We start from the raw sequence: 72089 nt of genomic DNA on the forward strand, positions 1-72089 counted from the left end.
TTGGTAGAAAAATCTAAACAAGTCATCGAATTAGTACACAATAATGCATATAATAACAAACTTAAATCCTATTAAATTTAGAGAGCCAAACTATACCAGTTCATGAAAAAGATAGTTCTTCACTGTATTTGTAATAAAGTTGTCTATATGTTCATCTATTATGTAGACCGCATCTCGTTGTAACATGGCAATGAGAAAGGGGTTTTCATAATACACTTTCTTATCGGTCTTTGATTGCGCCTCCTTTATACAGTGTATGTATGCACTGATGACCTATAGATTCAATTAAAAAATACTTAGGAACTTGACAATTAAATAAATATTAACGTTGCATACTCATGTGCAGTTGTACTTACGTCGTCGTTCACCCATTTATCTTTAGTGAGAAGGCACGATAGGTGATGTTTTTTGACAGAAAAACCTCCCATGTTCACCAGTGTCTCATTTTCAGATGATACCAGAATAATGTCTTGAGCAGTAACATCCTGGTTGGTTAATACATAATCTGTAAAATAAAAAGGGAGAAAGGGATGACTGATGACAAAAAGTTATAGATAGATGATACTAAACACATGTCATACAATATTATTGTATACCTTGAGGGAGGTAGTCGTAAGTCTGGCCAATTATAGATCGTATCAACTTCGATGGTACGCCATTATTGGGCATGCTAACTTTGGATCCTACATGCTCCCCTGACTCCTTATCCTATAATAACGGTGTATTATACTAAACATTATTATGCTAAACAAATGAAATGAAATATTGATTAAGAGGGTCAATCAATTCGTGCAACACGCTCATAGAGTTTTAAATGAAGTGGAATAACCTGCAATGGTTCTTCTGGTTCTGTTCCTTCTACACAATTAAACAATGAAAGTATTTATGAGTGGCCATTGAGAGGAGCGTATGATAATAATGACAAGAGTAGTGAAAGAGGGAATACTTTCAGGAATGATGATATCCATTCCTGAGTTGGTTGGAGAGAACTCTGCAGTTGACTTTAGTGGTGCTATATCGGACATAAAAAACATAAAATGGACAGTCAAGATAATATGAATAAAAAATCGTAATATAAAACATTTATGAAACATGATAAAAAAATAAAAGAGACGCGTGACATTATAATAAAAAAGTGTGACTGGCTAGAATAATTCAGAGGAACGCACAGGGAAAATGCATGTGATCGCAGCACAGAGCCCTTGTTTTTTCCACTATATAACAGAAGTGCATATAGACCATATAAAATATACTCGTACTACCCATCTCACAAATGAAAGTTTTAAAAATTTATTATATGCTCGTCTTGCGAATCATAAAATAATTGTACTCCAAAATCCACATTATAAAATATAAAAAAAAAATCTGCCACATAAACTCCCAGTTTTAATTAATTTTCTGATCTGCAAATTAATTTTTTAGGGTTCGTCCATATGGTTTAAAAAAGAAACAATCATTCAAATTTTAATTCATTCATGGTATAATAGAGTTTATAATTGTACCCCAAAATTCCACACTAAATTAAATTGGCATTTAGTTTGTAAGCTACTGGCAGATTTAAATAGATTAAAACACAATAAAGGCATACGTACTACCCTTACATTCAAAACTTCTTGCTTTTTTCGATGGTCGGACTGCACTCATATCATGAGGAAGAGCGTCTTGATTTACCTGGGTATATCACGGTATTAAGTACAAAATAAAACATTTCACATGTGTACTATCCATGCACGAAACTAAAAAAAAAAAGCACAGGTACCAATGAGAGCACCTAAGTTAATCACTTCAACGTTGCATTAATCTAATCGTGCCAATTTGTGGTTAACTGATGCATCACATCCATGCGGATTTTGTAAAGTGAGCACAACCGCTTTATAAAGAGATTCTAAAATTGAGCACATAATCAGAATCGGTCATGTATTTCAGATGCCTATAGCAAATACATATATAAGGAGCCTAAGACATGTAGCAATATAGATTTCAGTGAATACATGCTATGCCCTATCTAAAATGACCGACACAGGTAGGCTGGACCAATGTGTTTGGGTTTTTTTATTTTATACGCTATATATTGGTTTGTGAAATTAAGATTTATACAACATATGACGACGGAATTCGTTATATAATAGGACATCCAAGCCAAAATATAACAACTCATGGCCTTTATACACATATTTATATAGGTACTTCACAGATTTGATGCTGGCGCAAGCTTCAACATTGATGTGGCAATTATACCTCATGAGCAAGCCTGGATTGTATGGGACCACCCACCTATTGTCCAACACCGCACCTCTAATTTTTACACGCCACCCGTCATCTCTCCTCCTGTATGAAGGATACGAGTCCTTCCCTTGTTGTGTTGCTTGACAGAACGGTCGAGGAAAGTTGAAGCGACTCTCCATCCACCATGCAGGCACACTTTTTGTTTAGCTCACCGCACGGCCCGTGCAACATATGTTTTATGACCAGTCGATGTAGCACGGGGTATTTTTCCTTATCTGGTATCTCTGCACATATAACTTTATCATAACCATCTGGATTTGTTAACTTACTGGCTGGCTTCATGATTAATAGGATATGTTCATGTGGGAGGCCCCGCTTCTGAAACTCAGTAACATGAGCATATGCCTGAACCTCACCGAAATACTTTTTTTTGGTGAACAAGTCTAACATGTCTCTTAGCTTGGCCCTAAATACCCTTGCAACAAGGTCCGGTCGATCTTGCGGTTGTTGGCCAGGATAGAGATTTTCTGTTATCTCCTCCCAGTTTGGATTGCAGGTCATCGTGATGAAGTAGTCTGGTCTCCCAAAACGTTGGACAAGAGCCATTGCATTAAGAAACCGCCGCTGCATGTCGCGATCGCCACCAGGAAAAGACCGAGGTAGCACAATCCTCTTTCCTACCTCTTTACCCCTTGTCTCTCCAGAATTGATCACGTCGACGACACCCTACCAAATTAATATCGATAACGTGAGCATATATTGGAAGCATCGATTTTTGAATGGGATATGGTTTAATATTATTGAATATGTATTTTATTTCATATACTCACCTGGTACAGCTCAGCTCGTATCTTCTTTTGGTTCTCAGGGTTAGAATACCAATCCAGTCGCATAGACTATCTTAATGTACATGTCAACGGCCCATTGCTGAAAGAGACGACCTCCAAATAAAATAATGTTGAAAAGTCCCCTCCGAACCTGTAGCCTAAAGCAATAGTACTCTCTTGCAGTGACAAATCTATCTTTCTTCCGCTTGCATGACCTGTTATCCACCTCATTAGTGTCTTCATCGTATAAAGTATCGCCAACGTCATCATTCTCTGCAACAAAAATCAAGAAATATACTTAATTACAATGGCCTAAAAGTATGTATGTATCGATAAGGTCTCATACAAGCTAAGTGTGTACACACCACGAAGCTCGCCAAAAGTGTTTTCTTCACTGACGTGCACATTACCATCCATTGGTGCAGCACTTGGTGCATCAATGTCCATACCGTCTGGAATATTGTTGGGTGTTTCGTACGGCATTTTGACATTCCATCCGGTTTCGCCGTTAGGGTTAAATAAAGGATACGCCAACAGGTCATAGCAGCCATGGTATGCTTTGATATAGCTAGGTTTCTCCCCTTTGGCATGCACCATCACATGCCTATCAAAAGTTCTAACCGGATCATCCCCTTCTAGCCAGATAGCAGGAACTTGGGATGTTGTAGGAGCATTATATCTTCGTTGGTCAGGGGTGACATTCGTGTTGATCTCAAGATTTGGCATGGTACCGACTCGGTTAAAAGTCTCAACATATGGGTTATCCGCCAAGATTTTTAGGATGATTCGCACAAGGTTGATATCAAGATCAGGGGACCTCTTCGCTCTGTGTGCAAGATCAGTGTCTTCTTCCGTATCATAGAAGTACAACTGCATATGACATGGACCATGAGAACCTGGCACCAAATTATCTAAACGATGGTACAATGCACCATGCACTCGAAATGTATATACACCGGTGCCTGCAGCAGTGCTCACGCTGCGGTCAAGGGTCACTCCAAGACTTGTGAATGAGAAATGAGAGTTGAAGTAACGGATATGTTTTCTAAAGTATTTCGCATCATTATCAACCTGGCTTGTAAACAGGCGTACCAACTTAGGGGGAACCAATGGAGTGGCTACGGTTATCTTCCCTTGCCTGCAGCAGAATCCAGGGGGCTCGTACTGAAACCTAATCGCCCCACAGTACTTGCAATCAGCCTTTTTTTTAACACATGATGTTTCTCTGGCAGGTTATGATAAACATAATCGTATGGATCTTCAACATCAACAGAATTAACACCCTTGATATCCACGCGATATGACTCGTAACCATTGTCTGAGAGAGGGAAAATAAGCACAGAATTAAAATATGATCATATATACCTACTTGTCTTGAAAAGAGAAAAGTATTATTATACTTTATGATACCTTTATTTTGAAATTCCTCATCATCACTATCCACGACGTCACATGTCTGCGTCAGTTTGACATTACCTGATGGAAGGTGGATTAGTACTGATAATATCGTATAGTTGTTGGGTTAATATATTGTGTAGTGAAATTGTTCATAAAACACCTCCAGCATTAATTAAAACAAATTAAGAATGCTCACTTTCGTCGTCTAAATTGTTTAGTGCAGGCTCGAATATTCTACTATCGAATTCAATGTAATCGAAACTCGGAATGTCCTGATGAACATCTTGGACAGGTATACTTTCGTATGCTGTAACTCCATCTGCTCAATCAATATTTCATGAAATAATAAATCAAGAAGAATATGAAATATTGATTTATGCATTGAATTTTATGGAGGGAGTTTACCTAGCATGGGTGAGTGTTGGTCACGTTCAATGCTCACTGCTTTCCTCTTCCTACATTGTCTTTGGTAGGTATCATTTCTGTGAAGCCAATCCTTCGGATCATCTGGATCAACATCTTCCTTGTATAATACGCTTGTAGCTTGCAAAATGGTAGAAGATGTCGTTCCATATGGCGACACTAAATGAAAAAATAGTGAGAACAATAGATTAAAACAAAAAGTTGATTCTGACAGTAAGTTATACCATCTTGATTGGTTAATTCAGAATTTGATCCGCTAACAATGCTTGACTCCGCCTTCTTCCTCGCACGGTATTCACGCTGCTTTCTGTTCCTTTCCACATTTGCTGGTTGTACTGCTGTTAAAGAGATCACGCTCCCAGGATCCCCATCTTCGTTGTATAGTACGCTTGTTGCTTGCAAAACGATATAAGATGTCGTTGAATATGGTGATACAAAATGAATAAAAATGTGATCGGTTGATTAGTCACGGGCATAAATTTTACCAATATGATCGGTTGATTGGGAATTTGATCCCCTAACAATGTCTGACTTGGCCTTCTTCCTCGCACGGTATTCGCGTTGCTTTCTGTTCCTTTCCTCATTTGCTGGTTGTACTGGTGTTAAAGAGGTCACACTACCATCAAGATTAGTTGACCCAACCTTCTTCTTTTGGCGATATTCACGTTGCTTACGGTTCCTTTCCTCTCTGGCATCATTGGTAGCTTCAGCCAGCTGGGCATTGACAATTTCAAATTCCTTAGAAAGAGAAGCAGTAGTTGGTTGCCGCAGTGTTGCAGAACACGGGGTATTTGCTGCAGCCTTTTTCCTTGCACGGTATTCACGTTGGCTTCGGTTATGTGCTTCCCGCTTACGTAATACCTCATCAGAAGGTGTTATAGGTGTCGTTTGCAATACATCCAATCTGTTGGTGATATCCCGGAATGCAATACGCTCTTCAGTTTGTGGGTTCGTTGCGTCAACACCTAATATACGTATTTTTACATTAGTGGTTAATCATGGCTTTTATAATAGTGCCATAACCATACATTGCAATGTTTTAAGCATGTATTATGGCGAAAATGCCCAGTACAATAAAGCGATTATGAAATCGTGTGCAGGGTCAAACAAAGATATGACATACACAAGTTGTCTCCCATGCAAATATAAACATCTCAAGTTACTTGTCAGCGTGATGCGCATAAGGTACAATCATCACCAATCAGTCATCAATGCATAATTAATGTGTTGAACAACCAATGACATATACATCTGAATGAGCCCTTATCCAGTTCTTTGGAGATATTCACACGGGATGATTATGTTATCCAGTATTCCATCTTAGTCAGTTAGCAAATTTGAGAAAAAACAAATTAATGTCTCACCCATATTCTCCATTATGCCTTGTCTACTTAAAGAAGCACTCCAACGGCTAGTTTCACTTGTTCTGCACATGTGGAAAACAGTTAGCACTCTATCTGAGTCGTAATCCCAAGCATTATTACAGAAAAATAAAAGTGCATTACAAAGAAGTCAGACATCTGAGGAAGCATGCAAAGTTCAGAACGGTTCATAAATAACTTCAGACAAGTTCATATATAACCATCAGTCAGTACCATTAACGTAAACACAGCTGCTTCTAGTTGAAGTTGTGCATTTGCATATAGGAATAACCAGATCCAGTGACGTATATTATACAAATCAGTTTATAATGTTAGAATTTATTTTAATAGTCAATAACCAATAGGAACCCATCAGTACAAGAAAGTCGACCTACGTTAGCAAGGCAAGAGCATACTAAAAACCATCTATGAAGATAATAATAAGCTTGACATACTGGTTTAATTATTACATATATTTGAAGCATGATTCACAGTATCTGAAGTCAGAAATTGTAAATTGTGACAGTGATTTGATATTGAGTGAATGGGCTTGTTGTTCAGTGAAACATGGCCTCTGTTTCGTGTTGAATTGAATCATATTTAACCCTAGCAAAAGATAAAATGCCTGAACTCCTGCAGTTCAGTTTCATCTACTTTTGAGTATTTGACGTGTGGAACAATGGCCATGAAACCGGTAACTGACATATCAAGGCCAAATTAACATGCTCATCATATCAGTTCGAACATTGAGAGACGGCATGCCAAAGAAATAATGAGCAGCAAGGAATATTGTACTATTGTGTTCATTTTATGCTACAAGGACCTGATGTGTAATTGAGTGAATGGGCTTGTTGTTCAGTGAAATATGGCATATGTTTCGTGTTGAATTGAATCATATTTAACCCTAGCAAACAAACAAAATAAGATAATATATCCATCCAGATCTAGAAGAGAAGCTAAGGGTTTATGCAAGCAAATATGAGAGAAAAGTGGGATAGAGACAGAGAGAGATGAATGAGAACTGAGATGTGGATGCTCACAGGGTTGTAGCAGGACCACGACACCCTCACATCCACTGCTATGCTCGCAGGTGTGCAGTAGAATCGACGATGCAGGGATCCGGTGGTGGCGGCGGCGGCGGTTGAGGCGGAGACCGAGGATACCGGTCGCTGAAGCAGCTTGTCGAGGGGATTTTACCTGCTCATGTTACAAAATCACTTGAATATATAGTGAATATAAACTGAAACCATTAAATCACCGATCCAGGAACCGACACACACCAAAAAATCAAGAAAGCATTAAAAAGGATAGTAGAAATTGTATGGCAGGAGTTAAAACCGTTTTCTAATATAATTAGAGCATTTGCCTTAAAACTGTTTTTAAGTGGAGCATATCATCATGAAATTTATTAGCCTGAACTTCAAAAATATCAACACCATGCAGTTTATTTTACCAAAATTAGCAGGTGAGCTGTATGTCATTATGAGCATGACTTCACCGACACACAAATGATTTCCCACACCGAGAACTACAAGTCAGTTCACCAAAACCCCCTAAATTCTCATATCTAAGTACGTATCTTTCAAGGCTCAGCATCACCGCAGCACATTATATTATGCAATATGTGGTTAGAACCACTAAAAATACAGATTATGGCTTGAAGGTATATGGATGTTTTTATGCCTTGTTTAGTAAATGGACCAGCTATATACTCAATTGGAAGTAAAAATCAGCGCCGCCGAGCTAATCCTCAATGAGAAGTGAAATAAAAGAGAGAAGACATACATGCTTGATGCTTCATAGGACATCACATTTATGGTCATATTAGGGATGGGGATCAGGTAGAAGCTGGAGGGGTGGTGGAGCAGGGTTTTTGTACCTCTTGGCGGCGTTGACGCTCGAGGTGGATGCGGTGGCAGTGCGTCGATGCAGATCGGCGAGGCTTGTCGATGCAGTTATGGCGTCGCAGATCGGCGAGGCTTGTCGATGCAGTTATGGCGTCGCAGATCGGCGAGGCTTGTCGATGCAGTTATGGCGGCGCGGACGAGTGACGCAAATGCAGTCCCTGGCGAGCTACACCATTTGTCTTTAAAATACTCTGCAAAAGGCTGAAATGCCCACACAAACAGTGTTTCCATGTTCATCTATTTTTGTATTTCCTTGAACTCCTCCTAACAAACAAAAAATAAATATAGAACTATAGCTAACAAAAAAAATCTGATGATAGAGAAAATAAAAGGCTTAGAAGTACATGAACAAACATCAGTAATCCATGTAGATTTATGTTTCAAGTGACATGGGTATTTTGATTTGAATGAGCAGTCAAAATCATATGTGCAGTTTATACTAAATCAACCTAACTCTCAGATCAGAGCAGTTATTAAGAACCAAGCTAAGCACCTATTCTTTCTATGCAATGCCCAAATAAAAAGCTGTGGTAAAAAAGATAAATCCCCCCGCGTGAACTATTAGTTGTGCACTGTGTGAAATAAAATACCCGACCTGTGACACCGCAACCTTTTTACCGAATACTTGCAAATGCACAGAATCTAATCAGCTAAATGTAAGATATAAAAGGCACATTATTTCCCACTGGACTAATATAACACCAGAAATTGCTTAGAACAAATATAGCTGTATTTTCGTCAATAGATGAAGAACCCGGCCAGCCATGAATGCAAGAATGGAATTTAGCAGGAGGGAATTAAAATCTGAATTCACAATAGAAGCCCTATGTAGCGACGATTGCAAGGATTTCCTACTGCATATACCGAGGAGAGGCGCCCGGCGAAGCGTTCCTCCTCGCAGGCGGAGGCGAGGGACCAGGGTGGAGGATGCGCGTAGGGGAGGGATGCGGAGGAGGCACGGCGATGCGGCGGGGAGGCGCCTGACGCGCACTCGCGGCGATGCAGAGGAGGCGCGTCGATCGCGCGCGGCTCCGACCGGCAGATGACGGCGATGCGGAGGAGGCGGAGGGCGGAGACCGGATCGGCGCGGAGGGGAGGCGCGGCGATGCGGAGGAGGCGGAGGGCGGAGAAGGCGCGGAGGGGAGACGCGGCGATGCGGAGGAGGCGGAGGGCGGAGACGGCGCGGAGGGGAGGCGCGGCGCCGTGACGGGGAGGCGCGGCGATTTCTGCGGAGGAGGCGCGGCGATTGCGGCGATCGAGAGAGAGAGAGGGCGGGGGGTGTGGGAGGGGATGAGGAGGAGGCGCGGCGTGGGTGCGGGAGGGGATGAGGAGCGCGCGATGATTGCGGCGAGCTGCGAGCGCGAGAGAGAGAGGGGGGTGTGGGCGCATCTGGTACGTTGGATCGTCATTCTTCAAAAGGTTTTGGACCGTTAGATGTGTGATATGATAAATGATGAATGAGTAAAACATTTATTCAACTATAGGGTAGATTCTATCCAACCATTCCTTCCAGCATCAATCACTCCATTCTTTTCGGATCTATAGCACGGCAATCTCAATCGTGATTCCAGCAGAGGAAAGGACGACGCCCCCTTCACCGCGTGCTTGCCAGCGAGGGCTTGATGGCGGTGGCCACCGACGACGATGAAGATGTTGAAGAGATGCAGGGCTACCGGATCGGAAGGATTGGTAGCGCCTCATGCAAGGAAGACAGACTAGACCAGATGGGATCTGCAGCTGGAACACGGTCTTCTCTGGTGCATTTGTGTTCTTTGGTCTTTAGAGTAAATCTTTATTTTTTTTGGCTGTATTTGATCTATTTTTAGTTCTTGAATTTTTAGCTCTCAATTCGTCATGTAAGGCAGCACTCCTGATGATATTTGGTTTGATAGGTTAGTAGGTTGTGCACTTCTGCAAACAATGCTGCAGTGTCCCTTCCTCCGGGGTGGGGAAGGTCACGATCGATCGCGTTCGGCGGGCGGCAGCGACGGACTGCAGGCCCGGCGACCGGCACGGGCCGCGCCTCTCAGGTCTTCGTTGATGGGGATGGAGGCCTTCGACACAGCTGCAGCATCCCCTTCGTCCATGTATGATGGCGCTAGATGTAGCTCCAATTGGTTCCTAGGCGTTGAGTTTCAAATTTGTACTGATGCAGTGATGCTTATTCCTGGAATTGCTGGATTTCTTCCGTGTGATTCATTACGTACGTGTGCCAGGTTCGGCCGGCCGGCACTGTTCCCGTCCTCGGGGAAGCTCATGGAGTCATATGGTGTCGCAAGTCGCAACTGTGTGCAGCGGCTCATCGCCGTCGACCTTGAGACTAACATTTGGCCTTCACTGAACTTCGCGCCGTTGTCGATACCTCCTGCCTGGCTGCCTCATAGCAGTGACAAGCAAGACATCGGCAGGAGTCAAAATGCTAGCAATAGCTGCCGTTTAGTTTTTTTATGCACTATATGGATGGACCAACAGCTGCCCTGTAAATTTTTTACTACTAGTAGCACATTTATGTTGTGATAAAAAATTACTGTACCTTTTTTTTACTATATACCAGCAGCGATCTCGCTTGATGCACACATTTTCGTCTACGTCGTTGCCATGATTGCACGTGGTGAGCTCCGGCTAGGCCATGTCGAACAGCACGAAGAACTCACTGGCAAGCGAGGATTGGTACTCACCACTACAACGCTAAAACTATGCAACCATCTTCCCTTTTTCTTTAAACCACGACGAAAAAAACGTTCACCCCCATTTTTTCCGGATCTGCCATCAGTTCATGTCAAGAGATATTACCGGATGGAATAATTCCTTTCTTTCCGGCACTTTAACTGCGATTCAATTCTCCCTGCGATCACGTTTTTATCTGCTTCAAAACAAAAGTCATTTTTTAACTACACATGCCGAGTATTTTTATAACTACAAAGTCATCTGGGGTTGGAACCGCTAGATCCGCACTTAGTTTTTCAAATAACAGTCAAAATTTAACTATTTATTTCACACAGCACGAAAGATGTTTCCAACCCGTAAGTTATTTTTTACCTATTAAATCCGACGATCAAAACAATTCTCACGCACCGTACAAGTTAATTTTTAACTGTACACGTTCAGAAACTCTATTTTATTATTAAATGAAAGTAAAATTATCAACCTCATGTCAAGTAAGGCCCAGAGTAATATTTTAACTTATAACATGAGGCAGTAATTATTTTACTCAGCCTTCACTAGGAGTGGTGTACAGGCAAATTAGAGGAGAGATGATCCAGTGATTTTTTTACTTGCCGTACAATTTTTTTACTCATTAAGCGTTCACATGACCAGACGAGTAATTTTTTAACTCGGGACAAATGGGATGGAAAAAGCCTTTGCACGTGGTGGTAGCAGTAAAAGCGGTCCAGGAGGATGCGCTACATGAGAAAAGCGAGAAATCCGGAGATGGACCCAGAAAAAACTAAAAACCAGGAAGGCGAGCGCTGAGAGGCGCGCTACTTCCTTCGTAGCGCTACACAAGCGCTGTGTAGCGCCACCGTGTATATATATATATATATATATATATATATATATATATATATATATATATATATATATATATTGAGAGAGAGAGAGAGAGACTAATTTCGAAGTATTTACATGTAGGGAAAAAATCAAGTCTCTGGCTAGCAGCTTCGAGGAGATTTGAGAGAGGAGATAGCCGGCTTCATCGTCCGTGAAATAATTCACCCCAAAGGAATGTTTAGACTACGGGCTTAGGGTTAAATGATGAACATCGTTGAACATTTTAAAATTAATGTCCAAGACATGTGATTACGTAACACTGATGTATATATTTATGTATATATTTGTTATGTTTATGTATATACTTGCGATGCTAAATATAAATTTATTCCAGTTTACAACTCGGTTTTGTAGGTTTTGATGCTTAGCACTTGAAGATGTTATTGTGAAATATGTGAATAATGGATGTATGAAATATATGAATATTAGATGTATGAAATATGTGAATGGCATATGTATATGTGAATTATTGTATATGAATGGGGTGCTGGGGATGCTAGGATATTGTGAAATATACATGTTTCTGTCATTTTGCAGCAGGCATGGCTAGCCAAAAAACATAATTTATTTTTTTTCAGGGAAATACTCATTGGTGACGGGCTTTAACTTAAGCCCGATGAGGATGACATCATCCGTGGCGGGCTTAAGTTAAAGCCGAGTTGAGTCATCTGTTACGGGCTTTAGTTTAGGCCCGATTGAAATTGTAGTCATATGTGACAGGTGTTAATTGGGCCCGACTGAGATTAGGTCATCCGTGACAGGTTCTTGTTTCTCTGATCGTCTGGGTCAAACTTATAGGTGAAGGGCTTTAGGTTAGACCCGACAAAAATAACTTCATCTGTGACGGCCGTATGATGACTTCTCACGTCAGTGACCTTTATGTTGTGACGGGTGTCATACCCGACACAGACGAGGGTTGCCACCTGATTGAGTTGTGGGTGACCATTGTAGTGTAACACATTTTATTGTTACAGTAGTTTCCCGTTCTCTTTTGTCTCCTCTGGTTTCAGGTCCATGGCTACTAGCTTAGTTGACTTTTGTTCTTCATTTGTCTCTTAAGTGGTCGAAGGATATGGAAAATAATTTCATGTACATCCACTGGTTGATTTGTCAACCAATTATATCTAAGAAGATTGTACTCAATTGGGCATGTTAAGCCGATGGAATTTCTTTTATCGATCTTTAACTGAGTTATATCTCAGTACATATATGGTGATATGCTTTTCACAAAGTCCCCATCAAGAGTAATGTCATATTCCCGGTTGAAAAAAGAAGAATTAGGTGAGATACACATGTTAGATCTTAAACTGATTGGGTTCTCTCCTGGGTGTGTTCGGTACTCTGTTTTCCCAACTCTTCGCTCTCGTTTTCCGTGTGTATATTTTTCAAAGGAAAAAGTACGAATTACGCCCCCGAACTATCGCGGTCGTTCGAATTACCCCCATAAACCTGAAATCTAGTCATCGTTCACCCTGAACTTTCAATACCAGATAAATTACCCCCCTCGACCCAATCCAGAGCGGTTTTGTCCAACGTGACGCACACGTGACAATCCAGTCAGCATTTTATTTAATAAAAAACGTGGGACCCACCTGTCATACTTTCTTCCTCTCTCTCTATTCTCTCTCTCGCTCTTTTCTCTCTCGTGCAGTGTGCACGGCGAGGACGGGAGGTGGGCGCGGGCAGTCGGCGAGGACAGAGCAGGGACCGGTGGTCGGCGTGGGCGGCGCAGACGGCGGCGCGGACGTCAGTGCTCAGGACATCGGCGTGGAGGCGGAGGCGGCGGAGGAGCATGGCGGCGGTGAGGTGAGGACGGCGACGCGCGGGGGCGGAGCCAGTTGTGGGTGGCGGAGGGGGCCCGAGGACGACGGTGGCCGGCGACGGAGGCGGAGGCCGACCGGGCGAGCGGGGACACGCGGTGGGCGGTGTGCTCCTCCTCGGCGGTGGCGCGCGGGGACGCGCGGTGGGACACCGCCGCCACCGCGGGCTCCTCCTCCTCGTCGTAGGCGCGCGGTCTCCTCCCCTCCCCGACCGCCGAATCTGGCGGCTGACTAGTGGCTACCGGAGACGGGCCTTGGCGGCGACGCGGTGGAGGGCGCTGGCGGCTACCGCAGGCGACGCGGCGGCGGGCGCCGGCGGTGGAGGACCCCCAGGCGGGCCTAGGGGCGGACGCGGTAACAAGCGCCGGCGGCGGAGGACCCTGAGACAACAAGGCGACGACGACGAGGATTCTGAACGTGATGGCCACCGGCACCAACACCGCCGTGATGGCCACTGACAAGCATATCAGGATGCTGAACGTGTTCTTGCCGATGAGCTGCAAGGAAATCAACCTCACACTCGTCAACAGGCAGGACTCCATTAATCGATTCGAATATCTTGCCACGATTGGGATCATTAAATTCACCTTGTTGGTCAAGAAGAAGTTGAAGGTGATGACCTCGACGATGCCCTTAGAGTTCATGAAGAGGCTGAGCGAGACGGCGTCGCGGAGGGGGATCTCAAGGTAGTAAGGTCGGCGACACCATGACGCCGACGAGCTTCCCGACCCAGGCGAGGAACATGACGAGCTGCAGCCCCAGTGCATGTGCCACACGTCGGTGCTGATCCCGGTCATGGCGTAGTAGAGCGGCAGGATCAGGCCGGACACCATCGCCTCGATCTTCTCACCGAGCGCCGTGCCGAGCGGCGGCCTATTGGGGATGGCCAGCCCCAGCATCAGCGCGCCATGGAACCAGCGAGAGGAATGCCCAGATCGACGTGGCGGGCGACATGAGGAACGCCGCCGCCGCCTCCGCGTCCCACGACGCCGAACGCCTGCCGTGCACGCCGAACGCCTACCGCTGCCGGACCGGCGAGGGAAAGAGGAAGAGTGAGAGAGAGAAGAGAGAGAGGAAGAGGGGAAGAGGAGTATGACAGGTGGGTCCCATATTTTTTTAATAAATAAAATGTTGACTGGATTGCCACGTGTACGCCACGTAGGACAAAACCGCTCTGGATTGAATCGAGGGGGGTAATTTGTCTGGTATTGAAAGTTCAGGGTGAACGATTACTGGTTTTCAAGTTTAGGGGGTAATTCAGACGACCGCGATAGTTCGGGGGCGTAATTCGTACTTTTCCTTTTTCAGACTACTAAACAATGTATTTTTTATAAAAAGCTTCTATACGAAAGTTGCTTAAAAAAATCATATTGATCTTTTTTTTAAAAAAAACTAATACTTAATTAATCACGTGCTAATAGACCGCTCCTTTTTTTCGTGAGTAATGTTTCGGTTGGAAAAGGGCTAATATCATTTTCTCATTTTCACGGTGCTGGTGCAACTGATATGGATCTAGACTCCGTATATGTATTTACGTATCTTTCGTGACTCTGAATCAGCTCAGCAATATTGGTATTTTGAAAGTTTTCTGAAAGTTGCGAACACTCAAGGAGTTAATCAAGGATAACAAACCAATGGACTAGCCAAATGAGTTTTACGGTATAGAGTAAAGTGTATTGATGGTCCCTAAACTTTTGGAAATGTATCATCTGGGTTCCTAAACTCTTAAAATACATACATATCCAGGTCCTAAAACTTGTTAAATTGTGTTAATCCATCCGAGACTACCATGACACCTCCGGGATCCTACATGGCATGCCACACGGATGATCAGTGGCGAATCCAGCATAAAAATATAGGGTGGGCTCAAAGTCGAAGCCTTGGTAAAACTAAAATGAGGTATATACCATTGTGCAAGTCAAATTCAATACATGCATGATCAAAATATAAAAATAAAATCGAGTACCATGTCTTGCTAGTAAAAAGTGCATTCTCTTATGTCTTAGCTCGCACAGATGACAGACCACAAGTTCCACAACCCTCGGTCTCCAATTCAACCCTAGCTCTTAAGCCCTCCAAATGATTTAATCTGTTTATGCACTAAAGTGACTAGTGGGCTGCCACCTGAAGTGCCAAAGTAAGCCAATTGATCAAATGGGCCATTATTATGCGTACCGCTTTGGGTTCTCCCAAAGCAATCCCTCCCCTAGCGCTTCTGTTCTTCTTCCTCCAACTGTCTATGGCTGTTCATCTTCTCAAATGTATGTTCTTCTCAGAAATCATATGCAGTTGATATTTTTTTGCAAAAACGGAGGGTAGGCTAGAGCCTAACAAAGCTATCTGGTGGATCCGCCCTTGTGGCAGCATGACAAATCCTACACCAACTGACAAGTGAGGCCCACACAAAAAAATTCTTTTTTATCTCCTTTTCTCTCCTGTTATTTTTTTCCATCTTCTCCTTTTCTTCGTTTCTCCTTTTTTTTTTCCTCTGTTCCTCCCACTGCAGCAACCACAGCCATACCCTCTGGTCGAGCACTTGAGCTCTCTCTTGGACGACACGAACAACGGCGTGGCAGCTGCGCCGATGGAGGCGCTGCAGCATGTGGGCAGCGGCGCCAATGCGGTGATGGCACGGGATGGACGGAACCCTAACGGCGATGGTATTTTTGGGCAAAGTTGCTTGTACAATGGTATTTCATGCAACTTACACTTGTTGATGGTATTTCTTTGAATCCGATGGTTGTCAATAGCCTTTACTGGATTTTCTCTTAATACAATATATTCCTCTCTAATGCAAAATCAATGGATCAAAACTTTCTTCACAACAAAATCCATTAGTAGCAAATTTAAAGGAGTTCCTGTAATAAAGGACTCACACATGCATGGATAACAGGTAAACATTCATTCCACTTATGCATATTTGTATGCTCAAACCACATCTTATAAACTGAAAACACTCAAAGCAACAATTCTTTATGCAAGTCAACCTGAAGTTGTTGATTATCACGTTGTACTAAATGCAAAGCCCATAATTAACCTTCCCCGGTGTACATTGCACATATGCAACCACCAGCACGCCCTTCACAAATTTTACCTTGAACTGGCACCGCAATATGTGGAATATTAGCCATGCTGTTACGGTATACGTAGAAGGGATTCTTGCTATATCGGTTGCCCAATTCCTTACCGGTGTCATATGTCTTGCCAGTGACCATGTTATAGCACACAATCTTAACCTTCGTCTTCCATTCCTGTCTCACCCCAATATAAACAAATCTCCCATCCACTATGCCAATCGGCCGTACAAGTCGTCTCTCAGTGAGCCTTTCTGGCTGCAACCCTGAGCGCAACTGCATTGAATGGCAGAACCCAAATGCAGAAATGCTATCCTTCATCATGTCAATCCATCTTCTCTCATGCTTGATCTCCCAACTGAAGTCGGTGTTTACTCTAACAAGATGATACACTATTAGTCCACCCTTATCAATTGTAGTGCATACCAGCATTCCATTGGCAGAGGTGTCAATATCATGGTGGACAGGTCCCTTCACTTCGACACCTAGTTGAATCCATGGCATCTTCACGATGCCAGCCATATCTGTGGCAATGTCAAACCAGAGCACAATCTCTTGGTAATCCCAGTACATGATTCCACTTCCATAGGCCACCTTCTTGTTGTTGCAGTTAATTTTGGTGTCCACATAAACGGTTGTACTAGACATGGCCCAGCAGCCAGTATTTGAGGAGAAGGTGGCAAAGCAAAACTTAGTCCCGTTATCCTCAATGGTCCTAGCACCAACTGCCTTGACTATCACGAACTTGCTTACTGTATTCTCCTGAAAATTATCCACTGGGTCGAACGCAAGGCCGATGCCTTTATCAAACCTTGTGATGTGTTTAGTTGTACCAGGGATTGACTGGGCTTTTTGCATTGCTGGATTAGCTATGAAAAGGGTGGGCGCCCGTGAGTGGGAGATAAAATTAGTTGGAGTATAGAGGATGCAGACAAGCCCATTGGTTGAGGCAAGGAGACTTAGAATCCCATTTTCTAGGCAGCAACCAAGAAAGTCAAAGCCTGAGGGAATGCCAACAATGTCAGGCGTTGATGATAGCACATCAATGGCTTCAACTTTGCTAGTATATGCACCCAAATGTCTGTCTGGGAGGTCCATGTGGATAAGTGCAGGGCACGGTGGGCAGAGCCTTGCTTGCCTAGCAGAGAGTGTGGCGTTGTTGGTGAGAATCCCATAGTATTTCTTTGATATGACCTTCAAACGGGTGGCCAACTTGAATGGAAGCCGTGGCAGAATGTTGCATCTTATGACGTCATCTGGGATATCACTATGTAATGCCTTCTCTAATATTCTTGGAGCCATACTGTATCAGTGTGTGAAAAACACTATCAGAGAACATGAAAAAATTAAAGTGGTGCTTAATACGAAATGTTAACTATTGTGTGCATAACAAATATTGGTTAATTGAATTACATTGTTTAATTTCTAACACCATACATGCATCCTTCAACATTGTTTAGAAAACTTTGGTGCACATATATTGCAGACGGCTTTATATGATGTACATCGCACACTAATATAAATGTTTAATACATTTCTTTCCCATTTCTAGCAATCCCATTAATTCCAAAGTTGTCCAAAATAATTGACTTATATATACTCCAAGACTGGTGCAAATATAATGTAAAATGTTGGAGTTACACTCCAGCCTCTAATAACCATGTTAGCCCAGCTCTGTAAGTTGAGCTAGCGGTCCCACATTCATATAGCATCCCACTTCAACTTTTATTCTTTCTTTGGGTAAAAGGTTTAACACGGAGGTATATAAAAGGGTTAACACGAAGGTATTATGTTTGGAATGAACTAGCTAGCTATATTAGATGGCCCAATGCTATCTAAACTTTGCATGTGAGACTGTTCCCACCAAATGAATAGTTGGAGCTAACGAGTGTAAACCAGAACTAGAATTTGCGCATGGGCTATACCATACTATGAACGGACTGGGATATTAAAACTGGTGTAAAATAGTGGACCATTTTATATAGCTAGTTGAATAAAACATTTCTATAAAAAGTGCAAAGCTAACCATGAATACTCTTCAAACTTACAATGAGATGATTACACAATAATTAACATATGCAATATTCATAGGTAAAATTACCCAAGAGCACCAAGTACCTTGCTTATAAACCCAATGGATAAAAATTGATTCCATGGCAGACCAGCTGTGAAATGAGGGCGGGTGATGGTTATTACTTACATACGACCCATAATGAGTTCCCCGATGACAGACTGGTTGTCCCAATTTGAGGAAGGGTGAATGGTATACACAACATGGTGGGGTGGAAAGTGTTTAGAGATAGATTATAGGCATGGTTGATTCCCTCAATTTCTTGTTGGCTAAATTGGTGTTCATTCACAAATTAGTATCTAACCCTTGACCCACTTGCCAGAAACTAAACTGATTTGGTAGCAACTAATCTGTGCCTCCAACACTTAACCAACAATAATTTTTTACCTTGAATTTTGCTATTAGTTATTTTTGACATGCTTGTATACATTGAAACTATTGAAAGAATGAAAACTATTGAAAGAATGAAACTTTGATATTTCAGATTTGAGATTCAAGTCATACCTTAATTCAAGATATTCCAATTGCAAAGGCTGCGCAAGGGACCAGTGTGAGGAAATATCAACTGCGGCAAGCTGGGAGAGCCGGGCCGATGTCTTGGTGCACTTGCCGGAGAGCTAGAGCAACGATTAGAGCATAGGGAGAGAGGGGCGGCGGCGCGGCGTTCGCAAGAGGAGGATAGGGGATTAGGGGGATTGAGGCGAACCCTAGTTGCCTTAATCTTCTCTGTTTTGCTGCCTTTGGGCCAAGGAAAATTTATGGGATCAATGTTCTAGCTAGGCCCAGTTTCTATCTCCTAGCGAACTTTAGCTTCCTTTATCTCCTAGGTAGCCCAACAATTTGCCTTGTCACCACCTATGACCAACATAATTTGGCCCAAGTAGGATTAGCTTTGACTGACTAGAAGACTAGAGCACCCATTAGCCTTTATGCGGTGTTTTTCTAACGACCAATGATTAATCAGGCTAGTCAGCTGAATAGACGAATTTTGCACACTACAATATTTTAGAAATAGGAACTTCGTCCTCTGTGCGGTCCCTTTGAATGCACCATAAAAGTGTTGGAAAAAAGTTACATAGAGAAGTCTTCTCTGTCATTTTTTTTACTATCTACAAGCTAGATTTATTCATCATTCATCTATTGTGAGTTCACTACTACAAAAACCTCCATAAGGACCAACCTTATAGGTGCCGGTTTGGAAAAAAACCAGCACCTATAAGCCGTTTCCGGCCTAATTCCCCTGAGTGATGAGTATTGGTGCCGGTTTTACATATGACCCTTCCGCCAACGAGGCCACTAACAAAACAACTGGCACCTATGTGGATTGGTGCAGTGCAGAACAATAGGTGCCGGTTCTCACCCAGAACTGGCACCTATTTGAGTGATGTGGGGCCCTGTGCAGTTGTTGACGGTCATTACCGACAAATTCCGACTGTCAATATAACTAAAATAATGGAGAATTAGCTATGCTTACAATGCATGTTTATTTCTAAATAATATATTTTCACTTGTACTTGGAGAATAACATGTTGCAGGAATTTATCAAACAAAATAAAGAGAAAAGTGAAGAAACCTCACTGCTAAGCAAGCAAATGGTAAGGAGGGCCCACATGTCAGGTGTAACCTTCCGGAAACCGCCTTAACTGTCAAAACCGACAATGGGACCCACCTGTTAGCCATTATACTGAAGGGGAGGTCGGTTGGAGCCAATCCTGGTTCGGCCGAACCAGGGGCAAATCGGCTCACCCCCCCTACACGTGGACGTCCAGGATCCGCTGCTGGTGGCGGTTACGAGGGTAAAATGGACATTTCGCATGGAGTAACCGTCATACTGGCCCTATAAAAAGGAGGAGCTCACTTCACTTCCAAAACACACTCAAGCAAGATAATTCCTGTTCATATTTTAGTATTAGTAATATAGTGCTAAGTGGAGTAGAATAGAATAGTGTTTAGATGTCCTCGGAGTCTTCGGAAGAGTTTTTGGTATGGCTCTAGCAGCTTTTGTAATCTCTTCTGTAATACTCTCCGAATTAATGAAATATCCTTCATTATATATCTTTGGTGCTTTACTTAGTTTAAGTACTAGTCTTACTTTATATCTGCTCTATGTTAATTGTGTGGGTAGACTACCAGAGAGGTGTAATGGTGCGGGTTTAATGTATGATTTATCAGTTACTCTATGCCGGGCATGCGGGTATTGAGTAGTATTTAATAATGTAAGCGTGGTGCTTAGATTATTGAGTATCATTAATTGGGCATATATGCTGCGGGACAGTAGAGGTGGGCCGCTGATGGTGTCAGCTCAGTACGGGTATTCCTCCACGTTAGTATATATTCCTAAGACAAATTCCTAGGGAGGGTACTCCTCTGTATTTAGCCCCGGTTGGATGGCCATGACAGGTTGTCGTAAGAAACTCGGCAACCCAGGGTGGTCTCTCGAAGTACCAAGGAGGACACTGTTAGGGGGTATTGGCCACATGATTGTATATTAGCAGATGTAAGTTAGGATTTGAGTGTATACTAGAAGTATAGGAATTGAGTGCTTTCTATTCCACTTAGTTAGAATTATTTTGTTATGAGGTTGGAATAGCTTTGCTTCGTATCACTCTACCCTTATATTATATTTAGCCCATGTTTAGGCTCTAACAATTATAAGTAATATATGTATAAAGTGCATTAGTAAAGTTCACTCTTATTATTTTCCCTTGGGATTAAAAATACGATACCTTGGAATACTTCCTGGTGAAATGCTACAATGGTATATCCGTGCGCTTGCGGATTAATTCTGTAACCATAAATATACCAGGACCATTTCTGGCGCCATTGCTGGAATGAATATTTCTAGTAATGTCGCTAAGAAATACCAACAACAGTGTTATATTCTTGGTGAGAACCGGCACCTATTGGGTGATGTGGGGCCCGGGCGGATTATAGGTGTCGGTTTTCACCAAGAACCGGCATCTATGAGCCGGTCAGCTTATATATACTCGCCCACACTAGCTCGCCATTTGGGAGGTCTTCTTCCACGTTAAATATCAAGTGCTTATATGATCTTAGTGCAAATGTAATGGAGGCTCTGTTTTCCATGTTATGCAAAGCATTTCCAAGTAGCAATAAAGTGCCTAAGTCATATAGTGATGCAAAGAAGACTATGAAAGATCTTGGATTGGATTACACAAAGATCAATGCTTATTTGAATGATTGCATCTTATATAGAGGGGCTAATGATAAGGCTGATTCTTCTCCTGTTTGTGGCATTTCAAGATGGAAAAATGAAGGGCATAATAATGTCTCTAAATCAAGGAGGAGAAGAGTGAAGAAAGTCCCACATAAGGTATTGCCATTGTTGACGGTCCTTAAATCATAATATTTAATCGTCAATACTTGTATATTATGAAATAAAATATGGTATCCAACTTAGTGGTAGGGTTTATTACTAATCATTTCCACTAGTGTTGATGAAATATGTGTATGCAGGTATTTTGAGAAGAAAACACATCCGTCAAGCGACAAACTGCACCTCCGCGCGTTGAGGACGCATTTACACGGATTGGACGCCCCATAGGTCAATTAAACAACTCCAAATGGGCCCAAACATCATGCCAATGGGCTGAGGGCCTCAAAATTAGAGTCCATGAGGAAAAACGGGTCCAACGGAGCCCTCCCGGGTTCGACCGAACCACCAGTTCGACCGAACTGTTTCTGAGGCTGTTGATCACGAGATTCGACGTGGACGGCCCTGATTTCATCCTGATGACGGTTGGAGGGTAGTTTGGTCGTTTCCCATACCTATAACCGTCATATGGAGGCTATAAATAGAGCTCCTCTCATTCATTCAGAACACACAACTTTGATCTGAATTACAAGAGGCTCTATTGTATCTTTTGTACATTAGAATAAGGTAGAGAGTGAGGGGAAGCTCTGGAGGAGTGCCCGGAAGTTTGGCGCTCATCCGACTTCTACCTTGACGAGTGTAGCTTCCTAGGAGGAATTCGGGAGGAGTACCGGAGCTGTCGGTACACTCTGCTCCGGGTTCGGAGAACTTCTTTTATAAAGTAAGCATTCGTGTTCCTTTCTTATGTTATTTAATTATTTAGTCCGTAAGATATATTTCCATCTTTGTGGGTTCATTGTTTAGTATTTATACTAAGAGCTCTAGTACTATGACTCTGGATAAAGAAGGAAGTTCCTTTACAAGTATTAGAGTAGTAATTAATAATATAGATGTGGTGTCTAGATTAGAGATTACCTTTGTTTGTTGTGTATCCCTCGGATTTGTTAGAGCTAGGTGGTAGGTGGTGACAGCCCTGAATCCCGTCCAAGTAATTGTCACGCCCAGAATTTCTATCCAAAATTCCAAACGCTTACATGTGTGTGAACCCTCGTCCAGGAATCAGCCGAGGCACACAATAACAAATTGATAATAGAGTACAATTATTACTCTAATTAATAAGCGAATAAAATGTCATTACAGAGGTAGATAGTTCCTCTCAATCAATAAAGATCTAAGCAGCGGAAAAAAGATAAACGGCGCAGACGGCTCCACTCCACAGGCAGCTTGACCAGGGCTACACTTAATCCTCCACACCATCAGCTTCACTGTAGAACTCTTCCTCTGATGAATGATTGCAAGGTGAGTATATGACATACTCAGCAAGTCACGCAGCAAATATGCAAGTGCACAGGATAACAAAGGATGGCATAGTAGGGTTTCATTTGCATAAACAGCATTTAATAAACATTTCAGAATTTAATAAAACAGTTAAGTAATAATTAAACAATATTAATCCAACGCTATACAACATACTCTGTTGTATAGGCCCAACCATTCTGAACAACCATACCCAGCTGTACAGATCTATCTCCAAACCAGGAATATACCATTCCAAACCAGGAGCTAAATAAATTATTACCAGTTATAGCATCTTTTATTATGATGAGAGGTGTGAGACTAATCACGAAAGACATTGTTAGACCCGCCCATAACCGCGGGCACGGCTATTCGAATAGTTTTACTCTGGCCAGAGGTGTACCACTGTACCCACAAGACACAGCCCCACAACATGTCACCATGTGCCTCAATACCACCACGGTACCTCGGAAAGGAGCTGTGACAATACCCCTCGCACAACACAATCCACCACAGGGCACCTTTCCTGGATCATAATCACCCCCTTATAAACAAGGCATGGACTCCCCAGCGACCCCCGTGGGCTTATCTCCGCCACTTCTCAGTCTGGTGCTCCGCAATGAACCATGCTATACAAAAGGTAAAGCCGTTGCCCACGCTGGCTTGTGGTTGGCACGGTTAATGTTTCACAACCGAAACTCGTGAACCGGTCCTTAATTGTCATGAGCACGACTCTCAAAACCATGTGCTCACAACCCACCATTATCAAGTTTTAGTTGGCAAGTAATTAATTAACCAATCACGATTGACCATTGTGAACTATCATTAAGCCATCAGTAAATAATAATGAATCATAAGTTAACCCAATAGTATGCTAATGTTTCTAAGCATGGCTAAGCAATCATATCTAATATCTAGCTGAACCAATATATATAAGTCAAGTTCTAATAACCCAAGGTATCAAGGAATAAAGTAATCAAGAACAAAAAGGGCTATAACCAACAATAGGTTAATTCCACCCAATGACATTCAAAAATAAGTGCAATAGTTGAATAGAAACAATAGCTTTAAACGGGATCAACATGCTCAAAGGGTTGTTTGGGATCTGTGTGACTTGCCTTGCTGGCCTTGGAACTCTTCAAATTCTTCTCCTGCGAAAACGGACTCTCCGGAAATGTCGGAATCTAAACAGAAAGGAGCAAAATCACCAAACAGCACATAAACAAGCATGAACAGTACATGTGGATATTTTTAACATGTAGATCTCAATTTTAGAAAAATTTAGAGACTTGAACCAACTAAATCCGAGCTAAGATGAATTAGTTATGAATTTTTAAAGATTAAATCGGATTAAAACACTTATATGGATTTTAATTGAATTATGACACAATAATGAATTAGTTTTGAAAGGAAAAGGGAATTATTGCGTCAGCGGCTAGGGTTAGCGGTGGACCGGGTGCACGGCGGCGGCTCACGGAAACGAACGACCGAGATCGATCCTATCCAAAACGGACAGCCGAGATCGAACGGACCATGACCGGGCCACGGCAGACGGCCACGATGACGTCAGCGGTGACGTCACCTCCGGCGGCGGCTCGGGCGGCTCGGGCGTGCATGCTCGCCGGCGAACGACGGCGCGAGGACACGAACGGAGGGCACCAGCACGTAGAGAGCGACGCGGCGAACTCACCGATGACCAAAACAGCGGCGGAAGATGAACGGACGGCGGCGGCGTCGAGGAAAAGGCGGCGGAGTCCTTCGGCTTGACGACGACGGCGATGCTCCGGCGGTCTTCAGCGACGGCGAAGGGGCGGACGAGGACGGCGACGCGACGGCGACCACGATGGCGACCTTCCCGAGCGACGGCGACGACTGCGGCACAAGGTCTCACGAGGCTAGGGCTCTACCGGCGACGAGAGACGAAGGCGATGGTGGCGACGGGTAGCGGTGGACTTGGGGATCCTTTTATAGAGGTTGGAAGGCTGCGGCGAAGGCCCACGGCGACCGGCGACGAGAAGGAAAGTTAAGGCTCGGAGGAAAGAGACCGATCCGTATCGAACTCGAATCCACGGATTTCCAAAGCGATTTAGATGATGATTCCAAAAGAGAAAAGGTAGAGGAGATCTCGGGAAACATTTCCCCTCAATTGATTTCACCGGAGAAGGAAAGGCGCGGCCGAATTTGGAAGGAGACGACGGCGCGGTTCGGCTAGGGTTCGGGCGGCGGCGGTCGGAGGAAGACGACGAGTCCGACAGGTGGGACCCACCTGTCAGCGACAGCGAGCGCTCGCGCGGGCGGCTGCGGCTGCGGACTGGGCCGACTTGGGCCGGGGAGAGAGAGATAAGGTTTTGGGCCGACTTTCGGCCCAAAGCCAAAAGAGACTTTTGAAAACCTTTTTCAATTAAATTATTCATGAAATGCAATTCCATTTATTAAAAATACTTCCTTAGCTCAAATAAATCCCAGAAAAATCTAGGAATTATAGAATTAAGCAAAGTATTTAATGAAATTTTATCTGGCCCCATTTTATATTGGAATTTATTAATTAAAATTAGATCTTCTCTTCTAGACTTTTAAAATAAATTCTAATAATTCCAATTAGACAACAATTTATATATTTAGGATTTTTAGGGTGTGACAGTAATCCTCCACGTTCGGATACATCATAGAGCTATAGCCGGAACCACGCTGGCAGACCAGCAAGGGTCGGTGCCCGAAGCAACAGATAGGAAATTACCTTGCTTAGCGTAGATAATTAAAACACATAGAAATACCTCTCTAGCCTAGCCAGCCTACCTATAGTTGTTGTCCTTGGATAGCCTTACCCTTAGATAGATTACACACGTTCCCTGAGTTTGATATCCTTTTGGGGTCACCCGAAGGTGAAGTGCTACAGCGGTATTCCGTGCGCTTGCGGATTTATCTGTGGTCGTAAGAAATACCAACAGCCATACTTCCCATTGGTACCGAGGTTAGAACGGATGTACTTGACTACAAAACTTGCAACACATGCGATGGCACACGGAGAAGTTAGTAGATGATGGATATATGAGACATCCTGCTAATTCAAAAGAATGGAAGGACTTTGATGGGAACTTTTCTTCATTTGCATTGGACGCACGAAACATCCAACTTGGGCTTGCTAGTGATGGATTTAACCCATTTGGAAATATGAGTTCCTCATATAGCATCTGGCCTATAGTTATTGTTATATATAACTTGCCACCTTGGATGTGCATGAAAGATCCATATATGGTGATTTCTATCATAATTCCTGCCCCAAAAGCACCTGGTAATGACATTGACGTATACTTGTAGCCATTAATTGATGAGTTGTTGCAATTGTGGGATGGTGTGGAAGCATATGATGCTTTCGCAAAGCAGACTTTTAATTTACGTGTTGTTTTGCTTTGGACAATTTGTGGAGATTATGGATATCCCATATCTACACGGCGATGGTATTTGGGCTGGGTACAGGATGCCTAATGTAGATAGAATATCTTATCTGTATCTCGGGTTTGTTTCTTAACTTGTGTATCAAGGAAACACCCTGAGACTTAGTCGGTTACGACTATATTTCATCTGTATTTGCATATTCCGTTAGGGATATAGATTATCTTTTGTAACACGGACTCCTCCCCATATATAAGGGGGGTCCGGGTGCCTCTAGGGGCGGTTGTTGGATTTTCTCTAAATCATACAATCAATAACACACTCGGCGGATTCATCCCCGGACAGGAGTAGGGTATTACTTCTTTTATAAGAAGGCCTGAACCTGTATAAATCCTTTGTCTCCAAACCCATACACTTTCCTAGCTTGATAGCCACCCCCTTTTATCATTGCCGAAATCTAGTTTCGACAGTTGGCGCGCCAGGTAGGGGTTGCGTCAAGCTTTTTGCCGATCAGTGCAATGGGTTCCGTCTCCGGCATCGACGACCTCGTCTTCCCTCCCGGGCAGACGTTTCGGTTCGGCAGCCTCGACTTCATCACCAACAACTTCGGCAAGATTTCTCTCCTTGACTCGGAATCAGACCAGTCGGGAGAGAACCGGATTTCGGTCCCGTTTGGATTCCCGAACGCGGCTGAAAGCTACTTCGAGACCATCTCAACCGAGTCGGCTTCAAACCACTCGGCCGAGATCGCATCTTCTCCAACGACACCAGATCAAGATGATGGGGCTTACCCACCAGTCCTGATGAAGCTCCCCGACGATTTAGCGGCCGTCTTCACCACGACAGCGTCTTCATCCCGTAGGCCTAGGCGGAAGTCGGCTTCAACACCGATTTCGCCTAGCTTCAGGGAAGTCGGCGTCATCCTCCAACCACTCGGCACGGTTTCGACGGATCAGCTGGATGACTACAACAGCTCTCCCACCGTCGACTCACGTCCTACTGACATCGTGGAGTACGACGAATTTGGTTCTCGCTACAACGACTTCGACGACTTCGACGGAAGCCTAGATGACAACTACACCCCTCTCTACTTTGGCGTTTTCATGGCCAATAATGAGACGGAGGAGCAACGCCAAGCCCGGGAGACCGAAGAACGTCGCCGACTGGAGGAAGAGCATCAAGCACAAGAACAAGAACGGCTACGGCGTGAGCAGCAGGACCGTGAGCGGACCGCGAAGGAGGCTGAGGATCGACGTCAGCGAGCTTTGGAAGCTGGGCGCCGAGCGCGTGATCTCATCGGCCAACAAGATGTCGAAGGGACACCGGTTTTCCGCACCCCTCAACAGAATGCCGTTGCCGCAATCACCCTTCTCGACACCCTCCTCAACCAAAACGAGCTCAATCAATCCGACCACGTCGTCAACATCTTGAACCAGACGAAGACCATGATTGCGGCTTCGGTCCCAGTTAACTCCGAAAGCGTCCACACGCCGACTGGCAGCCGAGTCCCCCACTTCCGATCTCATGACTACCGTCATCCAAGCCTCAGCATCACCGGCGCAGGATCCAACCGCAGGAGCAAGGGACACGACGAGCGGTCTGTTCACTCACCTCCCGACCTTCATAGGGAGCGCCGAGTGGAACGGCCTCGCTCACCACCTCGTCGCCGCCCCGTCGATCTTCGCGATACAATCATACAGCGCCGAGCAGCTCGAGGCTATCATCATTCGCCGAACCGCCACGACGACGACCTTGACGGAGTAGCAGCCTTCACCGACGATCTGCGTCGAGTGGATTGGCCAGCCGGCTTCAAGCCGACTGGAATAGAGAAGTACGACGGTACCACTAATCCAGAATCGTGGCTTACCGTCTACGGTCTCGCAATCCGCGCAGCAGGAGGAGACAACAAGGCCATGGCGAACTATTTACCAGTGGCTTTAGCAGATTCCGCCCGATCTTGGCTCCATGGATTGCCCCGTGGTACAATTGGATCTTGGGCTGAATTACGCGACCACTTCATCGCCAACTTCCAAGGCACCTTCGAGCGTCCCGGCACACAATACGACCTCTACAACGTTATTCAGAAGTCCGGAGAATCCCTTCGAGATTACATCCGGCGATTTTCTGAACAACGCAACAAGATCTCCGACATCACCGACGACGTTATCATCGCCGCGTTCACCAAAGGGATTCGCCACGAAGAATTGGTCGGCAAGTTCGGGCGTAAGCCCCCCAGGACAGTCAAGCTTATGTTTGAAAAAGCCAACGAGTACGCCAAGGCTGAAGACGCCGTCACCGCATCAAAGCAGTCGGGTCCCAGTTGGAAGCAAAACAAGGGTACGCCGGCTACGGGAGGAGGTGGAAGTAACAATCATAAGGACCGCAAGCGTAAGCCTGCGGAACTTGTTGCAACCGCCGATCACTCTTCTCGACAGCGTTCGCGCGTCAACACGTTCGACAAGATCATGAACTCCCAATGCCCACACCATCCTAACTCCAACCACGTGGCCAAAGATTGTTTCGTCTACAAGCAATTCGCGGATCAATACACCAAGACTGCACGGAAGAACTCTGACGAAGAGCAAAGCACGTCAAGGAAGAAGGACGACGGCGACACCCCGGCAGGCTTTCAAGATCACCGCAAGGAGCTCAACCATATCTTCGGCGGCCCCCTGGCTTATGAGTCTAAACGGAAGAAGAAGTTGACTGAACGGGAGATCAATGCTGTTCAGCCCGACACGCCCCAATATCTTCGATGGTCAGAGATCGCAATCAAGTTTGACCGCTCGGATCATCCTGACCGAGTGGTCCACCCGGGGCGGTACCCCCTGGTACTAGACCCAGTGGTCCGTAATGTCAAGCTTCGCAGAACCCTCATCGACGGTGGCAGTGCACTCAATATCCTCTTCGCCAAGACCCTGGATGATATGCAGATCCCTCGATCCGAGTTAAAACCAAGCAATGCGCCTTTTCACGGAGTGATTCCAGGATTATCCGCAACTCCACTCGGCCAGATCACTCTCCCAGTCACTTTTGGCACCCGGGAAAACTTCCGCACAGAGAACATCAGCTTTGAAGTCGCCGATTTCGAGACAGCATACCATGCCATACTCGGACGCCCGGCGTTAGCCAAGTTCATGGCCGTCCCGCACTACACTTACATGATGATGAAGATGCCTGGTCCCCGAGGAGTCCTATCCCTACGGAGCGACATCAAGCAAGCCGTCACATGCGACAAGGAGAGTTGCGACATGGCCCAAACTCGCGAGATGGCGTCTGCCCGAGAGGATATCCGACTGGCTGCAGCCACGGCAAGCGAAGGAGAAGTGCCCGCTACCAAGATTTCAAAGAGCGGAGAAAGCGAAGCCAAGACTAAGAAGATTCCCCTAGATCCCTCTGATCCTACTAAAACTGCTGTAATAGGCGCCGAGTTAGATTGTAAATAGGAAAGCGCGCTCATCACCTTTCTTCAGAACAATAAAGATATCTTTGCGTGGAAACCATCTGATATGCCCGGTATTCCTAGAGAGGTGATTGAGCACTCCTTACATGTCAAAGAAGATGCCAAGCCTATCAAACAACGACTCCGCCGATTCGCACAAGACAGGAAGGACACGATCAAGGAGGAATTAACCAAACTGTTAGCAGCAGGCTTCATCAAAGAAGTCCTTCATCCCGACTGGCTGGCAAACCCGGTTCTAGTTCGGAAGAAAACAGGGCAATGGCGCATGTGTGTTGATTATACTGACCTCAACAAATCCTGCCCTAAAGATCCTTTTGGGTTGCCTCGCATTGACCAGGTAGTCGACTCGACCGCCGGCTGTGAGCTTCTCAGTTTTTTGGATTGCTACTCGGGGTATCATCAGATCCGACTGAAGGAATCCGACTGCTTGAAGACTTCATTCATCACGCCCTTTGGGGCATACTGCTACGTCACCATGCCGTTCGGACTAAAAAACGCAGGAGCAACTTATCAACGCATGATTCAGAGATGCTTTTCAACACAGATCGGCCGCAACGTTGAAGCCTATGTGGATGACGTAGTCGTCAAGACCAAGCAAAAGGATGATTTGATCTCAGATCTAGAAGAAACCTTTGCGAGCATCCGTGCTTTCAGGATGAAATTGAACCCTGAAAAGTGCACCTTCGGAGTACCGTCAGGGAAGCTGCTTGGCTTTATGGTGTCTCATAGGGGCATCCAAGCCAACCCGGAGAAAGTTACTGCTATCCTCAACATGAAACCGCCAAGTACCCAGAAAGATGTTCAGAAGCTGACTGGATGCATGGCGGCGCTCAGCCGATTTGTTTCACGACTTGGCGAGCGGGGGATGCCCTTCTTTAAGCTGCTGAAGAAAACAGATAACTTCCAGTGGGGACCCGAAGCACAGAAGGCCTTCGAAGATTTCAAGAAACTTCTCACCGAGCCACCAGTCTTAGCCTCACCACACCCGCAGGAGCCGTTGTTGCTGTACGTATCAGCCACCTCCCAGGTTGTGAGCACAGTCTTGGTCGTTGAGCGCGAGGAAGAAGGCCATGTCCAAAAATTCCAGCGACCGATTTATTTTGTCAGCGAGGTCCTAGCCGACTCCAAAACGAGGTACCCTCAGGTTCAGAAGCTGTTATATGGTATTCTAATTACTACCAGGAAGCTATCTCACTACTTTCAAGGTCACTCGGTAACGGTGGTCACATCAATTCCACTCGGTGATATACTGCACAACCGCGAAGCAAACGGACGTATTGCTAAGTGGGCTTTGGAGTTGATGTCTTTGGACATATCATTCAAGCCCCGAATTTCAATCAAGTCCCAAGCGTTAGCTGATTTTGTCGCCGAATGGACCGAGTGCCAGGAGGATACCCCCGCGGAGAACATGGAGCACTGGACCATGCATTTTGACGGATCCAAACGACTTTCGGGCACTGGAGCAGGAGTGGTTTTGATTTCCCCAACTGGAGAAAGATTGAGCTACGTGCTTTGGATACATTTTTCGGCGTCCCACAACGTCGCTGAGTATGAGGCCCTCCTTCATGGACTGCGGATTGCAATTTCCCTAGGGATAAAGCGTCTAATAGTTCGAGGCGATTCACAGTTGGTTGTCAACCAAGTTATGAAAGAGTGGTCCTGCCTTGACGACAACATGATAGCATATCGACAAGAGGTACGCAAATTGGAAGATAAGTTCGATGGACTCGAGCTCAGTCATGTTCTTCGGCATAATAATGAAGCCGCCGATAGACTTGCCAACTTTGGATCCAAGCGCGAGGTGGCGCCCTCTGATGTTTTCGTTGAACACCTTTATACGCCGACAGTACCTCACAAAGATACCACTCAAGTTGCGGGCACTCATGACGTCGCTATGGTTGAAACCGACTGGCGAGAACCCCTCATACGATTTTTGACTTCTCAAGAACTCCCTCAAGACAAAGATGAAGCCGAGCGGATTTCAAGGCGGAGCAAACTTTATGTTATGCATGAAGCTGAGTTATACAAGAAAAGCCCTTCAGGAATTCTGCAACGCTGCGTATCTTTAGAGGAAGGGAGACAATTGCTGCAGGACATACATTCTGGGATATGCGGAAACCATGCCGCTGCACGCACCATTGTCGGCAAAGCTTACCGGCAGGGTTTTTTCTGGCCTACTGCAGTGTCCGACGCCGACAAGATTGTGCGCACGTGCGAAGGTTGCCAATTTTTCGCCAGACAAATTCACTTGCCAGCTCAAGAGTTGCAAACCATCCCGCTGTCTTGGCCGTTTGCGGTTTGGGGACTCGACATGGTTGGCCCGTTTAAAAAGGCAGTCGGCGGTTACACACATCTCTTTGTAGCCATTGACAAATTCTCCAAGTGGATTGAAGCTAAACCGGTTGTCACAATCACAGCAGATAATGCTCGAGACTTCTTCATCAACATTGTGCATAGATTTGGAGTGCCCAATCGGATAATCACTGATAATGGCACACAATTCACTGGCGGAGTTTTTAAAGACTTTTGTGAGGACTTTGGAATTAAGATTTGCTACGCCTCAGTGGCACACCCCATGAGCAATGGACAGGTGGAGCGAGCTAATGGCATGATACTTCAAGGGATTAAAGCGCGTGTCTTTGACCGGCTAAAACCCTATGCCGGCAAATGGGTGCAACAACTGCCATCGGTACTTTGGTCTTTGCGAACTACACCCAGTCGGGCCACAGGCCAGTCACCTTTTTTCCTTGTCTATGGGGCAGAAGCAATGTTGCCGAGTGAAGTCGAATTTGAGTCTTTGCGCTTTCGTAATTTCCGTGAAGAACGCTACGAAGAAGACCGAGTGGATGACTTGCACCGATTGGAAGAAGCCCGCGAAGCAGCTTTGATTCGGTCGGCTCGATATTTACAAGGGTTGCGGCGCTATCATAATCGCAATGTTCGATCTCGTGCCTTTTTAGTCGGTGACCTGGTTTTGAGGAAAATTCAAACTACACGAGATCGGCACAAGTTATCTCCTCTATGGGAAGGGCCATTTATTATCTCTGAAGTCACCCGGCCAGGTTCTTATCGACTCAAGCGCGAAGACGGTACTCTTGTCGACAACTCTTGGAACATCGAACATCTTCGTCGTTTCTACGCTTAAGTTTATCATTGTACTTCCCTATCTTGACTGTCAACATCAAGTTTTCTTCTTGCCGTTGTCAGTCGGGGGCTATCATCATAATAATGGAGTGTGATTTTTTATCAATTTAATTTGCTTACTTGGTCTATCATTGCCTTGTTTGATTTTTTCTACTTAGTCTGCGAGGACTGAAAGTTTTTAATAGCTTCTTTGGGTTTTAGGCTCAACAAAGCTTGATAAAAGCTTTTAAGAAATCAAAGACTTGGTTAGAACTATCAAGCACAGCATAAATACACCAGTATTGTACAAATTAAGCCTCCATTTGCTACATTTACACTCAGTCAGAATCAGTCCTTTCATCATCAGAGTTATTATTGCTCGGCTGAAGGTCGTTGTTGCGGAATTGCTCTACAACATCACTTGCAATCTTGTCAGCCGCACTTTGAGCATTACTGATAAGATCAAGAGCAGCTTCTTCGCTTGTCCCGTCTGCAAAGCCATCAATGGCGTCAATTTCAATCCTCGGGTACAAGGATTTAGTCATCGCCAATGCCATACTAGCTCCCATACTTCCAGCTTTCTTGATATTCTTGAAGTATACATCCGGTGCTACTCTCAGCTTGTCAAAGATTTCGGTTGCGTCAAGTGCACTCGGACCACTGTCATTAAGGAACATAGCTTGGACAAGTGGTGTAGCGACATTGGCGACTTCGTCTCTTGCTCCTTCAAGCTTCTTGATCTTACCAACCAGGACATCAAACTGAGCTTGAGATTTGATTTTACGGTCTACAAAACACATTTATAATAAGAATTTGCTGCATTAAAGAGAGGAAAGTTCAAATTGTCAGCTGGCAGTACCTTCAACCTCCTTCAAGGCTGAGTCCCTTTGCACAGCTAGTTCTACTTTGTCTCTTTTCAAGGCTTCAATCTGTTTCTCCATTTGTGCCATCCTGGTAGCTTGTGCTGTTTGAAATCCAAATATTTGAGGATACGGTTATGACAGCATAAATCAATGGAATAGGTCTGGAAGGTTACCTTTTGATGAACCACTTAGCTCGAAGTTTGAATCCTGGAGCTGGGCAATTCGGTCCCTTAACTCCTTTTCTGTCTTTTTAGCATACTCCTTGGCCTCATGCAGCTGGTCCCTAACTGCTTCAAGAGTTCCCAAATGAGGAACCAGCTTTTCCAAAGTTGTAGTCTTGGCCTCATTGCGAAGATGGATTCTCTGCATGATGGATCATGGTTCAGTTCTGCTAAAGAGAGAACAAAGTTATTAAAGACAGTCTCACCCGGAAGATTTACATTCACAATGCGAGTGGCTTCTCCAAGTGCTTTCTTCAGCTGGCACACTTCCTCATCTTCTTTTTGACGATTTATAACGATGCCGGCAACTTGCGAGTTCTCGTCCCACCATTTGAGCAAGATAGGAGGACGGGAGTCATCAGCCGCCTTTATGCGAGGAATTGTTTCTTCGTCATCGCCTAGTGTTCCTGATGTATTTCCAAGACATTAGACGAGTAAGCTGAAGTTATTTAAATCGGCATCACTTGAGAAGATGTGTTACCTGAGGATGTTCCTGGCTGAACATGAGGTGGTCCTTGTTCTTTATTTAGAGACCCAATCATTGAGTCTTTACCAGCCTCTGGTCCTTGGGAAGTTGTCGTTTGCGCTTCAACTTCAGGGATTTCTTCATCGGGACCTACATCCGACTGGTTTCCAGTCGGGGGCTCTTGTGTTGTTGCAGTTTCAGCTGTTGCCGACTGGTCTCCAGTTGGCGGCTGGTCACTCGGATCGGCTTTGTCATCCGAAGCATGGGCGCCAGTCGGCTGGCTTTCAGCAGTCGGCTCAGCATCCTTGGATATATTTGGTTCTGTCACAGCCGGATCAGGATCTTTCCCGGTTGGATCTATGTCGGATGGTTTCCTGCAAAGTGTTCTTTCGATATTCAGCGTAATCTCTATGAGAGAAGCATGTCAAAGGGAGATGGTACTGAGAGGTTTATACCTGGAAGATGTTCTAATCTTTGGCATTTGACGGCCAGCCAGTTTTTTCTTGGGCATGGTACGCTTTGGGAGTTTATTAGGCGAGCCCTTGTCCCCAGATTTATCGTCGTCGTCTTCATTGTTGTCGAGCACCAGTTTTCTCTTGCGAGGACCTGTCTGTCCAGTTGGATTGGAGGTTTGAGGTTGCGGATCTGGTCTGATTTTTGGCCCTCCACCTCCCTGAACGGTGTGCTGACGAGGTGACCGGCGCTGAGTGATTGGGGGATCAGATTTCATCAATGCATATTCCTAAATGAGATGCTTCCACGATTAATTAATTCAACATGAAGACAAGATAATGTTTTGGTCATAGATTGAAGATTTCAGATGCATACCTGCGGAGGCGGATTGAATGCATTATATGGCACAACTGGCAGCTGGTGTGAGTAGCTAACGACAATGGCATTTGAGAAGATTTTATACATTCTCTCCTTTATGATTTTGAAATCCAGAGAGTCTGGTTCTTCGCGATTAGGATCATGCTTGCCGTCAAACTCAAAAGTTGTACGGGATCTTTCTTTAATTGGCGCCAGTCGGCATTTGATGAAATGCCGAGTGATCTGCTCTCCTTGCAAGCCTTGTTCTTTGAGTTTTAACATGCGATCCAACAATTCCAAGGCTTGGGCAGCTTCATCTCCGATTGGAAGAGAGTTCCAAGTATCTTGGTACACCGGGGGAAGACAAGAGTATTCGGGAAGAGCAGGCTCAGGATTCTGAACATAAAACCAGTTCGCATGCCATCCTTTGTTTGAAGTCTTGAAGGGCATTGAGAAGTATTTCTGGCTCAGAGTTCCCCTCAGCTGAAATCCGGCCCCTCCGACTACACATGGCTTACTCTTGTTTGGTTGGGGTTTGAGAAAGAAGATTCGGCGGAACAGGGCGAAGTGGGGTTTAATTCCTAAGAAGGCTTCACAGACATGGATGAAATTGGCAATGTGGACTATGGAATTCGGGTTTAGGTGATGCAAGCTGATTCCATAGAAGTTCAAGATCCCGCGGAAAAATTTCGAGGTCGGAAGAGCGAAGCCGCCGTAGAAGAAATGCGAGAAGACCACAATCTCGTGTGTATCGGGGGTTGGAAAAATCTCACCGCACGCTGGCCGCCACCCGATGATCTCCTTAGCAGGGAGAACGCCGTGCGCCATCATCTCCTTCAGGTTCTCTTCCGTTACGTCAGACGGCGCCCATTGGCCTTCAAAGCTTTCTTTCTCCTCCGCCATCGATTTTACCCGAATGCGCTGATTTGATTCGAGGGATGGCCGGGGAGAAGTGAGGGATTGAGGCGGTGGATCACGGGAAAGATTTTGATGCACTTTTCGAAGGTGGATTTGAGTGGAGTGGTGAACCCTAGTTCGCCGGCGCAGTTCTGCACTGTAGCAAGAAGTGGGGAAAATGGCGAGAGTTCCGGCGGGGAAGACGAAGCGTCGCTTGGATCTCGGATTTCTTGTTAAGGGTATCGGAGGTGCAAATGGGCCTAGGCCTGAACAGTACTTCAGCCCAATACTTTTTACAGCGTGGCCCATTGTGTTCCTTAGGGACTTAGGCATATTTTGCTTTGGCAATATTATGCGCACAATAGTGTTGCCCAATGCTGATAAAATCCTTTTTATGCGGTCATATAATTCTTTGGAATTATTGCAATGCAAATTAAAAGGTGCCCGACAGAAAAGCGTTATGCTGTTTTTGTAAGCTTTCATTAGGCTACAAAAGCTGTCTGGGTTAACTTGGAATGACTTGTTTTTATCATAGTCATTTCCTTGGTATATTATATGCCTGTTTTCATTATGGTAAATAGTCATAGCCTAGGCTATTAGACTTATTTATTACCATAATTTTTATAATACTTGGTGGGTAATCTTTAGAGTTTTTATTCGGATGCCTGTTAAGTGTGTTCATTCGTGAACCTTTTAGAGTGTTAACCACTCGGATTTCTTTTATTATGGCTAGAAAGCAGTCGGCAAGAATGCCTCTGTAGGCGTCGCATATGCTTTTGTCATATGATGCATGATTGTGCTATTATTTTGTTCTCAACTATATGTTTAGTTTGTTAACTAATCACATAGTTGGGGGCTACACCTAATTAGGTGCATCTATTCGATGCACCATATTCTTTACCTTTTCGCCCTTTACAGTCTTCGTCTTCGCTACTCGGCGGGCCTTGGCATGAAAAGTTTGAAGCACTCGGATTATTTTTGAGATGGCTACGATGGTTGACTGCAAAGGTCTCGGGGGCTACTGTGGAGATTATGGATATCCCATATCTACACGGCGATGGTATTTGGGCTGGGTACAGGATGCCTAATGTAGATAGAATATCTTATCTGTATCTCGGGTTTGTTTCTTAACTTGTGTATCAAGGAAACACCCTGAGACTTAGTCGGTTACGACTATATTTCATCTGTATTTGCATATTCCGTTTGGGATATAGATTATCTTTTGTAACACGGACTCCTCCCCATATATAAGGGGGGTCCGGGTGCCTCTAGGGGCGGTTGTTGGATTTTCTCTAAATCATACAATCAATAACACACTCGGCGGATTCATCCCCGGACAGGAGTAGGGTATTACTTCTTTTATAAGAAGGCCTGAACCTGTATAAATCCTTTGTCTCCAAACCCATACACTTTCCTAGCTTGATAGCCACCCCCTTTTATCATTGCCAAAATCTAGTTTCGACACAATTAATGATTTTCCAGCATTTGGAAACTTGTCAGGCATGAGCACAAAAGATAAATATGCATGTCCTTCATGCCACACTGAAACCTGCTACCACAGACTTGTTAATGGGCACAAATATTGTTATACGGGACATCGCCACTTCCTGCCGAGGCGACATGCCTAGAGGAACAATGACACTTCTTTTGATGGCCAAAAGGAAAAGCTTAGCTCTCGAAAACCATTGTCAGAAGATGATATTATTTCTCAGTTTGAGAAATTCGAACAGGTTATTGCTTCCATCTTATTATTGAATCTTTTTGTGTGATGGTTCTAAATTAAAAAATCAAACTATGCATGATGATTTACTTACTAGATGTGACATGATAATACTATTAAATTGATTTTGAGGATAGTTTGTCCCTGATGCAAATTTAAATACAGAATAATTTATTTGTCTCATTGGTTTGGAATATTAAGCTTTCATGCCCCTTCACTATGACTAATCTTTTTTTAGAACTATGACTAACCATATGAATTTAGTTTTAGCACCTTACTATTGCTGCCATATGTTTATTTCAGGTGGAGTTTGGGAAATCTGGGAAGAAAAGAAAACGCTCTAGTACATTGTATGGTACTTGGAAGAAAAAGAGTATTTTTTACCAATCCCCATATTGGAGCAAACTGACTAAAAGGCATAATTTGGATATCATGCACATTGAGAAGAACATTTGCGATAGTATCGTTGGCACCTTGCTAAATCTAGATGGCAAGACAAAAGATACAATCAAATATCGCTTTGATATGGAACTCATGGGAATACGTCGTGAACTTCATGCAACTCTAGCCGGTGATGGTAAATATAAAGTCCACCCTGCTTGCTACACCATGTCTTCACATCAGAGAAAAGCATTTTGTGAATTTCTTACACAGATCAAGGTCCCAGATGGTTATTCTGCAAAGGTATCTCATTATGTAAATGTACATACTTATCTGGTACGTACAAACTAAGGCTAAAACGACACGACTAGACTGATTTTTTCTATGTTGAACATTATAAATTATAAATTAGTAGATGACGTCTATGCACATAGTAGAAATGTTATATTTGTAAACTTAGTTTCCACTTTATCTTTCTTTGTGTCTATCCTTGCATCATTACTTGGATTTTTATTTTTTTATGCAATCATTATGCCTTATTATATGTTTATCTTTCTTAGACACATGTTTGTAAACAGTTTAAATCAATGATAAAATCAGCAAGATTAACCTTACCGTGCAATTTTGACCTTGTTTGCACGCAACAAACAAGTTCATGCACCAAAACGAGCGTTTTACAAGTTCATGCACTAGATTGTACCCACCTGACAAGTTCGTGTACCGCTGATGCAATTTACTCAACTATATATTTCTAAATCTATTGATTGTATTTGAGATATTGGAACAATATTCCAAGGGAGATCGTTCTATCACAAAAGAGATCTCTGATCTAGCAAGTGGCCCTGATTCTCGAGTTAGTCATTACTCGAGTTATATGATTAATGGATGGAAATAGAACATAAAAGAGAGAGACATGTTACTTCAAACACAGAATAGTGGGGTATATGTAAAAGGTGATGAAGAGATTGGAAACAAAGATTACTTTGGTGTGCTCACAGATATAGTAAAGCTATCATATGGTAAGTACCATGTCGTACTATTCAAATGTGATTGGTGGGATGTGAATACTGCACGGTGAATTAAAAAAGACCGGCACAAGTTTACCCTGATAAATACAACACGGAAATTGCTGGTTGACGAGCCATATGTTCTAGCGTCTCAAGTAGAACAAGTATATTATGTTAAAGATACGATAGATCCTAAATGGTGTGTGGTGGTAAAAACTAAACTCGTGATATGTATGATGTACCTGAAGAAGAAATTGGTTTAAGGGAATCAAATAACGTTGGTTCTCAAGCATGCCAGGAAAATGAGGAGATGACTGATGCATCAAACTCAAATGTAATAGAAGATGATGCCAACAGGACAGTTAACAACCTAGAAGTTGAAGGTGAACAAGTTGAGGCATATCGAATAAATCCAGATAACAGGTGGGCACCTATAAAAGTTCCCGATGGTTTGGCCCAACATTACGTCGGTTTGTCCTGACTTGTGGGCCCCTCATGATTCGCGGAAGTGTGTTTCTTTGCATGCCGGCTTCATTTCTCCTTCAATTTGAGGTATAATTAATGCATCCATGTTAATTCTCTTACCGTAATACAACTACATTATTTATTATTGGTATAGGTGTAAGAAATACTAATTTTCCCTTTATTCATTGTGCTAGTTGGCGGTCGAAATTGGTACTTAACGACCGTCAATACTGATATTTGGAGCACTCCTTTTGGAGCTTCCCCTTACTTTCTTCCTAAATTCTAACACTACTAGGGACTAGCCTAACTTTGTAAATGAATTATACTCCACTTGTTGTGCAATTTGATAGTGAGAGCTTCTCCTCCTTATTTAGAGTTGTAATAATTGTTTGGAGGTCGAGTAAGCCCGGAAATCAAGCATAATTGTCATTGGACCTTCAGGATCTTGCTCCACGTGTTGGCTGACAGCAAGGGGAGGCAAAGGCGATTTGGCCGACCTTGGGTTCAGCCGACCCCTTTGGCCCACCTCCAAGACAATCCTGCTGGGAGGCTGCTTGGTGGGCCCTGTACATGTTATACTTTGGTTGGGCACAATGGTACGTGGTTTTGATTTTTTTTTTTTTTTGCGGAGAGTAGGTGGTTTTGATTCTCATGTAGGGTCTCCAATCTATGTATTTACGTTCGACTTTCTGGAGGTGTTTTTTGTCGCATGGCGGGTGGTTTTCGCCCATAATTCACCTTCATACAAATATTCACTAACACTTGTACAAATTATTAGTAATAACCACCGCTCTAAATTTGGTATTCCATTTTGTATTCTTTAAATTGCTTTTATGCTGGAATTGACGATGGAATTTGGTAGTTAAGGACTGTTGTCGGTGAAATGAGCCCGGGGATACGCACAGTAGAGAGAAGTGTCCTTCCCATCTAGTGGCGTGGCTACGCGACCTCGCTTCCCCCCGCCCCTCGGGTAGCGCTGAGGTGGCCAGGGGGCCTCAGGGTGCACGTCGCACCCCTCGGGCTTTCGAGGCGTGCCACCCCGAGGCCCTCACCCGACCACCACATGGCAGAGAGAGCGGGCGGGGTGAAAGACACTGCTCCGCGCCTTCGATGCGCGGCGCCCCAACCGCCCCATGCCGCATTTAATACGGCATGGAGGGACGTGCGGCGCCGCTCGATTGACCTATGTCAATCGAGCTTGACCAGCCTGTGATTGGTCACAGGAGACGGGACGGGGTAGTGCCCCCACGATCTACCCTGTGTCAGGCGGAGTGGGGGCAGGTATGCCCTGTCCCATCGGCACGCTGCTAGGGGCGCCCCACGCGCGTGGTGAGCCGCCGAAGTCTTCATACAATTAATAGGGTATGACAGGGATGTCCCCCGTGTCAGGCGGGGGGCGGCACCGGGCCCCACCTAAAGCCAGGCGACCATGTTGCTTCCGGTTGAAGCAAAGGATAGCGGTATGAATAGAGCCTTGTGGGCCCCCCTCCCTAGGAGGGGTAGGTGCAAACGGGTCATGTGGTATCAACTTGAACTATGAAAGGAGGACCTCGCCCACCAAGAAAAGGGACGATTCTAAGACAACTGGAGCTCGAGAAGGAGAACAGCTAGGTTTCCCTCCGGAGCTCAAAACCTCTTGTAAGAATTCACCATAATCCCACACACAAGAGTAGGGTATTACGCCCGAGAGCGGCCCGAACCTGTATAATCCTTGCTCTCCTACACAGCCACGAGGGCGATCTAGCGGTTAGACAGCAAGCGGAAGCAACACCTTGATCATCGCGCCATTTCCCCGGCCGAACTCACAAAGGGGGATCTCACGATCACCCGCTAGAGAGGATCACTCCTCGACAGCTGGCGCGCCAAGTAGGGGAAGTCCGCACGCTTGAGAAGGAAGTTGTTTTCTTCCGCACCAAGTTTCTCTCCGTCCTCAACGATCATGGTTGAGGTGGTGGAGCAGGAGGCGGTGGTACGCACCCCACTCCTTCCGGGAGTGAGGATGCAAGCGGGAGTCGCGATCCCTGCCACCGTCACCAGAATTCTCCAACTCCTCCGCGTCGCAGTCCCCGACGGCGGGAGGACCCCGATCGATCTAGGGGCTCGGCCCTTTCCTCGCCGCCTGGCGGGCGGAGGCCACGCCATGCCGGGGTGTGTCGCCGCCTAACCTACGGCGACGGAGGCTCGCCCCACGGCGCACTTCAGGTGGTGGGGGCTCTTTTGCGGCACCCTCCCGTCATCCCGGAGCCGGAGACTCCCATCCAGTGATGGTTGGACGATGTGGCCAACTTGGTCACCGCCTCTCTGCGGCAGCTGGCCGCCGAAGGCCAGCTCGAGACCACGGGTACAGCGTACCCCCACCACCCTCTCGTCGTCTGCATGAAGGAGAGCCCATCGGTCAGCCTTGACCTCGAGGCGATCAATAGCTCCGTCGTCGTCGAGGCCCTCGGAGAGCCGAAGGCATGACGACGATCTCTACGGAGAACAAGACGCTCGGATCAACATCGAGTGCTGCAGGGACGAGCGTCGTGCTACCCGCATGGGAGAGGGCGCCTCCTCGTCAGGAGTATCGCACCCCTCCGCGCAAGCCGGCTCGCTCCCCACGTCCATTCCTGGTGGGACCGGGTGCAAGGCTTTCGTGGCGAGTCTCCGGAATGTCCAGTGGCCCCCGAAGTTCCGCTCCAACCTCACCGAGAAGTATGATGGCAGCATCAACCCCTCTGAGGTCCTCCAGATCTATACCACGGTCATCATGGAGGCGGGGGGAGATGACCGGGTCATGGCAAATTACTTTCCCATGGCACTTAAGGGTCAGGCGCGCAGCTGGCTCATGACCCAGCCCCTCGACTCCATCCACTCCTGGGAGGACCTCTACCAGCAGTTCGTTACGAACTTCCAGGGCCTCTTATCCCCGCCTAGGAGAGGAGGCGGATCTGCACGTTGTGCAGCAAAGGGATGAAGAGTCCCTCCGCTCGTACATACAGCGTTTCTGCCAGGTCCGCAACACCATCCCCTGCATACCGGCCCACGCGGTCGTTTATGCATTCCGGAGCGGTGTGCGGCACAACCGCATGCTCAAGAAGATCGCTTCCAAGGAGCCGAAGACCACCACCGAGCTTTTCGAGCTAGCAAACAAGGTGGCTTGGAAGGAGGAGGCGTGGGCCTGGAACTCCCCTGGCTTTGGTGCGGCGGCTGCGGCTGCCCCCGGCCCTCGAGTCCACTCCCCGCTCCATGCGGCGGGACAAGAGGAGGAAGAGGAAGCCGGCCCACTCTGACAACGAGGGCCACGTCCTTGCCACGGACGGCCCCTCTCGGACCCTGCGCAAGGATAAGGCCACCGGCGATAAGCCGAGTACCACCCACCCCCCGTTGGCAACCTGCGAGAGGAGGCCAAGGAAAAGGCCCCCGCCAATGACGACAATGACAGCGAGGACCTGGAATTCCAGGTACCTCAGGGGACTGTAGCCACACTCGACCGGGGGGGGGGGACGGGGGGGGGAGGGGGGGGCTTGCGCTCACGCTTCCCGTCGCAGTTTCAAGGCAGTTTCAAGGCCATGAGGCGTGAGCTTCTGGCCGCCGTCCCAACCCACGAGGCGGCGCGGCAGGCACGCTGGTCGGAGGTGAAGCTCACTTTCGACTAGAGTAACCACACGATGGTGCTCGCCCGTGGAGGGAAGCTGGTCCTCGTGGTCTCCCCGACCATCCATAACATCAAGATGAAGCGCGTCTTGATCGACGGGTGGGCCAGCCTCAGCATCATCTCCCCGACGGCCTTCCATGCCCTCGAGGCCCCGGGGAAGAGGCTTCAGCCGTCGCTGCCAATCATTGGCGTGACACCGGGGCACACGTGGCCTTTGGGCCACGTCGCGCTCCCAGTCAACTTTGGCGACTCTACCAACTTCCGCACTGAGCGGATTGACTTTGATGTGGCAAATCTCAATTTGCCCAACAACGCGGTCCTGGGAAGGCCCGCCTTGGTGAAGTTCATGGCCGCCACCCACTATGCCTACCTCCAGATGAAGATGCCGAGCCCCAGTGGCCCCATCACTATCACGCCCTGAAGTTCCCCTTTCCAGCTTTAAAATTTGTAAAATAAATCGTCCGAAGAAATTGTTCAATTTAACCTAGAGCTAATTCCTCAAATTAATAAATGCAAATAATAATCAAAATCGGCATGTGGAATTTTTCTTGGATTCTACATATCAAAATATGCTAACAGGATTTTTAGTGGAATTTTCAGAGCCCTAAAAATAATTTTAACAAATTAAAAATGAGCAAGTGCAATATTTAATCCTAGGAATTCATTTTCCTTTTTTCCTCCTTTTTCTTTTCCTTCTTTTTCTCTTTTGGGCCACCAGCCCATCTCCTCCCGCGCTCGGCCTCCTCTTCGTTGGGCCGGCCCGCGCCTCTCTCTACTCTCTGGGACGCCGACAGGTGGGCCCCACCTGTCAGTCGTCTCCTACCTCCGGCCATTGGAGCCGGAGCTCCAACCGCCCGCGCTGCCGCGCCCACGCCGCTCCTCCCGCGCCCACGCAGCGCCGCTCCCGCGTTCTTCCCCCACGTCGCCCGCCCACGCCCCGCCTTCCCGCCCGCGCACGCGCGCCCAAAAAGGGTGGGATTCGGTTTGAATCCCCACTCTCTCTCTCCACCATCCCCACTAACTCCGGCAAAATCGAGCCCCCTCCCGGCCACGATCGGCTCCTCCGCCCCTATATAATCCATCCCCGCATCCTCCTCTCCTTTTTTCCCTTTTCGCCGCGTTATCGCACGCTCTCTACCGTGCCCGTGCCGAACTCCTCTAGCGCCGCCGCTCGCCGCCGTGCTCTGGCCACCCGCCGCCACCTCTAGAGCCGTCGCCACACCGCGCCGTCGCCGCCGCCAGGTTCGCAAGCTTGTGCGCTACCCCGTCCGCCGTTTCCCCGGTCAATCCCGCCGCTGGAGCTTGCTTCTCCTCGCGCGCCGTGAGCACCACCACTTTCGCCGCCTTCGGCCATGGTTTCCGCTCGCCGTGGACCACCCCTCTCCCTCTAATCCCTTCCATTTTGTCCCCTAGGTGGACCCGGAGCTTGTCCGCCCATCGCCGTTGCCCTCCGGTTGCTCACCGTCGCCGTTCGTCGTCGCCTCCTCCCGCGCCGGCCAACTCACGGTGAGGCACCCCTCCCCCTCCTTCCCCCTTCCTCTCCCTCCTAGCGTCGAGCCGGGCCGAGTCGCCACTTCAGCCATGCGCCGCCGCCTTCGCGCCGCCACCATCGGCCGCCGCCTCCAGCCGCCGGTTGCCGTCGCCGGTAACCGCGTGCTGCTGCCAGCTCCGCGTGCGCCGCTGCCCCATGGCCGGCCGGTCAGCTCGGAGCCGAGCCGAGCCAGGCGCCTCGCCCCTCCCCTTGAGCCGATGCCGAGTGGGGCCCACCTGCCAGTGCTCCTTCCCTTCCCCTCGAGTCACTGTCTAGTGGGGCCCGCCTGTCGGCGCCCTCCTTGATGACGTCAGCCCTGGGATATATTGCGCAATAAATAATTAAGGTTTTTCTCTTTATAGTAAAAACACAGATAATCTTCTAAAATTCATAACTAATTCATCCGAGCTCCATTTAAGTCCATTCAAGTCTCAGTAAATCAAGAAAAATGCAAAGAATCCATTAGAAATAGTTTTGTTTCCTGTTTCAGTAGTCTTATAGCATGTTTTGCTTGTGTGCTTTGTTTGTCGTGTAGATCTCGGCTGTTTCGTCGATCCACGGTTTCTCAAAGACGTTGATGTGGTCTCATCAGTGCGAGAGCAAGGCAAGTCATACATCACAATTGATCATATTGTACCCAATTTACAAATGACCCGCGTTTCTATTAAATATTGCATTGTTTTACAATATCATGTGGGATGGGTCCTATTACTCAGCTATATGTTGTTTCCCTTACGCCATTGATAACTTGGGTATTAAGAAGACTAGAAGTTGTTTTAGGAGATGCTTAGCCATGCTTAGTTCAACTAGCCCACAAATGGGGAATCAGATTAATGCATAGACTTTGATTATTGGCATAGCTTTGGATTAGTGCCACCGCAATGGTGTTAGTTAATTAAAATACACTACATGGTGGGCTGTGGGTGCATGGTTTTGCTAGTTGTGCCCATGGCGATTATGGACCGGTTCGCGGGAAACCCTGGAAGAATTTATCGTGCTTACCACAAGCCAGCGTGGGCAACGGCTGGGCTTGTAGTGTAGCTTTCCTCTAGCCGACGTACCCAGGCGAGGGTGGGCGTGATGGAGTTGGATCGGCCGGGGTGTCCGGTTGATCGGCTTCCGGATTCACCGCGGCACGAGAGGGGGGCTGCCCGTTGCCTGCTAGGGACGGGGGCGAACCCTGAGGTGTGGTGCGATCAGCTAGAGGGGGTTATGCGAAAGGTCCTGTCACGGCCTCTTTCCAGTATGTCGTGGAGACATGTCGGCGCACGGGAACGTGTCGTGGGGCTGTGTCTTGTGGGTACAGTTGTACACCTCTGATCAGAGTAAAACTATTCGAATAGCCGTGCCCGCGGTTATGGGCGGTCGACCAGATTCACCGTGATTAGTCTCACCCCTAGTTAGCTAATGGAACTGGTTAGTTCAAGTGGTGGTTTGGGCCTGACTCAACGTGGTGTAGCATTGAGCAGTGATCGGTTAATATTGATTAACTACTACAACTGTTTTACTACTTTCAACTACTGCTTTTAAATGCCTGCTTTATTGCAAAAGAACCTTTAGCCTCCCTTGGATATATCCTGCATCATACCTTCTCTTCCGGTATGACTTGCTGAGTACAGTGGGTAGTACTCAGTCTTGCTCTCTTTTCCCCCACACTAGAGATGAAGTCCTTCTCAGTTGGAGATGTCTCGAAGAAGTTGGTTTCGTCGCTGCCGTCAAGGATGCTTATGGAATGGAGTCGCCTCGCTGCAAGAGTCAAGTCTTTAGGCTTAGCTCGTTTTTACCTTTTCCACTGCATTTGTAATCTTTTTGTAAGACGTGGATCTGTATGTCAACAATTGTTGTTTGTGTACCCTGGCTGGTCCTGGACAGGGGTTTAATGCACATTCAGCTTAGAAATTCTGGTTCGTGAATTTCTGGGCGTGACAATCACCGTCTCTGGCGATGTCAAGATCGCCTTGGCGTGTGCGGAGCAGCTCGCCGACAGCTTGGCGGTGGCCACCGAGCCGGTGGAGGCCAGCGGATCCCCGGAGGCCTCCGCATCCCGCGCCTTCAAGAAGCGCATCACCTCGGGCGATGAGGTACCCGTTAAGGAGATCCCTCTTGGCGATGATCCGTCCAAGACCGCCAAGATTGGCGGCAACATAGACGCCAAATAGGAAAGCGCGCTCATCTCCTTGCTATGGGCGAACTCCGACATCTTCGCTTGGAAGCCGTCGGACAAGCCTGGGGTCCCTAGGGAGGTGATCGAGCACCACCTCGCCGTGCGGCCGGACGCCCGAGCCATCCGGCAGAAGGTGTGGCGCCAGGCCCCGGAGCGGCTAGCCTTCATCTGCGAGGAGGTGACGCGGCTCCTGGAGGCCGGCTTCATCCGAGAGATCATCCACCCGGAGTTGCTGGCGAACCCGGTGGTCGTTCCAAAGGCCAACGGCAAGCTCCGGATGTGCATCGACTACACGGACCTCAACAAGGCATGCCCTAAGGATCCCTTCCCTTTACCATGCATAGATCAGATAGTCGACTCCACTGTGGGGTGCGACCTTTTGTGTTTCCTAGATGCTTATTCAGGATACCATCAGATTCGCATGGCTAGGGAAGATGAGGAAAAAACTGCTTTCATTACTCCTGTAGGCACCTTTTGTTATACAACTATGCCTTTTGGTTGAAAGAATGCAGGCCCTACTTTTCAGCGCATGACTCGCATTATGTTGAGGAATCAAATAGGGCGTAATGTAGACGCATATGTCGATGACTTGGTGGTAAAGACGCGCCACCAAGATACGTTGTTACAAGATCTAGCCGAGACTTTCAACAGCCTTAGGTCCACGTGCATGAAACTGAACCCCGAAAAGTGTGTGTTCGGTGTGCCGATGGGCAAACTTCTCGGTTTTCTATTCTCATCTCGAGGCATAGAAGCTAATCCCGAGAAAATACGCGTAATAGAGAGGATGCGCCCCCCAGTAAACTTAAGGATGTGCAGTGTGTCACCGGATGCATGGCCGCCCTAAGTCGATTTTCCTATTTTTTATCTTAATTTTGTATTTTTTATCCAAATGTTTTCGGTTTTGTAGTTTTAACTATTTTAACCCTAGTTTTAACGATTTTTTTTATTTTTATCTTAAATATCACATCAACTGTGTCTGGTGACATATTTTTGGCAAATAGATAACATTTTTTTTGTAGTTAGTAAGGATGATATTGTTATAGTTTTAAAATACCAACTTACTGCATTAAAGGCTATATAGCATTGTTTTTTTTTCACTGGAAGGACTGCAGGGCTTTGCCTGGCACTATATTTTCATTAAAGAAGGAAAATATTTACAGGGCTATATAGCATTGTTGATAGCTGAAAAGTTAAGTTGCTGAAAATCAGGTGTATATGCTTCAGAAAAGTAAGAAAACAAAAGGTAATGGAGTTTGGGGGCACACGTCCTAATACAGTAAAAGTTAATATAGAGGTAGTTAATATAGAGGTCAATCTATGCAAGCAAAGATCTTCGAATATTCATGGAGGGCCATGTTTGGAATATTTGCATATAAGAGATCGGTGTAAAAATATTTAAGGAGATTTTATGAACCATGCAATGAGATTATTAGAAACAATTTATTTTAAACATGACAGTTCTAAGGAACAGTTTACCGGACCACACTGTTGTTTGTTCTACAACTCTCTACTTTTAGCATTATTACTTTCTTGATATGTTGAGCACACTTTCGCGTGAATGTGTGAAACACACATTTCTATATAAATAGAAGGAAAATGGAAGGTATACTCAAGAGATGTGTCAGCTTAGCCCTATACTAATTTGAATCTTTTCTTGTCCTTTTCTGAAATAGAATGATGATTTGTGTAACTATAATGTAAAATGTAACATACCCAAAATTTTCAATATGGAAGTTTGATTGCACTGAGAATATTAAGACGTGTAAATTTGTAATGGCCAAGTCAAAATGACATAAATAGATAAAATAGAATAGGCATGCCAAAATTTTCATAAAACTTGTAGTGCTACCATAATAAGCTCAACTTACTCAACCCTTTTAATTCAAACACTACCACAGAAAAGGCTATTGGTGCTGGTTGGGAACCCGGCATAGGTGCTGGATATGCCGGATTCCTAATCGGCACCACGAAGGCGGTACTGATGTGGAAATCAAATAGGTGCCGGTTCCGATGTCAGATTTGGAACCGGCATCAATAACGTTTGTCTGCAACCCTGAGCACAACAACATTGAATGGCAGAACCCAAATGCAGAGATGCTATCCTTCATCATGTCAATCCATCTTCTCTCATGCTTGATCTCCCAATTGAAGTTGGTGTTTACTCCAACAAGATGATACACTCAGAAGTGTCAATATCATGGTTGACAGGTCCCTTCACTTTGACACCTAGTTGAATCCATGGCATCTTCATGATGCCAGCCATATCAGTGGCAATGTCGAACAAGAGCACAATCTCCTAGTAATCCCAGTACATGATTCCACTTCCATAGGCCATCTTCTTGTTGTTGCAGTTAATTTTGGTGTGCACATAAACCGTCGTACTGGACATGGCCCAGCAACTTGTATTTGAGGAGAAGGTAGCAAAGCATAACTTAGTCCTGTTATCCTCAATGGTCCTAGCACCAACTGCATTGACTATCTTGAACTTGCTAACTGTATTCTCCTAAAAATTATCCACTGGGTCGAACGCGAGGCCGATGCCTTTATTAAACCTTGCGATGTGTTTAGTTGTACCAAGGATCAGTTGGGCTTTTTGCGTTGTTGGGTTAGCTATGAACAAGATGGGCGCTCGTGAGTGGAACATAAAATAAATTGGAGTATAGAGGATGCAGACAAGACCATTGGTTGAGGCTAGGAGACTTAGAATCCCATTTTCTAGGCAGCAACCAAGAAAGTACAAGACCATTGGTTGAGGCTAGGAGACTTAGAATCCCATTTTCTAGGCAGCAACCAAGAAAGTCAAAGCCTGAGGGAATGCCAACAATGTCAGGCGTTGATCAGAGCACATCAATGGCTTCAACATTGCTAGTATATGCACCCAAATGTCTGTCTGGGAGATCCATGTGGATAAGTGCAGGGCACAGCGGGCAGAGCCTTGCTTGCCAAGCAGAGAGCGGGGCGTTGTTGGTGAGAATCCCATAGTATTTCTTTGATATGACCTTAAAACAGGTGGCCAACTTGAATGGAAGCCGTGGCAAAATGTTACATCTTGTGACATCATCTGGGATATCACTGTGTAATGCCTTCTCTAATATTCTTGGAGCCATACTGTATCAGTGTATGAAAAACACTATCAGAGAACATGAAAAAAAATAAAGTGGTGCTTAATACGGAATGTTAACTATTGTGTGCATAACAAATATTGGTTAATTGAATTATACACTGTTTTAATAGCATACATGCATCCTTCAACATTGCTTAGAAAACTTTTGTGCACATATATTGCAGATGGCATTATATGTTGTACATCACACACTAATATAAATGTGTAGAACATTTCTTTCCTATTTCTAGCAATCCCGTTAATTCCAAAGTTGTCCAAAATAAATGGCTTATATATACTCCAAGATTGCTGAAAATATAATGTAAAATGTTGCAGTTACACTCCAGCCTCTAATAACCATGTTAGCCTAGCTCTGTAAGTTGAGCTAGTGGTCCCACATTCATAGAGCATCCCACTTCATCTTTTGTTATTTCTTTGTGTAAAAGGGTTAACACAGAGGTAATATGGTTGGAGTGAACTGGGTATATTAACTGGCCCAATGCTATCTAAAGTTTCCATGCGAGACTGTTTCCCACCAAACGAACAGTTGTACCTAGTGAGCGTAAACCGGAACTAGAACCTGCACACCGGATAAACCATACTATGAACGGACTGGGACATTAAAGCTGGTGTGAATTAGTGGACCATTTCAAATATTATATAAGTTTATCTAGTCGAATAAAGCAATTATATAAGCAGTGCAAAGCTATCCTTGAATACACTTCATACTTTCAATGAGATGATTACACAATAATTAACATATGGAATATTCATAGGTAAAATTACCCAATAGCACCAAGTACCTTGTTTATAAACCCAATGGATAAAAAATGATTCCATGGCAGACTAACAGCCAAATGAGGGAGGGTGATGGTTACTACTAACACATAAGCCCATAATGAGTTCCCCGATGACAGAATGGTTGGCCCGATTTGCGGAAGGGTGAATGGTATAAACAACATGGTGGAGTGGAGAGTGTTTGGAGATATATTTTAGGCATAATTGATTCCCTCGATTTCATGCGGATAAATCGGTGTTCATTCACTAATCCATTTTTAACCGGTGACCCACTTGCTAGCAACTAATCTATGCTTCCAACACTTAACCAACAATAATTTTTTGCCTTGAAGTTTGCTAGTTATGTTTGGCATGCTTCGTTGTATACTTTGAAACTATTGAAAGAATGAAAACTATGATATTTCAGATTTGAGATTCAAGTCATACCTTAATTCACGATATTCCAACTGCAAAGGCTGTGCAAGGGATCAGTGCGAGGAAATAGCCACTGCGGCAAGCTAGGAGAGCCAGGGCGATGTCTTGGTACACAAGCCGAAGAGCTGGAGCGATGACTAGAGCGTGGGGAGAGAGGGTCGGCAGCGCGGCGTTCACAAGAGGAGGAAGATAGGGGATTCGGGGGATTGAGGCGAACCCTAGTTGCCTTTACCTTCTCTGTTTTGGTGCCTTTGGGCCTTGGCAAATATTTGGGATCAATGTTCTAGCAAGGCCCAATTTCTATCTCCTAGCGAACGTTAGCTACCTTTATCTCCTAGTTAGCCCACCTATTTGCCTTGTCACCACCTATAACCGACATAATTTGCCCCAAGTAGGATCAGCTTTAATCGACCAATGAGTAGTCGGGTTAGTCGGTCAAATAGGTGAATTTTGGGCATTGCAATTTTTGGAAAGAACTTCCTCTATATATTTTCGTTTGAATGCATCACAAAAGTGTTGAAAGGAAATAACATAGAGAAGGCTTCTCTCATTTTTTACTATCTACAAACCAGATCCGGTCAACATTCATCTATTGCAAGTTGTTCTTCGTTTAAAACTGTTACTAAGTCATGCAAATATCACAATAAATGTGTCTAGTGACATATTTTTGGCAAATAGATGACATTTTTTTGTAGTTAGTACGGATGATATTGTTATGGTTCTAAAATACCAACTTATGAAATGTAAAGTTGCTGAAAATCAGGTTGTCTATGCTTTAGAAAACTAAGAAAACAAAAGGTAAGTTGAGTTTGGGGGCACATGTACTAATACAGTAAATTTAATATAGATGTCAATCTATGCGAAATATCAAAGTGAGCAAAGATCTTGCAATATTCATGGAGGGCCATATTTAGGATATTTGCATATAAGAGATCGGTGTAAAAATATTTAAGAAGATTTTATAAATCATCCAATGAGATTGTTAGAAACAATTTATTATAAACATCACAGCTCTAAGGAATAGTTTACCGGACCACACTGTTGTTCGTTCTACAACTCTCTACTTTTAGCATTACCACTTTCTTGATATGTTGAGCACACTTTCCCGTGAATGTGTGAAACACACATTTCTATACGAATAGATGGAAAAAAGGAAGGTATACTCGAGATATGTGTCAGCTTTGCCCTACACTGGTTTGAATCTTTTCTTGTCCTTTTTTGAAATAGAATGATGATTTGTGTAATTATAATGTAAAATGTAACATACCCAAAATTTTCAATATGGATGTTTGATTGCGCTGAGAACATTAAGACGTGTCTTAAAGATTTCTCCTCTGCGATTTAGGGGGGAAATGTAAATTTGTTATGGCCAAGTCAAAATGATATCTAGATAAAATAGAGTAGGCATGCCAAAAATTTCATAAAACTTGTAGTGCTACCGTAACAAGCTCAACTTACTCAAAACATTAAATTCAAACACTACCACAGAAAAAGCCATTGGTGCCAGTTGGGAATCCAGCATAGGTGCCAGATATGTCAGGTTGCCAACCGGCATCACGAAGACGGCGCTGATGTGGAAATCAAATAGGTGTCGCTTCTGGTGTCGTTTTAGAACCAACACCTATAATGATGAATGAGCCAAAAAGAATGCCGGCTCTGCTCGAATCAAGCCGACCTGAGCACATCAAGAACTTCAAGAACAAATCAAGAACATCATGAACATAGAGCACAAATCAAGCCGACCCGAGCACATCAAGAACACATAATTAACTTCAGTAATACATCAAGAATATCATGAGCACATTAACATCATGGTCTAAAAGGAGCCTCTTCCTTCGCGTCGCTGGCCGTCACCTTGTCCTCCACGCCGGCCTTCTCCAGCTCCGCCACCTTCGTCGAATGGAGATGAGGAGGACGGCGCCGCTGCCTTCTACACCACCACCACCATTGCTGCCGCGGGAAGCCGCCGATGTCGTGGTCGCCCGATGGAGAGGAGGAGGTGTGAGCCTTCCTTCCCGTTGGATGTAGTGGAAGGAAGAGCATGCTGCCGCCTCCGCTCCCGCTGTCTATTCTCCCTCCTGATCTGGCGGATGGAGGGTGCCACCGCCGCCTCCCCTCCCGCCGGATCTAATAGAGGGGAGAGCACCGCCACCAGGCCGCCGCCGCCTCTGCCAGGCCACTGATAGAGGTAGCGAGCAGTGGGGAGAGAGAGAGAGGGAGAGCTGAGAGGAGAGATAAGACTGAGGGAGAGAGAGGGTGCATGGGTGAGGAGATAACAGGAGGTGGTAGCCTTATCTCCTTGCGGGTTGTGGGCCTTGTCAACTATCACAGGCTTATCCTCTCACCAGCTCGGCTCGATTTTTAGGTGCCGATTTTTAAAGACGACACATATAATATATTACAGGTGCCAGATTATTTAAAATACAAACACCTATCTTTGCTTAAATGTGCCGATTTTATTTATTTTTATCCTTTCATGGTGAGAAAAACACTACAGGTGTCGGTTTTAACTGTTCTGACAGCTATACTGCTGACCTCTATGTGCATTTCTGTAGTACCACTGATGATAAAAATATGAAAACCTTAGAAAAGGTTCACCCACGGGGGCAGGGGACGGGGTGGGGTGGGGGTTAGGGTAGGGGTGGGCAACTTCCCTATCTGAATTTCATTGAATTAGAAAAAGGTAGGGATTACATTAGCTGTAGCGTTTCATACAGGTGAGAAGGAAAGAGAAGCAATGTTTCTAGTGTGTCTCTATAGGGCGGTCACAATTACGTCGGTGTTCCACCTAGTGCGTGGAGTCTTCTACGCACAGCTGTAATAACTTTTGTATGGACGACGCTTCTCCTCGGAAGACCATGTCGTGTCTGTGATCCCTTCTTTCTATAAAGTTAGGATCCAAAGCTGCCTCCTCAATTCGCCACGTCATCAACATTATATAAGCCGTTCGATCAATATGTACATCAAATATACACCATTGGATCTTCATTTATCTACATGAGAAAAAGGCCCAAATTGCTAGGTCGGCCCAGCTAGACCCACCTCCACTCCCGCACTCCAATCGACGCACGCAAATGTGAAGCCCAGCCCACATCCCACATCCTCTCTCCAATGGTTTCTCCCGTCTTTACCACATCGCACATCCACCGCTGCGGCAGGCTGCCGATTCCCCGCGTTCCCCATCCTCCGCGCATGGCAGCCGTGGATTCATATGCATCTCCACACTAGTATCTCTCCAATCACTCTAATGATCTAACACATATATGGTGCTATATATGCTTTTCACAAAGTCCCCATCAAGAGTGATGTCATATTTCCGGTTGAAAAAAGAAGAATGAGGTGAGATACACAAGTTAGATCTTAAACTGATTGGTTTCTCTCTTGTGTTAGTGTATATGTCAGTAGTTAATATCATTTTCTCATTTTCAAGGTGCTGATGCAACTGATATGGATCTATACCATATATGTATTTACGTATCTTTTGTGACTCTGAATCAGCTCAGTAATATTGGTATTTTGAAAGTTTTCTGAAAGTTACGAACACGCAAGGAGTTAATCAAGGATGAGATCCTTGATTAACTCCTTGCGTGTATATTTAAACATCTGCATATATAGTACGATTATCACTAATAGCTGGGGAATATATATGCAGATGTTAGTATTCTTGATTGTTTAATAGTTTAGTTATGATTCCCCAGCTATTAGTGATAATCGTGCATAGATGTTTAAATATAACTTGATAGTTTTTTTCAGTTGCGACTATCAATTTTGCATGGTAGTCATCGACCAGGTTTGCTACATGCCTTGACAGCACATTCGTGGTCAGGTATGCAAAACAACGAATGTGCTTCTATGTGCATATATGGCATATTTATATAATAACATATACGTAATAATTGTTACGTCCTGCTGAATGTATATTGCTTACCATAATAATATACTACCTCCGTTTTTTAATAGATGACGCCGTTAATTTTTTCTCACATGTTTGACCATTCGTGTTATTCAAAAAATTTACGTAATTATAATTTATTTTGTTATGAGTTGTTTTATCACTCATAGTACTTTAAGTGTGATTTATATCTTATACATTTGCATAAAATTTTTTAATAAGACGAATGGTTAAACATGTGAGAAAAAGTCAACGGCGTCATCTATTAAAAAACGGAGGGAGTATGATATTCTAGCATCTTATACATGAACTTATTAGCATTCTATTACAAGGTTAACTATACTGGTTCTAAAACTTAGCTAAAAGGACCAGTGAGAGGGTGAGCTGTACTAGGAAAGACATCATGCAAAATAAAAGCTGTACTATGAAAGATACCATGTAAAATACAAAGCTATCAAGTCGATGAGGTAAGCAGTTACAGTACACCTATTTTCCTTTTAGGCTCAGTTCATATAGAAACATATAAAATAATTCGGGATAATTTTATTCATGCTGTATATTTTTCAATCTTCAATATCGAGTTAGCAGCCTTTAATTTTGTTGTTTCGATATTTGCTCTATCCATTCAGCAGCTATGTATTTCAGCTGCAATTATCCTATGCACACACCAAACCTCCTGCACTCATGCACTCGGCTGTTATAGGCCCTCCGATTCTGATCCGACGAACACGGTCTAAGCAGAGGTGTTTTTACATAAAACCGCCCGCATCATCCATACAAATTTACAGATGACCCCTTGCTTTCTTTCCTCTGCTCCGTACTCCTCCCCAGATCAATCCCCATTCCCAAACCTTCAACTACTAGTAGTTTTTTCATCTCAAATGCTATGCTCATATTGCATGTTTGAAAATTCTCTATCATTCTCGCAGCAATACGCGGGGTGTCATCTAGTTCCAAAGATGCCAAAAACATAGCAGGTGTACAAGGTCCTGTATTCGAAGACGAGGATAATGGCCGGCGGTTGTAGCTGACCCATGTCCACCATAGAGGAGATACTTGGGGGGATCCTAAGAGCAGTCCAGAAGGTTCTTGCAAATGGGCACCAGAAGAAGAGGTGATCTGCGTCCTCGTCCTGGTGAAGACAAAGTTCACACCTTACCATGGAGACCATCTTCTTTTTTAGCAGATTTTCTTTTGTGGATAGCCTATTCTATAAATTCAAAGTGTGTTTGATTAGAATTTTTTGATTAGAAGTGTTTGGCATATGAGATTATTTGATTTTATATTTCGAGATTATTGGCGAGTGGTTTTGGAGATGATTAATTTTCAGGTCATGAACAGGATTGTGATTGTCTGATGGTTGTGGTCAGACCAGCTAGGGTAGGCCGGTCAGACCGGAGTTATGCGTGCGGTCAGATTGGCTAGCTCGCGGTTTGACCGGCCGGCTCTGTGTTGATTTCGGTTTCAGGTTGTTTCTTTGGATATCCATGGAAAGTTCGTGTTTATGGCTTCTAGATGGATATTATGCATATGTAATACTGTTGTGTGCTAACAATGAGTCAAGTTAGAGAGAACTTGTGCTCAGAGATGGTTTCTTGGTTGATGCATGTGTAGGTGAGTCTTAATGTCTCGGGAGAGCGTTGCCGGGGATGGACCAGAGTTAACTTGGGAGAGATGACGTTCGAATGATCAGGATATTATGCGGGATGCTTAGGCTAAAGAACAATACATGTGGTTGGCGAAGATTCCATATGGCATACGATGGAGATATTGTGTGTGTATGCGATGGGAGTTGAATTTGGAAGGAGCCCCAATTTAGTACAAATTGGAGTCTGTAAAGCTTGTTTCCTATACGGGAAGGTTTCCTAGGGGATTAGAACTTCTTGTACAAGGTTGGTTGATGGCTTTAGGCTGTCTACCTCGGATATAAATAGAGAGGGAGGGTGTGACCTCCAGTATCGATTTTGAGAGAGTCGAGTTTAGGAAAAAGTTAGGGTTTCGAGTTTAGTCAAGATTTTCTTGAGGAGTGCTGTTGTTTCACCTTGAGAGATCTTCATTTTGTGCTTGTTCGGGTGTGGCCGTCCAACTGGCGGGGCACCGGCAATCAGACCGACGGCATCGGCGCGGTCAGACCGGCGGCGGCGACAGGTGACTTTGGCGCATCGGGCGGTCAGACCAGAGCTACTAAAACAATTGACAGAATGAAACTATGATATTTCAGATTTGAGATTCAAGTCATACCTTAATTCAAGATATTCCAATTGCAAAGGGTGCGCAAGGGACCAGTACAAGGAAATATCAACTGCGGCAAGCTGGGAGAGCCAGGGCAATGTCTTGGTGCACTAGCCGGAGAGATGGAGCAACAACTAAAGCAAGGGGAGGGAGGGACGGCGGCGCGGCGTTCGCAAGAGGAGGATAGGGGATTCGGGGGATTGAGGCAAACCCTAGTTGCCTTTGTAGGTGCCTTTGGGCCTTTGGGCCTTCGGGGGATTCTCTGTTTAGGTGCCTTTGGGCCTAGGCAATTTTTTGGGATCATTGTTCTAGCTAGGCCCAATTTCTATCTCCTAGCGAACTTTAGCTTCCTTTATCTCCTAGGTAGCCCACCTATTTTCCTTGTCACCACTTATAACCGACATAATTTGGTCCAAGTAGGATCAGCTTTGACTGACTAGATGCACTAGAGCACCCATTAGCCTTTATGAAGTGCTTTTCTACCAACCAATGATTAATCGGGCTAGTCAGCTGAATAGACCAATTTTGGGCACTACAATATTTTAGAAACAGGAACTTCCTCTGTGCGGTCCCTTTGAATGCACCATAAAAGTGTTGGAAAAAATTACATAGAGAAGTCTTCTCTGTCATTTTTTACTATCTACAAACCACATCTGTCCAGCATTCATCTATTGTGAGTTCACTACTACAAAAACGTCCATAGGGACCGGCCTTATAGGTGCCGATTTGGAAAAAACCAGCACGTATAAGCCGTTTCCCGCGCTAATTCCCCTGAGTGATGAGTACTGGTGCTGGTTTTTGTTTACACCCAAATTTGGCACCTATGGACGAAATAGGGGAAAATTGCCAAAGTTTGGAAAGTACCGGGTTTCCTTCACAGGGTCGGTCAGACCGCAGGTATATGGGCGGTCTGACCGGCTAGTAGGGTCGGTCTGACCGCAGGTATATGGGCGGTCAGACCGGCAGGCCCCGAGTCCGAGTCTGTTTTCGTCGGGTCTCGGGTTTCCTTGCTCGGGAAGTCATGTTTCGTGTTTCCTTTGGTTTCTATCCCGAGTTGGGCATGTAGAAGGGCCTGTAGAGGGCAAGACCAACCCCTATTTAAGGGACAAGGCCGGTTCATTGTAAAACCCCCGAATACAATCTACTTGAATCGTTCTTTTACTATGTTTTCTATTTTACCCTAGTTTAGTCCATCTTTGTCGGTTTGCGCCGTAAACCGTCCGCCGCCGCTGCGAGAGTGCGATACCTCTTTGTAGGTTTGTCCTGAAAACCTTCCGTTTTGCCCACGAGACGGGTAGTTATCCTTATATCGATCTAAATTAGCCTAGAGGCTGATTTTAATCTCTAAATTGGCTCCGCTAGCCGGTTTAGCTTTTCTTTTTGCAAAACCCATCTTGATTTGGCCCTTTGGCTAGATCGAGGTGGTTGGCGACTCCATATCACCGCAAGGTGTTTAGGTATTGCGATAGTGCTTGTCGACTTGTCACAGAAAGTTGCCAACACGATTTTTGGCGACTCCGCTGGGGAACGATCTAATTGGCCATATCACGGCCGAATTTCGTTTAATCTAGTCACTTTTTGGTTTCGGCGAGTCAAGAATTTCGGCCAAACGGCCGAAATCAATCTACACAAAATTCGTCACTGCTGCCACGTATTTTTGATTGGATCAATCTATTTGGCGGCGATACTGTGCGGTCATCAAGTTAATTGCTGCCATCGATTCATCGATTTCCCATCTAATCGAGTGTTTCGGCTATACAGCCGGAATCAATTTTTATTCTCGCGTGGAAACAGCAACAAGCGACCGCCAGTATCCTTGCTGTACACGGCAGGAAGATTTGAAACTCAATCCAATTCGATCTACCGTGTATACGGGTTCTGAAAATAAAAAAAAAAAGATCAGGCTATCCAAGCCGATCTACTACTGTTCGGTAAAATAAAAAAAAGAAGAAGACAAAAACCGATTCAATTTGTATCGGTTACACTATGAAGCTTTAGATTAGTTTCCAAATTGTGCTAAGTCCACTCGGTTGATTATAGATCAAATATTTTTGCCGAGTACAGTAGCGTACCGACGGAAATCAAGATCGTATATTAATTTATTCGGTCAAATATTTCAGCTATGAGCAATATGGCCAGATTTAATCAAGGAATTTCTTCATCAACTATGATGAGCGGGAAACGAGTTCAACGGGATTACTACACAATACATTAGGACCGATCAAGGCGTCGTGAGAGGAAACGTCGCGCTACCTCAAGTTGTTGTTTCACCGAAGGTAACCTCCGATTCGTCCAACCCGTCCTTTGCTAATAATCGTTGTGTAGATGCATATGCTACCTCTAGTTTTGCTCCTATACAATATGCTTATAATGCTATTGGGGGGTCAACGGGTGTTTATACGGCCGATTACACAGGAATCAGCTATATGCAAAACCGAGCTGACAATATGACCGGTCGTGACACCGGTCTAACCGCATGCTTTGCCGGTCAGACCGTGCCCACTATGGCCGGTCAGACCGTGTACTACGCCGGTCAGACCGTGCCTACCATAGCCGGTCAGACCGTGCCCTATTCTGGCCAGATCGGACCTCCTGTGGCCGGTCTCACTGCACCACTGACCACCGGTCAGACCGGGCCATGGGCCGGTCAGACCGGTTCCCTGGGAATTTCTCCAGGTTTTCATACCACGACTAGCAGTACTGATTTTAATTATTATTTATCACCTGTTAATACTGTTAGTCATGCTATTCCACATATCCCTAATGCCTACAATGATATTAATAGGGGATATCCTCCCGATACTAGGTATGGCCAATATAACAATATTATGCCGCAACAACCACCTTTTAGGCCACCAAGTCCACCACCAGATCCACCAAAGCCTGAAACTGTGGAGGATTGGTTTCGAAATACTATCAGGGAGAATTTCGCAAAGCTATGGAATCGTGCTAGGGAGTACCAAAAGCCGTATCCTGATTTTTATGATATTATCCCATATCTTCGTGGTTATAAAATTCCTGAATTTACCAAGTTTAGTGGTGAGGATAGTGGGACCACATGGGAGCATGTAGATCAATTTTTAGCGCAATGTGGTGAGGCTAATTGGGATACATGTAAATTGCACTTGTTTTCTTTATCTTTGTCCGGTACTGTTGTTGCATGGTTTACTTCTTTACCGGCAAATTCTATTTCTTCCTGGGCTCAATTAGAACAAAAATTTCATGATTATTTTCACACTAATGAAACTGAGCTTAAGTTGTCTGATTTAACATCGGTTAGGCATAAATGCAATGAATCTGTTGCTGATTATATTGAAAGGTTTAGAGATATTAAAAGCCGATGTTTTAGTTTGAAAATAACTGATAAATATATGGCTAACATTGCATATGATGGATTGCTTGATTCTATTAAAGAGAGATTGAATGGCCAAATATTTCTTGATGTTGATCATGTGTTGCATGAAGCTCTGGCTCAGGAAAGCCGAGTGGATGACAATAGCTGAAATGCTAGTTTAAATGATAGTGCAATATCATGTATAGCCAAACCAAGCGATGGTTCAGATTGTGTTAATAATTTGTGCAATAATGCCATAACAATTATAGCCGAACCAAATATTGGTTCAGATTGTCTTGCTAGCTTGGATAATGACGCAACAACCATTATGGCCGAACCAAGCGATGGTTTGGATTGTGTTATTAGTTTAGACAATGATGGAATAGCCGAACCAAGTGATGGTTCGGATTATGTTTCTAGTTTAGACAATGACATCATTGAAAATATAGCCGAACTAAGTGACTGTTCGGATTATATCACAAGCGAAAGTGAAATAGCATTGTCACCTAAGACCGAATCACAAATCGGTCATGTTGATGTTGGAAAAGATAATGATAATGTCTTGCGGGATAGTAGTGAGATAGAATCTAAAATAGTTATGCATACATATCAAAGGCCGTATCCTGAACACGTAGATTCGGTCCCATACCCGCAAGGATTTGAGGTGCCCAATTTCACGAAATTCACATGTGAGGATGCTAGAACGACAATGGAGCATATCGGCCAATTTATTGATCAATGTGGTAAGGTCGGTAGTAATGATTTGCTTAAGTTAAAGTTGTTTCCTCTTTCTTTGTCAAACTTTGCATCTACATGGTATAGTTTGCTTGCTCCCAATTCAATTTCTACATGGTCACAAATGGAGCGTGAGTTTCATGATTATTTCAAAGGCGCAAGCTTGATGGAGCAAAGACCGATTGATACTTCATCGGTCACTTGTGAAACGATTTCGGTTACATCTATGCCTAAGACCGGAATTGTTAGTAATCCTCTCCCTGTTAGTTCTATTGATGTTGCCAAAAAGAAAGGGAAAAGTGTTATTATTGGGGATCCTCGGCCCAAAAATAGGATAAAAAATGTGAAGGCCGAAGATCATAGAGTTGCAAAGGATGAGTCATCTAGTTCCCAAAAGACCAAAAAGCCGAAGCTTACTTTTGAGATGCTTATGGCTAAGTACAAGAAAGGATTAGCCTGTCAACGATTTGATAATCAAACTAGTGGTTCAAAAAGACCAAGATCATCTCGTAGGGAGAGATTTGGTCAAACACCAAAGCAATCAGAGCCATCAACCATACCAACTCCATACAAACCTCTGGTTGTGATGCCATGGTATCCACATCCAATGTCACCGTTTGGTTATCCTTTTATGTATTACATGCCATGGATGCCTCAACCACCTATGCCGTGTCATCAAGGATGGAAGGAATCACCTAGGTCAGTGCCAAATCATTCATCCAACTCAAGACAAGACCGTTTCCCACAAAAGAATCGGTCCGGTGGATCAAAGGTGAAAAAGGTGAAGAAGGTGTGGGTGAGGAAAGAAGCCAAAGCTCCGGAGGTCGTTGCTATCAATGAGGAATCTCAAGATGTTCATGTACCTACTGGAGATGCGGCGAAAACTATACAAGCGGAGAAGACTGAAGCCAACGCCGTTGCTGTCGACATCGGCGGTCTGACCGAGACAGCTGGCCAGTCTGACTGCCAGACAACGGCTGGTCTGACCGACCCTATTGGCCGGTCTGACCGACAGCTTGTGGCTGGTCTAACCGGGCCTAGAGGCCGGTCTGACCGGGGGGCATTGGAGAAGAGTGGGAAAATTGAGAGCAATATAGGAGCTTCCACTTCAACCAAAAATATGAAGAATCATTGCTTAGCTCCTGGAAAACAACCACAGCCAAAGTGGATACCTTCTGGCTTATCTCGCTCTCAAAAGAGGAGGCTATAGCGTCTTCAGGCCATAGGTCAAAAAGAAAAGGAGGCCGAAGATGTGGAGAACAAGACATGCAATAATTTAGAGCCTCGAACGGCACCTAGGCAAGTGTGGAGACCCAAAGAGGTAGAAGTTAAGAGACCGGTGATTTCCCATAGTAGAGATAAATCCAATTTGATGAGAGGAGAATCATCGGTCATTAGAGATAAGTCTCCTTCACATGATGCTATGGGTGTTAGTGCGGTATCCATCTTGCCTTCGAAATTGTGCAATCAAGAAAGCCGATTTTGCTCGGGGGGCAAGACATTAATATGCTCGTGAAGAAATCAAGAGAAGATGAACAGCGATGGATACAACATCACATCTTTGAGCCGCCGTTTGTTGGATGCTAAGGCAAGGTATGGGTTTATTGTGTTCATCATCATATTATATGCCTATGCCATATTAGAACATTGCTTACTATCTAGCACATGTGTTTGCTTATTAAATTAATATTATACATACATGTTGCAAATGCCAGTTCTAAGTAGTGAAATTGGTAGGTTGGTATATAATTTGTTTGAAGTATGATTTGGCTCATGAGTCTTTGATATTTATTTAAAGCCAAATTGTATGTGTTTTTATGGATCACCATATAAGATATAGATTTTATAATTATTGCACCATGAAAGTTTTGCTTATTAGTAATTTGGCTAATGTCAATGGTCAACGTGATGATTTATTCTATAGTTGTGTCGGATCCCAGAACTAAAGATTCGGAAACCGATATATTTAACTGTATCAAGCCCTGGATCAGTATATTGATACAGGTTCAACAATCTGGATCTTCATCGCATACACTTGATCAAGGCTCCAAAGGAGATTTCTTTATGTAAAATAATAGGGTATTTACAAGGTTGTGGCTAACTATTACAGCAAAAGCTATAGAATGACTTAACTCTAATGTTTGGCTATAGACTTAAACCATCTGTCTAATCTATATTTGCGAATTAAGTTAGAATGAAACTAACTTATGTGATTGAACTCCCAGCTTCGGTAAGAACATCAATTCGACTCTGAAAAAGGGGGTTGAAGCAAGGGTGAGTACAACGTACTCAGCAAGCTATTATATTCAATAATGAATGCATGAAATGGTAATATCTGAGTAGAGCTAGGTTTACTTGCAGAAAGTAAAGAATATAGAGGAAGAAAGCCTAGAATGTTTTAAATGCAACAGTATTTAATAAAGTTTGGAATTAAGATTCTAACCAAATACCATATGAGTCCCAATGCTCAAATCCGTGAGCACGGCTATTCGAATAGATTCATTTATACTTTACTGCAGTAAATGTACACTTTACCCGCAATCCATGACGTGCCAAACACATTAGCCTTGTCATGACAAAGCTTTTCGGTTACTAACATCAGTGGTACCTGTTCCATGAACTCTAGTCCCCATGCGCTCTGAACGTAACGTTATCAGCAGCGAGAGGAGTTCTGGCGTTCCCGAGGTCTTTAGAGAGAACTGATTGTATGACACCATGTCATCGCAATCAGGGTTTACAAATAATTTGTGCACAATTCATCTCATATATTTACCTGCGCCTCGGTAAATATAAAAATTGCCCTTCGCGGCATAAATTTGCCTCCTACGCGAGGACTTAAGAAGAACCACTATACATAGGTACAACCTTTGCTAGATAACTTAATCAGCTAGGCAACCTGATTATCTGATCCTCGAAATACCACAGGTTGCCATCCAAATATAATAGACTCTACTGAAGAAGAGGAAGAACCAAATTCAATAAAAGCCATAAAATAGCAAGAAAGCAAGAAACGGTTAGAAGGGCTAGGGTTTAGGGTATAGCCTATCTTTTTATAGGGTCTTGGGATTATTGGGCTAGTATTGGCTGAAGTTGGGCTTTGGTAGAAGAATGGCTAGGATTTACTTGTTCTCGAGTCGATGCTGAAATAGGAAAGCATATCGGCTCGTATTCCATGTATAGGTTATAGGTAGTTGGAGGGTAAATGGTTGTGATGATATTATAGCTGGCATGGAGTCTAGATAGCAAGCTGATTGAGGTAGGATAAATATTAGCTAGGGTTTAGGTGTTTGCTAGTCGTTGCTAGAGTTGGGCAGTATAGCGACTAGAATTGGTATCTTCTCTAGCCGGTGTCAATAGACAGCATAACGGTTAGAGGGATAGGAGGTTTGTGTGGGTTTAGTGGGGCGGAAGTGTTACTCCGACAACCGTGAGTGGCGGCGGAGCGGCTAAGATCACACAGAGCCCGAGAGCTAATTGTGCGACGTGCTGTGGAGGTCGAGGGAATAGTGAAGCTCTGACAGTTGTACGCATCGAGGCGTGGGGTGCCAGGAGCAGCACTTCGACCATGGGTTTGGGTTTTACCGGGCTTTACAACCAACGGTCCGACGTCGGGGATAGTAAACCGCGAACATCCCCATGGAAGGCGTAAAGTCCCAACCGACGGCTTTTTAGTGGCTAAAGGGTATTTTGGGTTAAAAAGAAATATTTGAAAAGACAAACATAAATTCAAACAGTATTTGAATAAATTCAAATAAAATATTAAAAGAGCAAATTTGGGGTCAAAAGATAGGGTTTGAGTTTAGATAAATTTAGGTCTAAGTTTCACTGGAATCAGATCTACGGTTTAAGAGACATGGGCTTCTAAAGAATAGGATTTGAATTAAATAGGGAAAATACAAAATGTTACTGTGCAGGGGCCCACCTGTCAGTCTTTATTTTTCTTTTTCTCTTCTTTCTTCTTCTTCCTCCCGTCATCTTCCTCCTCCTCTCCTTCTTCCCGTGTAACAACACAGAGAGAGAGAGAGAGAGAGAGAGAAGGGGCGCTGGGGCTCCAGTGGCCGGGGATCGGCGACGTCGGCGGCAACTTGTGTTCCCGGACGACGCGCATCTGGGGAGGATGGTTTCCGGCAGAGGGAGATGAGGAGTTGGCCGGAACGGCAAGTAGAAGAGCTTCTCTTCGGCTGCAAAGGAGGTAGTTGTGGTGGTTGCTATGGGGTGGGGGAGAAGGGGAAAACGGGAAAAATGGATTCGCCGGAGGGAGGGGGAGTCAGTGGTGCAAGGATTTAGCTAGGGGAACTATAGAGGAGGAGATCGACCGATGGCGGCGTCGGCCGGACTTGACAGGAGAGAGAGAAGAAGAAGAGCTCAAGGCTCGGATGGGGAAAAGAGGATGAGTTTGCCGGCTATTTATAGGCGGTGGACGTCGGTTCATGAAGGTCGGTTCGCCGGTAGAGGACGAGGAAGGCACGGCGACGGCTGCGTAGGGGAAAAGAAAACGGCGCCGGCCTCGTCTCCTGATTGGTCGGCAACGGCGGCGCGTGCACGTGGCGGCCGCAGAGGAATTGGCGGCGGAGAAGGAGGAGCACGGCTCGGCGACTGACGTCATGGATGATTCCTTGGCGACGACGGCAAGGTGGCGGCGGCGAGAACGCGCTCCGATGGCGCACGGCGGCGCCCACAGAAGGAAGGGAGGAGAGAGGAGGCGGCTCAGCTGAGGCTGGACCGACTTGGGCCGCATGGAAGAAAGGAGGGAAAAGGGAAATTCGGCCCAATGTCAAAAAGGAAGAAGTCTAATTTTATAGAAGTTTGGATGGCTGCAAATAATTTGAATAGGAAGTTTTGGAAGGAAATTTGGCAAAGGAGGGATTTTCCAATTTATTTGAGTGCAATGTTTTTGGAGATGGAATATAATGGACTAAATATCAAAGCACTCAAATGAGAGGGGAATTAACAATATAATTCCTCAAAAAATATATATATATATATATAGTAAATATATATATATATATATATATATATATATATATATATATATTCAGAGGAAAATGGTTGGAGGTAAAGATAAAAAGGGTTTGAATCCTAGATTTGATAGCAGGAATATTTGAAGAATTATTTGTGGCTAATAGGGAATCAATTTGGAAGAGGAGGATAAAATAAAAGTCTATTCTTCTTAGCACAAGAGCAATCATTTACAATATTTGCAATATTGCTATTCTTGTGCCGAATAGGAAATCAAGCCATAGAGATTAATGATGGCTAGATCAAAGGGAAGAATTTGGATATTTGAAATTTAGAAAGGGAACTAAGGATATGCTTGGAATCGAAGGATAGGTTTAAGATCAAAAGGATGGGTTTAACAATTAATTCCAATAAAATTGGAATTGCTTCGGTTTAAGTTCTAGCACAAAATGGGAAGGTTGCTTGGACCATAATTCATAAAGGTAAAAAGGGTTTTCAAACCAAATTTAAATAAAGGAAGTTTTAGCGAAAGAAAGTTTTAAATCGAAATCGAATCAAGAAATACCTCAAGATAGGTTTTAAATAAAAGTCATAAAAGAGATTAAATAAAATAAGAGGTTTTATGCAAGTTAGTTTTAGGAGGTCTCTCTAATTATATTTTCCTAGGTTTAAAAAAATTATTAAGAACATAAGAATCAGCATGATGTAAGATTAGAAAATTGCTAATTTTTAGGATGTTACAAGTTGTTTTCTTTAGAAACATTGGCATTGTTGATATTTTGCATACATGCTCAAGCCGATTACTTACATTTGTAGTTTATTGGAATTCATGTGTGTGAGGCATATGACTTTGGTGATTCATTATTGATCATACTTCAATTGGATAAGTGTTTTGATGCCATGATGATTATTGTTTCAAAAGCCATTTGAATTAGTATTCATCTAGGCATGTTAGTTGGATGTTATAGTTTTTCATATGTCTAGAGAGTAGGAATTTTGGTCCAATAATTTGATACACCATGCATTTGGCTATTATGTAAAGAAAAATTATATACTAAAGGCTGATGCTTGATTTTAAAAGTTTGGACGAAATTGGCAAAGTCATAGACTAGGGGCAGTTTGATCGGCATTGCACGGCCGGTCTGACCGGTGGTACCGGCGGTCTGACCGGCTCTGCATGGCCAGTCTGACCGGGTAGACAGGGCGGTCTGACCGGCATTGCGTGTTCAGTCTGACCGATCCCGGGCAGAGAGTTGGGGGGCACGTTACAATTAATCAAAAGGCCGAATTAATTTTGAATTCGGACATTTGTGCCCATAAGTTAGAAATAGCTTGGAGAATTCCTTTGATTAGATATTTGAAAGATCCTACACTTAAGGTTGATCGGAATATTCAGCGGCAAGTGTTCAAATATTATATCGCCGAAAAATAGATGGAGTATTGTTGAAGTACTTAGATAATGATCAATCTAAAGTTGCTAGGAGAGAAGTACATGAAGGGATTTGTGGAATTCATCAATCGGCCTGTAAGATAAATTGGTTGCTTAGGAGATTGGGGTTTCATTGGCTGAAAATAATTGATGATTGTTTCAAATACTATGAGGGAGTAAAGCTTGTTAATGGATCGGCAATGTTCAATTAGCGCCTACCGCTGTGTTGAATCCTATCATTAAACTATGGCCGTTCCGAGGTTGGGCTTTGGATTTCATTGGTCAAATTTATCCTTCATCATCAAAAGAGCATTGGTTCGTGCTAGTTGCAATGGATTACTTCACTAAGTGGGCCGAAGACGTGCCGCTCGAGAATATTACTTGAACGGAGGAAGTGAGAAGTTTTGCCGAATCTTATGATATTAAGTTGTTGAGTTCTTCTCTTTACTACACTTAGGCTAATGGATAAGCCGAGTCGAGTAATAAAACATTGTTGAAATTGCCGTTTTGCCAGTTGAGGTAAATCTTGGCTCTCTTCGGTATTTCAAGCAAGATGACTTGTCGGTTAAAGATTACAAGACCTTGATGGGAAGCAATTTTGAAGACGTCATCGACAAGCGTTTGAAGACTTTGAAGGAGATAAAGACACTTCAAGACGGTGTTTTCAGAGAGCAATTAATGGGAAATACTTGAAGAAATACTTCCCGAGCATTTGTCAAGATGCTTAGGAAGTCCTATGGCCGGTAATTGGATTATCGCCCTGAGATAATATGTTCTATGCTTTTAGGTTCACGTATGTTCACCAAAAAGGCAGGAGGGCATGTATTTACACCCAAATTTGGCACCTATGGACGAAATAGGGGAAAATTGCCAAAGTTTGGAAAGTACCGGGTTTCCTTCACAGGGTCGGTCAGACCGCAGGTATATGGGCGGTCTGACCGTCAGGGTTAGAGTCCGAGTCTGTTTTTGTCGGGTCTCGGGTTTCCTTGCTCGGGAAGACATGTTTCGTGTTTCATTTGGTTTCTATCCCGAGTTGGGCATGGAGAAGGGCTTGTAGAGGGCAAGACCAACCCCTATTTAAGGGACAAGGCCGATTCATTGTAAAACCCCCGAATACAATCTACTTGAATCGTTCTTTTACTATGTTTTCTATTTTACCCTAGTTTAGTCCATCTTTGTCGGTTTGCGCCGTAAACCATCCGCCGCCGCTGCGAGAGTGCGACACCTCTTTGTAGGTTTGTCCTGAAAACCTTCCGTTTTGCCCACGAGATGGGTAGTTATCCTCATATCGATCTAAATTAGCCTAGAGGCTGATTTTGATCTCTAAATCGGCTCCGCTAGCCGGTTTAGCTTTTCTTTTTGCAAAACCCATCTTGATTTGGCCCTTTGGCTAGATCGAGGTGGTTGGTGACTCCATATCACCGCAAGGCATTTAGGTGTTGCGATCGTGCTTGTCGACTTGTCACAAAAAGTTGCCCAACAGTTTTATCTATGACCCATCCGCCAACAAGGCCACTAACAAAACCCGGCACCTATGTGGATTAGTGTGGTGCAAAACAATAGGTGCCAGTTCTCACCAAGATCTGGCACCTATTTGAGTGATATGGGGCCCTGTGCAGTGTTATCTTCTTGGTGAGAACCGGCACCTATCAGGTGATGTGGGTCCCGGGCGGATTATAGGTGCACCTATGAGCCGATCAGCTTTTATATACTCCCCCACACTAGCTTGCCATTTGAGAGGTCTTCTTCCACATTTATTCCATTATCTAAAAAAATTAACTTTTCTACATACAAAGAACTGGATGGAGGGGTTGATCTGATCGGATGGGAGTACCTGTTGCCCCTGATGGAGAGCCATGCCTCAGCACAACGCCGGTGCACCACTCTCACGCCCGGAATTTCTATCCAAAATTCCAAACGCTTACATGTGTGTAAAATCCTCGTCCAGGAATCAACCGAAGCACACAATAACAAATTGATAATAGAGTACTAATCTTTATCTAATTAATAATCGAAAACGTTGAATAATTACAGAGGTAGATAGTTCCTCTCAAACATTAAAACCTAAGGAGCGGAAAATAAAGATAAAAGCGAGGGTGACTCCACTCCACAAGCAGCTTGACCAGAACATAGCCTAATCATCCTGAGCATCACCTTCACTATAGAAATCCTCCTCTGATGATTGAATATTACAAGGTGGGTACACGGAATACTCCGCGCACCACACAGCAAATATGTAAGTGCACAGGATAACGAAGGATGGCATAATACAACTCATTTGCATAAACAACATTTAAAAAACTTTAGAGAATATAGTAAAACAATTGTAATAATTAAGCAATATTAAATAAACGCTATACAACATACCCGTTACATAGGCCCAATCATAACTGAACAACCAACCCCAGTCGTACAGATCAAACCTCCAGTCCAGGAATATGCCATTCCAATCTAGGAGTCAAATTAATTATCACATTATTCATTATTATTCAATAGTGTGAGACTAATCACGAAAAACATTGTTCGACCCGCCCATAACCGCGGACACGGTTATTCGAATAGTTTTACTCTAGCTAGAGATGTATCACTGTACCCACAAGACACAACCCCACAACACGTTGCCATGCGCCTTAATACCACCACGGTACCTCAGAAAGGAGCTGTGACATTACCATCCGCATAACGCAATTCACAACAGTGCACTATTCCTGATTCATAATCACCCCCTCAAAAGCCCGAGGTACGAACTTATCACCGCTTCACAGTCTGATGCCCCGCAATGAACTATGCTATACAAAAGGTAAAGCCGTTGCCCATGCTGGCTTGTGGTTGGCACGGTTAATGTTTCACAACAGTAGCTCGCGAATCGGTCCTTAATTGTCATGAGCACGACCATCAAAACCGTGCGCTCACAACCCACCATTAATCAGTTTTTAGTTCACAATTAATTAATTAACCAATCACGATTGACCATTGTGAGCTACCATTAAATATAACCATAAATGATAGTGAAGCATGAATTATCTCATTAATGAGCTAATGTTTAATGTTTCTAAGCATGGCTAAGTATCCTATTACTTTAGCTAAAACCAATGGTGTTCCAGCTAATCAAATTATTAACCCATTTAAAAAGAATAAGTAATCAATATCAAACGGGCTTAACAAAGGACATAGGATAACCTCTCGGTGACATTCGAAAACAATGCATAAGTTGAATAAAAACAACAGCTTTAAACAGGATCAATATGCTCAAAGGGGTTTTTAGGATCTGTGTGACTTGCCTTGCGCTTCTTCAAAATCTTTTGTACCTTCTTCCGCAAAAACGGCCTCCTCCAGAACATCGGAAACTAAAGCAATTGAACAAAATCAACAAGACAGTATATAAACAAGCATGAACAGTACATCTGGATATTTTTAACATGTAGATCTTGATTTTAGAAAAATTTAGAAACTTGAACCACTTATTTCCAAGTTACAATGATTTAGTTATGAACTTTCTAAAATTAATCTGCTTTTAACCTAATACATAAAACTATTACGATTTATGACGCAATTAAGATTTTGTTTTTAGAGGAAAAAGGGCTTTATGACGTCGGCATGACGTCATCGATGGCACGGCATGGGATCGCAAGATCACCGGTGACAGAGGGCTTGGCCGGGCCAAACGACGGCACCAACGCGGAGAGGACAACGAGGCGAACTCACCGGTGCTCGGAACGGCGAAGGACGATGACGAACGACGGTAGGCAGTGAGCTCCAATGG

General features: G+C 44.6%; 4 protein-coding genes and 2 long non-coding RNA genes across 6 annotated transcripts; 2 read left to right on the plus strand and 4 right to left on the minus strand.

Annotated features, from left to right (window-relative positions):
- Positions 1-5989: 5989 nt before the first annotated feature.
- On the minus strand, positions 5990-9458 carry LOC9268897 (uncharacterized). Its single transcript, XR_001541899.3, has 4 exons — positions 9007-9458; positions 8115-8343; positions 7276-7432; positions 5990-6300 (listed from the first exon to the last, which is right to left on the minus strand). It is a non-coding gene; the product is annotated as an uncharacterized lncRNA (long non-coding RNA).
- A 301-nt stretch (positions 9459-9759) lies between these two features.
- On the plus strand, positions 9760-10718 carry LOC9271488 (uncharacterized). Its single transcript, XM_066306251.1, has 3 exons — positions 9760-9899; positions 10035-10229; positions 10359-10718. Exons 2-3 carry the CDS (start codon positions 10063-10065, stop codon positions 10657-10659), a joined length of 468 nt encoding a protein of 155 aa, XP_066162348.1. The 5' UTR covers positions 9760-9899; positions 10035-10062; the 3' UTR covers positions 10660-10718.
- A 2522-nt stretch (positions 10719-13240) lies between these two features.
- LOC107279648 (uncharacterized) lies at positions 13241-14563 on the minus strand. Its single transcript, XM_026022254.2, has 2 exons — positions 14102-14563; positions 13241-14011 (listed from the first exon to the last, which is right to left on the minus strand). Exons 1-2 carry the CDS (start codon positions 14411-14413, stop codon positions 13442-13444), a joined length of 882 nt encoding a protein of 293 aa, XP_025878039.1. The 5' UTR covers positions 14414-14563; the 3' UTR covers positions 13241-13441.
- Positions 14564-33513: 18950 nt separating this feature from the next.
- On the minus strand, positions 33514-34500 carry LOC136354528 (uncharacterized). The gene is made up of 3 exons (XM_066306033.1): positions 34305-34500; positions 34128-34232; positions 33514-34055 (listed from the first exon to the last, which is right to left on the minus strand). The coding sequence occupies exons 1-3, from the start codon at positions 34498-34500 to the stop codon at positions 33607-33609; spliced, it is 750 nt and encodes a 249-aa protein (XP_066162130.1). The 3' UTR covers positions 33514-33606.
- A 9248-nt stretch (positions 34501-43748) lies between these two features.
- On the plus strand, positions 43749-44156 carry LOC136354529 (uncharacterized). The gene has a single exon (XM_066306034.1). It carries the CDS (start codon positions 43749-43751, stop codon positions 44154-44156), a length of 408 nt encoding a protein of 135 aa, XP_066162131.1.
- A 19817-nt stretch (positions 44157-63973) lies between these two features.
- Positions 63974-66316, minus strand: LOC9267137 (uncharacterized). Its single transcript, XR_001541962.3, has 2 exons — positions 65861-66316; positions 63974-64188 (listed from the first exon to the last, which is right to left on the minus strand). It is a non-coding gene; the product is annotated as an uncharacterized lncRNA (long non-coding RNA).
- Positions 66317-72089: the final 5773 nt, after the last annotated feature.

The sequence above is a fragment of the Oryza sativa genome, chromosome 12, assembly GCF_034140825.1.
Source record: "Oryza sativa Japonica Group chromosome 12, ASM3414082v1".
NCBI classification, from domain to species: Eukaryota; Viridiplantae; Streptophyta; class Magnoliopsida; order Poales; family Poaceae; genus Oryza; species Oryza sativa.

What these genes read in the sequence shown, in the direction of transcription:
- LOC136354529 (XM_066306034.1), top strand. Translation starts at nt 43,749, where the DNA reads ATGGTGCTCGCCCGTGGAGGGAAGCTGGTCCTCGTGGTCTCCCCGACC.
- LOC9271488 (XM_066306251.1), top strand. Translation starts at nt 10,063, where the DNA reads ATGCTGCAGTGTCCCTTCCTCCGGGGTGGGGAAGGTCACGATCGATCG. An exon ending in GCAGCATCCCCTTCGTCCAT is followed by an intron (nt 10,230 to 10,358) that starts GTATGATGGCGC and finishes TACGTGTGCCAG; the next exon opens with GTTCGGCCGGCCGGCACTGT.
- LOC136354528 (XM_066306033.1), bottom strand. Translation starts at nt 34,500, where the DNA reads ATGCAGAGAATCCATCTTCGCAATGAGGCCAAGACTACAACTTTGGAA. An exon ending in GCTAAGTGGTTCATCAAAAG is followed by an intron (nt 34,233 to 34,304) that starts GTAACCTTCCAG and finishes GATTTCAAACAG; the next exon opens with CACAAGCTACCAGGATGGCA. An exon ending in AGCCTTGAAGGAGGTTGAAG is followed by an intron (nt 34,056 to 34,127) that starts GTACTGCCAGCT and finishes TGTGTTTTGTAG; the next exon opens with ACCGTAAAATCAAATCTCAA.
- LOC107279648 (XM_026022254.2), bottom strand. Translation starts at nt 14,413, where the DNA reads ATGCTGGGGCTGGCCATCCCCAATAGGCCGCCGCTCGGCACGGCGCTC. An exon ending in ACTTCTTCTTGACCAACAAG is followed by an intron (nt 14,012 to 14,101) that starts GTGAATTTAATG and finishes ATTTCCTTGCAG; the next exon opens with CTCATCGGCAAGAACACGTT.